Here is a 70,218-nt window from a genome sequence, read left to right as displayed (position 1 = left end):
TCAGATTTTCCCACTGCTCCTCCACATCCTCTGTTCCTCTCATCCCTTGCCAAATACCTCCTCCCACTGCCAGAGATAGAGAAAGGGTGGCAGAGTGAGAGAGAGAGGGGGTGAGCGACTGGTGATTTCTGGAAAGTTTGGATCAAGATGTCTATCACACTGCCATGTCTCTCACTCTCAACCCATGAGCATCCACGCTAGCTGTCTGAAAAGCTAGGACACCATATGAATATGAAAGGACCATCCTCTGCAGAAAGACCGCCTCTGGGTTCACAGTCTTCAAGCTCCTCAGAACATTCAACACTGAAACTGTTACTACAGAGACTACAGAGTACAGAGAAGCTGAGGAGAAAACAAAGAGCCTCTGAAAGTGGAGAGCGGGACTACAAGGTCCTTTCACAGAAAAGACTATTCAAGGACATTGAATAGGACAATGACATTGCTTTTTATATAAAGGACAATTTCAGACACATTTCAGTGGACTGAGTCATGGGGAACAGTTCAAATCCACATGGAAAATGTAAGCATTGGACAAAGCAGCGATTTCGCCTGTGGGGAATTTAGGTAGCACCAATAGATCTTTGTTTATACTGAAAACTGATGAAAAATCCAACTCAGAAGATGCAGGTTGTTTGGTTCTTTTATAGGTGGAGCCATTTTTTGGTTTAAATACAAATTCTATCCTATTGCTAAGGTCTGTTTAAAAAAAAAAAAAAGGGACTCCTCATCACTCACACACACGACAGCCAGTGTAAGCTAAGTTTTCTTCCACAGATGTCATTGTCATATTGTACTATGCAACTGTATAATACAAAGGTTGTTGTAAAAATGCTACTCTTTATACGGCAGCAAAGCGCCACAGGAAATGGGCCGCACATCTATTTTCATATGGTTTACATGGTTTGATCTCAAGAAAAGCAACTCTATCCAACAGGAGGCAAGCAGTCATAGAGACTGAATGGGATGTAGGTATTTTTCTTACAGACTTTAGAGTAGGCTAGCATTATGTACATACAATATAACTACCTCTGAACTAGCATGGTATTGACTCACTACAGCCTTATGATGTTTGTCTCCCCTTTTTATAAACAGCAATTATATAATTTTATATTATAAGAAATAAATCCTTAGCTTGTAAAAACAAATGTACTATTTAGGATGTACATACTTTGTATACAACTGGTTAAGCATATTTTTGAATAAAATTATCATCTTCATACTATACACACTCAAGTATGCGCTTATGTTACAGATCTGAGACACCTCCAAACTACACAAGTCCAGGCACTCTGAAATACATGAATAAAATGAAACTTTAATATCACAACACAAGCACGCACATTATACATACAGCCATCCACATACATTTAAAAACAGGAAGTCTTACATCTGTGTATAAAATTAATACCACAGTTCTAACAAGGTGTCAGTTTTATCAGGTGAGGTGGAAACTACACACAGGTTCTCTTTGCTGGATCTTCTGCTTCCTGCTGCACACTGTGCGCTTCTCTTTTTCGGGTTGATGCTTTCTGATCAGGAGTATTTTCTTTGTTGCCATCCACAACACCCTGGGGAGAAAAAATGCATTAAAAAAAACAAAACAAAAAAACAAAAACACCCTACTCCTCCTAAACCAGAAAATCATCGAGTCAGTTAAACTGCAGAGGGGGTTGTTAATGAAATTATATACAGGTGCACTATTTATGTTTATATTTATGCTTATATCCTTACTCTCATTCCCCTTAATGTATCTGTAACATGCAACTTCTTTCGGTGCTTTGCTACTGGAAACTGAATTTCCCGGAGGAACCCACCCGAGGGATTAATAAAGTTTCAACTAATCTAATCTATAGGTGAAAATGTAGCGCACCCTCATGACATGTTGTCTCAGTTTTTTTCCACCACTTTTGCATTTGGCTGGGGTCAGTGTCACTGCTGCTAGCATGAGTAATATTTGGATGCCACCAGAGGTTGGCCAGATTTGTTTTCAGTGTTCCTTTAGTTCTTCTGAGCAGTGCAGATGTACATGATGCACTCCATTACACTATAGTTACAGTAGGGAAAACAGTGGCTGGACACTGTAGCATGATCAAAATTGTTGCAACCATGTGCAATGACCTTGCAGTCTCATTGCCTCCAATTTGAACGCTTCGAAGAAGCAGTCTCTGAAGCAACGTTTTGCTGCCATCCTCAAAGCCGTAAAAAAGGGATGAAACCGATCCCCTTCCATTTTGCAGCTGAATGAGGGCAAACTGGTAATAACACGCAAAATGTTTGTCATGATTAAGTAGTAAGATTAGTAGCAAAATTCTCTTGCCACCTGTTTCCATAAATTCAGAAGTTCCTCCACAAAGTGACATGATTGCTGCAGGACAGCAATCTAACTGCAAAGTGCCATAGGTGCTTGACAACTTTGCTTTTATACAGTAACAATTGCCAGCTCCGTTGCTCTGACTGACTAACTAACTTAAATCAGCTGTCACATGCTAGCAATCTCACTGTGTTTATAGATTAGAGAGCAAATATTTGCAAAACCTTGCCAATCTTTCTGGGAGTGATTACAGTCAATCTGAATTGTTTGGACAAGTTGCTTTCCTCTAGGCAATCTGTGCAGTCACCTTACAATTGAGGTTTTTCCAGAGGTCGAGTATGCAACACCCTCAACCCCCAATCACAGAATGCAAAAAAAAATCAGTGCAATTACAAAGAGGTTATTTTCACTTTAATGCGACTGCAACTAAACAAGTTCTATTTACTCGGCATATAATGTTCTATTGCAGGAGCACAGCACAACCATGTGGGTCAAATAAAACAGTGCACACAACTAATACATTAACATTGTTGTGGAGCAAGTGACAGGAATCATGTGACTAAGAATAGAGCAGCAGTCAGAGTGTAATTACATTAAATGATTAATAATTATATATATATCCTTAGTAACTTACAGAATTCTTCTGGACGGCATGTTCTTGTGTCCACTTCCTGGCCTTCTCCATAAACAGGTGTTTGTTGTATTTGAATTCCGATGACTAAATTACGGGAAAAATAGATAAAAGTATAAAGTTGGATTATCGAATCATTCACTGTGCTACAGCTGAACACAGCTGCTCTCTAACCCAACAGGTTTAGCTTAAAGGGGTTTTTGACTTGCATCTAAACAAGTCATTTTGGCATTTACCACACTCCCGGACTTGCCTTTAATTACTTAGCACAGCGGTCTCCAACCATTTTTGCGCCACGGACCGGTTTATGCCCGACAATATTTTCACGGACCGGCCTTTAAGGTGTCGCGGATAAATACAACAAAAGAAAACTAGTATTGGTACCAAAAAAAAAGAAGATTTATTCATAACACACGTGACAAGACCCAGGAAAACCGAGTTAACGATAAAAACGATAACAAAATAACGCTGAAAACCGATAAAAACTATACATTTCACACCTGAGCCTCTACTCTCACGGCCCGGTACCAAACGACTCACGGACCGGTACCGGTCCGAGGCCCGGGGGTTGGGGACCGCTGACTTAGGATACCTTTTATTTCCAGGGATGAATTTGAATCAATTAAAAACTAAACTATGTATTTTAGTCAAGACAATGTCTTTAAAACAGTTTTTTTGGGTTTTTTTTTTTTTTTTAAATAAAGGAGCTACTGTTACATGACAATATAGGTAACTCACAGTTTTCTAAAAATAAAATAAACCACCACAGACAGATTGTGTATGATAGATAGTTTGATATACAGGATGGACAACACACTATGTGTGACTCACTATATCAGCCATCAGGGGGTCGTCTGGATTTGGCTCTGCCATGAGTAGCTGTATGGAAGTGAGGACTGTGGAGATGTTTAGAGATGGCTTCCAGGCACCCTGAAACAAAAAAAAATCAAATAAATATAAAGACAACACTACATCTGAAATGTATAAAATGCAACATATATCCTTGTGTCCACCATGTAATGGTGTTGAAATAAAGAGTTTATCATGTACTGGAAATCTGTTATAACCTTTGGTGGCAGTTTAAGCGCATCATGGCAGATCCGTCCTGAATTGTCAATGTTTGGATGGTAGATTGGAGTCAAGAATCGTATTTTGGGAGGCTCAAACGGGTACCTAAGAGAAAAAAAAAAAAAAGCATGTCAGTCCTGCTAGAGTGGAGTGAGAACATGTAACTAGTAGAGAGAAACCCATCGACGTTAAAGCTCAAAGAAGAAGTACCTCTCTGGAATCTTGACCTCCAAGGAGAAGACTCCACCATCATAAGGAGTTCCTGATCCACCCAATATCTCTGGAACATAACAGGGGTTAAACATATGGTCATGTATTTGATATATTTTAATGACAGGATCCACTGCAAAAATGGATGTCAGAGTGATCTTAATCAGGTGAAATATTCTGAGTATAGAGTATAGGTAAATGTATCTTGGCAATTTGTTAGGTACACCTGTTCAACTGTCTGATAATCAGCTAATCACGAGGCATCAACTCAGTGCATTATGGCATATAGACATGACCATTGCAACCTGCTGAAGTTCGAACTGAGCATCAGAATCGGAAGGAAAGCCGATTTAAGTGACTTTGCTAGTAACGTGATTTTGTTAGTGCCAGATATGGTGGTCAGACTCTTTCAGGACCTGCTGATCTACTGAGATTTTCCACATAAGCATCTCTAGAATGCACAGAGAAATGTCCAAAATGAAAAATGTTCAGTGAGCAGGAGATCTGGGTCAAAATGCCCCACTGATAGGAAGGAAACAATCCAAAAGAGCCTCGATGAACGCATAACGCATCAAATTTAGAAGCAGACGGGCCACAGGAGCAGAGACCACACTGGGCACCGCCGCTGTTAAAAATTACGATAGTTGCGAAGGCAACACAGAGGTCCAACCTGGTACTAGCAACGCACATAAGAAAGTGTCTGGCAAGTATAGCTTTAGTCGTTTAAGTGACACAGTAGTACATACGTGCCCGGAGGTCGTCTATCTGATCTTCGGTCTGCCAGCATGTTATCCCAGGGGGGGGCTCGGTGCTTAGCATTTGAAGTTCACGTTTCAAACGAGAAGCCCTCTGCATTCTGAAAAACAGGCAGCTGGCTAATTAGCGTTACACTTAAAGTTCGTGGGTCAGTCTCCACACACGCTTGTAATAATTTAATCCTAAACGTAGAACATTTATTGTCAAATTGCTCAACGAGACAGTGGTTTGTTTGTGATGTTAGCTGCCTTCTTGTGATGCTGAGCTAACGCCTTTGCTTACTAATGTGAAGGCCGAGAAATAAACACCTTCTTAGTGCAAAAAGTCTAATAACAACTTGTCAGGTGGAGAGCACCTCTCGTTTACTTACTTTTTATCAGCTGTGCACTTGATAATCACTGTCTATCTTAATCGAAATGTCAGTTTCACAGCTCTCGGCGAAGCAGCGTCATCGACTCTGTTTTGGATTTCCCTCTCCTTACGTAAGCACCGCCCGCGCGCCGCTCGTCTTCTTCTTCTTCTGTTGGATTTATTCAGATGAATTACCGCCACCGTGTGGTCCCGAGTGTGAGCTACCAGGAGGCTACTTCTGCGCACAAATAACACAGCATCATTTTTATTTTTAATTTAACAGTGTTACAGTGATCATCCTGCAATCCAGTAGCCTCTCTGCTTGCCGCTCGAAACACTGGGCAACTAACCATTCATGTGTATGTGTGAAATATGATTCTTAGAGAATACTAAAATCACTTTTCATTTATAGCCTTACAAAAAGGAACAAGAAGCATCTCCTGGTGACTCTCTGGTCTCTAGTCAGTATTTACTTATAAGGTAATATTTGTGTATTTTCAATATATGAATTTAGTTTTCTTTGTTCTTTTTAAATGTAATTTAAGAGGTTTCAAATAAGGGTGGCATGACAAATGTATACTTTGGTTATACAAATATTGTCTAGGAGTAGGTAATGGATAATAGGTACTGACTTGCAAAAAAAAAAGGGTTTAAAAGACTTGAGCATGTGATCTAATATTGCACTACAATTTACACTACTGTATATCTAACTAACAAAGCAGTTCATCATCTTTTTCTTGACAACACTTTCTTTAAAGATATAGGCATTTTGGGTAAAGTTGAATGAAAAGAAGACACAGGTGAAATGTAAAAGCGAGATCAGAGGTCAAATATGAAATTATATTTGGAAGCAAACTATAATGTGATACTGACCCCATATAACAGTATCATTTCCTAAATGTTGCAGGTACAAAAAATGCAGTAGACTTTATTTTTTATTAAAGTTTGACCTTATTTAACCTCAAAGAAGAAGACAGAGGTCCAAAGTAACGCGATATGTATAATCCCCATGTATAATTAAATGCCTGTATGTCTATATGACAGTACGAAACATAACTGTAATAAGTAACTTGATATCACATTATCACTTGGACCTTCAGATCCATCTGTTGACCCTGCAGGACAGAGGTCAGTTATGATATGACATTTTAAAATCTTTTAAGATGCTTTTTGTGGACTTTACATCCATCAATCATTAAGTTGATGGATGTAAAGTAATTATTAATGGATTGTTAACACGACCCCACTTTGCAAAGTTTGCAAAGTTTGATCAGAATTCATTCAAAAGCTTTTGAGCTTTTGAGTTTAAGGACAAAATGACACACACCCCAACGCTACCAAATATATCACTTTCTTGGTGGAGCTGACACCATGAGTTTTGTTTTATTTTGACAGCAGAAGCACTATAAGACTTTGGTATCATCTTGTGTGTTTTATTCTTTCTAATTCTTTCATTCCTGTTTTCCATTTATTGCATGATTACACATTCATACAGTTGGGTTTCCTCCATAGAGTTCTTCATTATGTTTTATTTCCACTTTTCACAGTAATGCTGTTTTGAAGCTTTAAAATCACCATACTGTATACTGGTACTGATGTAAGAACATTGCATGTAGGGAATGACAGAAAATGATATAAAAACTTCTCATCTGTATATGTTTATCATTATGATAAGTTCAAGTTTATCCATCTTCAAAAGGAAGACCATTAATGACTGATGTAATCACACTAAACTTCATAATTGCATAAGTATCTTATTTGAAGGCAGTGGCAAAGATAGCCTGAAAAGTAATGTTTCTGTCCTGCTTGTCCTCCATTCTGACATCAGTGAAGCCGGAGTCTCTCAGAGCTGCCATGTAGGCCTCTGGGCGCCAGTTTTCCCCTGGCATCACCCCCTTCGCTGCTATCGTAGCCACACGAGAAAGCCTCAGAGTTGTGACCATCAGGGCTCCTGGGTGGGTTAAAAAGATGGGGAAATTCAATTTGAGAATCATTATTTAAAGACAACTTTTGGAACTAAATCTGTAAATCAAGTTTGCCTGACTGTCATGGCATTACCTGGCTTCATCACCCGGTGTATTTCTGCGGCTCCTTTTCTAAGATCAAGCCAGAAGTAGTAGCAGTTACAGTGAAAGACTCTGTCCACAGTGCTGTCTCTGAGAGGCATTGCTGCTACGTCACAGTGGTGGAGCGTCACTTTTTTACTCGCTATAAGTTCCATCATTTGTTTCTTTGCCATCTGTCAGACACAGAAGAATTACAATATTGTCCCTGATTAGCAGCTATGCCTTTCTTAGGTCTTAGCTGCCTGCTCAGCAGTGCTTGATTTTTATTTATTTATTTAATATACAACCAAGGTATGCAGAAGAACGCACAACACATCAAACCTTAAAGAAGCTGGGCCAGACCACACCAGGTGCGATCAGTTCAGAACAGGACATTGTTCACTAGTAGACGCTAATTTGCATGGGCTTGATAGAAGATTGGAAAACTCTGCATGGTCTGATGGTTCATGGTTTCTGCTGTGGCATTTAGGTTCAGAATCCTTGGTTTTAACGTAAAACTCATTGTTGCAGCCACGGGCAGCACAAAGGTGACCCCTTAAACTGATTTTAGTCTCATTATGAGTTATTGGTTCTGTTAATAATTAGCTGGCATAAACTCACAGCATCAGTGGAGACATCAGCACATTAGTGATGTCACATTCTCCACTGACACAAGATGGCGCTAAACGTGTTTTAAAAACTTTAAGCTCTTATTTCTTAAATCCAGCTACACAGACAGTGTTACATCTATGTTAGTTTTGGAGAGATTTTAAATTAGATTTTAAACATCGAGTGTTTCATTCTGACTTTAAATGGCCTCCACATCATCTCAATTTAAGAGGATACCTCTGAGATATGGTGGTATCACTTCATGGGTGTCCAGCAGCCAAATCTGCAGCAACAATGTGATTTTTCCCTCATGTCAATATGGACCAAAATCAAAGAAATGTTTTCAGCACCTTGTTGAATCTATGACACAGATAACTCAGGCAGCTCTGAAGCCGGTGCCAGTGAAGTAATGAAACAAGTGGCCAGTGTGCGTATTTTCTCTAAAATAATTTTCTTTTTAAAGGCTTGCAATGTGTCTGCTTTAGCAAGGCTGAAGAGGCCACAACAAAGCTGTGTGCTTTTACAAAACTCTTTTTCAAAGACACTCTTTGTAACAGTAACAACCCACATGTATTAAATAAACTTGAATTTGACTTGTTTATTCCACTCTTTCTACCTCACCTGATGCATGTACTCTGAGTAATCCACCCCTATAAGGTGGCCTGTGGGGCCCGTGAGCAGTTTGGCTGCAGACTGCAGACCCAGACCGGGGCCATGACCCAGCTCCAGCACAGTGTCCCCAGGTTGGATGGCACACAGCTGCACAGCACTCTCCTCCAGGACCTGATTGTAAGCTGTGAGCCACTTGCTCACCAACCACCCTGCAAGTGATCGCGTGGGACGGCCCAGCTGTTTCCCCAGTTGTTCAGCCCACATGCCTGAAAAAAACATGAAATATTTGGCTAAAACTTTCTGCTTTCAGGTTCAGCGGTGTTCAATGTGAGGACACGGTGTATAAAATGTTATAAATGGTTCGCTCTAATTCCTCGCAGTGTGGCTGGACTTTGCTTATCATTATTTGTTGCGCAGTTAATGTTTAATCCGCTGATTTGTTTTAAAGCCAAGTAGAAGTTTATTAACATTGTTATTACTGAATAACCAATTAAAGTTGAGCACTTGATTGAAACTTGTAGATTTACAGACTCAGAGTATCGGGCCATCATTTTTCTCCGTTCAGGAGAATCCAAACAGCTGACACGGTGCCCTCACGCAGCGTACAGGACAACATGGCTGCCCCTCTGACTCTCGGTGCCAGTTGCCCGGATAAAGCGCTTACCTACTTTCGTTTACAGTCAGCGCTCGTCGGCTCTCAGCCACGCCGCAGTTTAGTCTTCCTGGTAGTGGGAGGAGCTTGCGCTTCATCGGCGCACGCGCTGCTCCGTTCCGGGGTGTCCTACACCTCTTAAGTATCTCTCTGGCTCTTCTCATCATCGACCACTTCCTGTAGTTTTCTTGTATTTTCTGGCCACACGGGTTATCGCTCATGTCTGTATTGCGTAATAGCGAAAAAGAAAGAAAGAGAAATAAAAACTATTCAAAAAATAAAGCAAAAATAGGTGTCACCCTCCCTCCACCCGCATTTCATTTATGAACGAGAGCGTCTGCTGCAGCGCTTCTGTAAATATACGTCTGCGTGTCTAAACAAGTGCAGTCAAAGGTTTTGGAAATGTCCTCTGTCGTTGCTTCCTCCAATCATCCTATTTTGCACACACCCCCCTGCAGGGATTATATTTCTTTCGTTTTCATTTCCCGGAAGGGTTGATTGTGAAAATAGTGGCGTTTAAAAAAATCTTCGAGTGTATTCGTTTAAAAGTGAGTTTTGTTTGAGACGTGACCCGAAGTTTGTTTTCATTCTGCTCATGAGGAAATCCCTCTATTTTCTGTGCAGTCGAGCAGATTAAAGGACATCTCCATGGAGAGCGTTTCCCCGTCACCTTTGATCAAGGTAAGTTAGTCTTTCGGGGGCAAATCTTTTAAAGCTGTGTGGTCTAAAACCACAAACCTGGAATCCGACTCAGTTTTTGTTTGAGCTTTCGTGCCTTAGTCGTTGGACGGTGACCAGCAGCTGTTGTTTATGCTCTCTGTTGCTCAGCATTGCTGCTCCAAAACTGCTGAGTACTGTGACTACAGCCATTTGTATTGATGTTTTGTAGCAAGAAAACAGTCCTCCATCGATTGTACGTGAAAAGCAAGTCAACATTTATCCCACTGTGCATCACTCCCCACCTACCCAAGATCCTTTGGTTAGTCCTCCCACTCAAGAAGACTTGTGGCATCTGCCTGGAAGGCTGAGTGAGTTAAATTATCCTCTCTGTTCTACTTATCTGTTAATATTAATTGCAGATATGACTGCAGATACACAGATATGCAGCACCTTCTGCAAGCACATTAGGTTTGAAATTATGCATTTATTGTTTCCAGGAATTAACCCGTCCCTGTGGGATAAAGATGATGTTTCCCTGTGGCTCCACTGGGCTCAAAAGGAGTACTCGCTGCGCCGGCCGGAGAAGGGCCGATTTGAGATGAACGGCAGAGCCTTGTGTCTCCTCACTAAGGAGGACTTCAGACGCCGCTGCCCCAGCTCAGGTGGACATGAGTTAGTAGATAGAAGTCACCTGTTTCCGTGGCTGCATTTTCATATGAAATCCCTCATTTTTCTGCAGGTGATGTTCTGTATGAGATCCTTCAGTGTGTGAAGCAGCAGAGGAGGAGTGTGGTATGTGACCCACCTAACACAACTCCTCCCGTGGCAGCTGGACACCTTCAGGGTCCAGTCGGCTGCCAGGTAATCGCTCACACAGTCCAAGAGCCACAGTCTCCCAAAGTCAGCGGCACCCCGGGTGAGTAAAATTAAGGAGTACATTTATAAATATATATACTGCTATACTACAGTTCAGTGTAAAGGCAGACAGATGTATTTGTACACAAGTTGTAGACTCAGAGTGCTTTACATGGGGCAAAAAAGGAAAATGCATTAGATCAGCAATAGAACGTAAAAAAAGAAAAAATAGAGTAGAATTGAAAGAAATTACAAGAAACGTAGCAGTGTGTTGTGTGCAGTAATTCAACAAAGACACACAGGGAGAGAGAAATGTTTTTGTTTAGATTTGAATGTGGCCATGATTGGACACACTGAACATTACCTGTTGGTCTGTGTACAGAATAATAGATAAAAGCACCTTTGGTTCGGTTCTCATCAGAGGCTCTGCCTCTTGTAAAGTTTCAGGAGGATCTCTAGTCTTCAGGAACATTTGTATCCACATAAGAACTTGTTTATTCTGGTTGGATCGTGGGTGTGAATACTTCCTGATCTACCACATGTGCAAACATATCATGTGGGAATCCTTTCTCTTTCCCACTTTTGTTTTACGCTACATGTGAGGACATCCATTGACTTCTTATCCCCCAAATTTAAAGACTGACGCTAATCAATGTTTGCTCACCCCTAACTGAAATGTTTTCCTTTGCTCTGTGCTTTTTCTTCACATGTGAGGAATAGTGATTCGCTGGCAAAGATGAAATAAACCCTCATTATTTTGTGATCGGGTACTTTGATTGACTTCTCTGCAAAAACTGATTTTATTTGCTCACCTAATTACATCTCCATATGCCAGATGCGTTAAGCAGTTATCACATAATTTATAATGATGAAGAAATGGAAATGCTGAAGTACCAGAACCATAAATGGTGTATGCGTACACTACACAAAGACACACACCCACAAACGTTTGTCAAGCAAAACAACTGTATAATCTTTCCCAGAAAAAGAATGTGTTGGCCAATGGTCTGCAGTTTCCTGGAAAAAGGATCCTTTAACTCTCAAGTTCAGAACAATGACTTTGTTCTGTGCTCTGTCTGCTAGAAGTAAAACAGTCTTTGTGTTAAACATTAGCTTGTGCTAAGCCTGATATTATAAAATGTTCATGTGGCTGTAAAGTCACTTTTACTTTCACTTTAGCGTTTCACATTTCCTCATATTTCTGACTCACAGTTTTACCCGCTTTCACCACCGCTGTGGCTGCTGTCGGGGCCACTGTAAGCAGCCAGCCAAAATCAGTGTCAGCCCTTACAGATCGCCCCATCTGTTACACTTTGTCTGCGCCACTCACACAAAAGAGTGAGTATGACAAATGGCCATAGCAGAAGTAAATTGTCCTGCAATTCCTACTGTTTCAGAGGCTTCATTTCTTTGTTGCCTTCTGTGTCTGTGTCTCTCAGACGGATCAGCGGGTACCTCAACATTGCACCACAATCAGGATGAGTGTAATCCCCAAACGAAGAACATCACCCCAGAGCCTCTGAACCTCTCCAGTCGAGATAAGCCAAGGAGTTCGCTGCACAAGGCAAACGGTCGCATCCCAGGTATTGTTACAATAATTTGTTGTCTATTGTGCTCTTTACTCATGTATTTAATCACAGAAAACACACAGAATTGTTAAAACCGTGTCTCTTTAAAAAGTGAAGAAAAAAAATCTCATATATCATAAACAGCATTTTATATACAATCAGCAAATGCACCAATAACATGAACACACTCAGTTTCCTAGAAACTATTTTAAGTCCAACACGTTGGATTTGTTTGTGAGATAAAGAGCAAAACAGACACAACATCCTGAAGCAATAACCCAAAAGTGGACCTGCGCTTTAAATATTCAATAGTTGGCTATTTTATTCTTTTGTTATGTCTAAATGACGGCTCAAAATGATATGTTAATGTCAGGCTTACAGGTACACTTGTGGTGAGAAGTTTCCTCGTCATGGGCGCGAATGTCGTGGGAATTTGAGGCTTTTAATGATTTTCTTTGAACTGTTCTTTGTCCGGGTGGAATGATTGTACAACATACATCTTTAATGACTTTCTCTGATCCACACAGGGAGAAAAGTATACATACATTCATTTAAATCTCTTAATAAGTGGTGATGAAAGTCCTGCCGTGTTGTTTAACTACAATTGGTCGTTTCTCTTTACCAAAATAATAAAAAAGAAAGAACACAGATAGAATTTCAGAACTTCAGAAGGTCTCTTGAAATTTCTAAACAACTCCAGATTCCAATATTATCAGCAAGTGTGTGCAAGTACAAGTTATTCGAACAGTGCGACTACTCTTAAAACCAGGAAACCAACCAATTTACATGAATTTGACCATTTCTGCCAAGATGAATGGTAAGTGGCTTGTTGATGGCTACTAAATGCATCTTGCTGTGGGACATTCAACTATATGTTAGTGAGCCTGTGTATATATACTGTTGACCCTGTGTGGATTAGAGAGAACCTAAAATAAATATAAACTTGTGTACCTAGTTCTTGTTTTCTAAAGTCGTTAAAGATGTCTGCTGTACAAGAACAGGTCGAATAAATCATTAAAAGATGTAAATGACCATGGCATTCATCCACATGATTAGTGCATGTACACTTGTGACCACGCCATTTTTATACGTGTTTATTGGAACATGGCACTGAGAGTGAGAAATATACTAAATAGTACTGAATTGAACTTTAAATACGTATATTTAATGACAGTAGTGTAAGCTTTGCCAACACGTGTGTTATTACTCTTCTAATCATGGCCAGAGTGCAGGCTGCTGTGGGACTATGTGTATCAGTTGCTTTGTGATGACCGTTACCAAGAATACATTCGATGGGAAGATCCGGACAGCTTGGTTTTCAGGGTGGTGGACCCCAATGGATTGGCACGGCTCTGGGGAAACCACAAGGTGAGTTCCCAGTTCTCTGTGCTTCATCCATCAGGAAAAACGGCTACACAGGTGGAGAATAAAACAAAACAGAAAAAAGCAGGGAACATTGGGGAATAGTGAATAATGTAGTGCATGACTAATGATGCATGATCTCTTTTTACAGAACCGAGAAAATATGACCTATGAGAAAATGTCTCGGGCTTTACGGCATTACTACAAACTGAACATTATCAAAAAAGAAAGAGGACAAAAACTCCTTTTCAGGTCTCGTCTCTGCTCCTTTCTTTGTCATGCGCTTTCTATTTTCCTCTTAAATAACATTCAAACTCATCCTTCCTGCCTGTTCGTCGCCTCCATTCAGGTTTCTGAAACTCCCTCAAGATATCAAGAAACAGCAGGTCGAGGCTTCCGGCGCCCTGGAGCACACTCCACCTCACGATGGCGACTTCCCGGACTCCAGTCCTACACAAGAGTTCTCTGAAGACCATTTTGAGGTTTCCCCCGATCGGACATCTCCACAGCCTCCTCCGACTGGTGCACCAGTGAGATAGAATAAAACCGTGGATCATGTGTAGCAACACGGCTCTTACCGAATACAATAGGAGGTTGTAATATATTTATCTCGTGGTTTGAGCTTTTAGGGGAGGAAAAAATGCATGTACAGTCTGAAAAAACACAGTTGTGTTGTTTACTGTGAGATTTTTTTATTTTTTCTCTGAATCAATGTGTGTATAACTGTGATCTGGGTAAACACTAATATTAAGAGTGAGGGAAACTGTGAAATTAATCACAGAATCATCCAGCCAGCAAAATAATATTCAAGACTTAAAATGATCTGCTTTGTTCAATATAATCACAGATCAGTTATTTTCATTAACTTTACAGGTCTTGCAGCTATGGGTTGGAAATGACTACAGTCCAATAAGAGTTTAATAACATACGAGAGGATAAATAACTGTTTTTGTTTTGAATGCTGGTTAATATGCAAGATTGTTTCCACCACTAGAAAAAAATTGCCATCAATAAGTCAAAATGTCAGGTTATTATCTCCCATTTTTGGTACGGTATCTGAAAGTTTCAGCTTACGTAGTAATACCTTGAAATCTTCAGCGTAGCTCAGAATGGGATTTTTACAAATTGTTATTTTTTTTCAGTGGTGGAAAGCAGCTTTTTCTACCCGTAGGTTAAGTATTTGGTGTTTCATTGTGTGTGTGTGTGTGTAAAGTTTGCATTGAAAAAATAAATATTTTAATGTATACTTTATTGTCCCTGAGGGGAAATTTCTCTCTGCATTTAACCCACTCACTCAGTGAAGCAGTGGGCAGCCACCGGCACCTCACTCAGGGGCACCTCAGGGTAGCCGTTCAGTGGATTTGAACCCCCAACCTTCTGATCATGGGGCAACCACTCTACCTACTGAGCTATCCCAATTATATATGTTGATAAAACATTTCATATAAATGTTTTTCTGAGATGAAAATGATAACGCTAACTTCTTATGACAAGCCAAACGTCAGGACAAAAATAGATCGTTGTTAAACAATTGCAATATTCACTCATGACAGTTGAATGGTCTGAATTTTGCCAGCAGGGGGTGCTGTTGTAAATTTAATAGGATTTACAATTCAATGATTCAAATACTCGTATTTCCTACAGTGGTCCAGCTTTTGAATATTTTTAGTCTTAAGGAAAAGACAAAAAGTCACCACATGTTATAAGACAGGCCTTAAACAAGACTGGCTGAGCCATGGCTGATTTACTCGTCATCTGCGGATGCTCGTCTTTTACTACACCCATCTTTGACAATGCAGTTTTTACAGTATGGGCCTAAAAACATTTTGACCTATTAGGTACAATAACTCTGTTCAGCTGGAGCTGTAGAATTCGTAAAATAGAGGCTTGTGTTTCACAGGCTTACATATCCATCTCCACTTTGTCAGTTTGATGTTAATTAAACAGATCAGACAGATGGCAGCACAGACGTAGACTGTAAACTGACATTTCAGCTTTTTATGTCTCCCACCTGAATGCAAATCAGTTCGATAATTTACTTATTCAACATGTCGATTTGATCCAAATAGTATAAAAGCCGCATCTGTTACATTAAGATTAAGTTCATTTGAAACTGTCTAGGTAGCTGGCATGGTTTGAGCAAAATACCAGAGCAGCTTACATTACATCAATGTCTCCTCTAATATCCAACACTGCAAAAATAAGTCAGCTTTGCTTAAAAAATGCATGTAAAGTACCAAGTAAAGTAAAGTTAGGAAAGTTAGAAAAGCTAGTTTATTGTTGGTGTGTAATGCTTAATGAGGTACACAACACACGTACACCAAATTAACCTCTTAAGCCCCAACGCCCCCTGATACGGGGGCAAAAGGCAGGAGATCAGTTAGGCTTGGGGCTTAAGAGGTTAATTTAATTTTAAGAAAGTCAAGAGTCACCTACTTGCAGACAATAGTAACATTATCTGTCAGGAGTCAGACATCTCATGTGACTCCTGTGTCCAACAGGCAACACTGCATGACGTAAAGATCAGGCGGAAGTCAGTAATTGCTACAGGAGCCTGGGTGACGCTAAATCACTGTTTCCAACTTTAGAAACCTCACCACATTAACAACACGACTGAAGTAAAGGTCACAACTCGACAAAACGAGTGTTTTAATCTTAGACATTAACAGTCCCATTAGCCTCCAGTGCAGAACCTTCTATACTCTGAAATATCAGTCAAGTAATTATAAATTAAATATTGACTATCACTCTTATATATGATACTGATGAACAGAAGAATGTATCGCAGAAGCGTTTTATTGGCAACAGCTGGGAGTTGATCAGTTTATGTGCACTCAGTAAAACTTTCCACCTTCTCTCATCTTGTTTAAAGTGTTTTTATTCAAATAGTATATATGTGAAAGTATTTTGGTTTATGCATTGCAACCATGGAGCTACACAGCCTCCCAACATTAGAAATCCTTGTTTTACCCCTGTTCACATGAGCGTGACCAACATGCTATGTCTAATTGCAATGGATTTAAAAACACTGACTGTGAAACCCTCTCCCAAGATCTGAGTGGATAGTTCATCTAAGTTCGCCTTAGCTTGTTCTCCATTTAAAAAAAAGTTTTTCTCCATTTACAATATTTAAACAGATCATTGAAAATGACCCCTGGAGTTTCCAGTTATCAGTACAGTGAAGGTCCTCAGTCCATCTCCTTTTCTGGATCAGGGTTCCTGGCCACCTACCAGTTAGGCGTCGCCCAGTGCTTCCTACATTATGCACCCTGGATACTTCACTCCGCACCTAGCATCCTTGGCTCATCTGCTGGTTCTCTGGTAGCAGCTGCTGTGGTTTGTGAAATGAATCTAAGTAAGTGACTCTTTCTTATGTTCTGCAATGACTTCTGTTGGATGTATTCATTACACATTTATTCCCCCAATCCTCTAATTTACAGTTACCATTCGGGATGAGATGATTAATTTTGCCAAGGAAGTGAGGTCTTTTACCCTTGGACCACTGAACCCCTCAATCAAGCTTTTTCACTGGCTGGAATGTATTTTAAACAACCATCTTCCGCCTAATGCGCACCAACTGGCCAACGGTCGCCTTGCTGTTACCATGACCCGTCTGACGGATGGCGAGCAAATTCTCATGTCTGATTTTGACTCCAAAGAAGATGTAGTACAGGTACGCTTGCTCTGCTGTTTTGGAGCTCAGAAATAAGAAAAGTAAAAAACAAACCTTAATAACTATGTTGACTAAAAACTGCTGTGTGCTGTGTTCAGGCACTGCTTTGTAGCTGTTTTTTGCCTGGTTACTGTGGTTTTGTACCTCCATCGTTCAAAGGAGTAGTGAGTATTTGGTGGCCTCAAAACGTCCCTCCACGCACCTTGTGAGCCTTGTTTTCAAAATAAAAATCCCAAATGTTAATCTCTGCTGCAGTTCTATTTGGATGGTGGCTTAAGCGGCATTCAGCCTATAGCGCCTGGATCCTCCAGTCGCACACTGACCGTGTGCCCATTTTCTGGAGAGAGTGACATCTGCCCTGGCGACGCACCATGTTGGCTGGACATTGTAACGCGTGGTGTCACTTTAAAGGGCAATTTGGACAACAGCTTCAGGTTCATCAATGCCATTTACCCAACTTTGGAGGTCAGACCCAAACTATATGTGGCCATATCCTATACTGCCTGTATCCCCATCTCTATCCTCAATCTATTATTGTGTAATAGTAGCAGTTTGTGTTTAACATTTTTAGAAATATAGCAAAGGAAATTAAACATTATGCTACAAAACATTACATTATTTTTGATCTTTTATTTCATTGTGTCACATTTAATTATGTTTATGTCATTTTTTCCTCTCCAGAATATTGAGGAAGCCTTTCACAGTGGCTACAAAGATGCTGTTCATTTCCTTCAGAGTAATGGTGAGTCAGGTGCTAGTTACAAACAAACAAACAAACAAACAAACAAACAAACAAACAAACAAACAAACAAACAAACAAACAAACAAACAAACAAACAAACAGTTTTTCTTGGCTAAACTTAATCTACCTAACTTTCTCTTTAATTCCTTTCTCTCATGTTCAAAACTGTCCCAAGGGCCACTTAGCGTTAATCAGAATATCACATGGCTTCATCTGGAAACCATGAAAGATGAAGAGGAGAAGAAGAAGCTGGAAAACGGGACGACCGAGCTGACATCTTTTATAGACAACGGAACCATTCAGATGAGCGACTCGACCACACAGGAAGCTGCACAATATCCTCCTCTCCATTTTGATACTGTGAAAAATGGCATGTTTTGAACACACTCACAGGCACAAATATTACTAATAGGGAAATAGCAATTTCATAGCAATGTAAATGAAATCTGACGCTGGTCAGTTTGTCAATGTGATGTCAACAAAACGATGAATGATTCAGTAGAAACTGAACCAGAACATTCATATTGTTCCACTTTGCCTTTGCAAAACTATCTTTGTTCATGTCTGCGTTTCAGTGTTGCTGAGCAACGTGATGACTTATCTGAACATGTTTGGACTCCCTGCAAGAATCCTATCCTACCTGCTCCTGCCCCTCATGCTGTCTTATTACGCTGTGCTGCAGAACAGGGACAGGTAATGAACACACTGAACACAGACAGGCCGGCAGAAACTTTGTGTGCTCCGAAGCTCTGAAACTCTCTTTGTTTTTGTTTGATAAACAAAGAAGAAAGAAAAAAGCTCGATCGTTTCACTAATGACCATAAGATTTCTGAGATGATGTGATCATCATGAGGTTGCTGGATAATTCCAGGAAACGGCTGCTAATAGATGGTGACGGAGTTCTGTAATTCCTACTTTTGTGCAGAGACGTAATGTGGTAATGTCTCTTATACCTTTTAGAATCATGATAGCAGTGCTTTCCATTGTTTATGCAACACTACATTAGCTGCAACCTGCAGCTTTTTACTTAGCTTCTTAATTTTTGTTTTTAGAATGACTGATCTCAGCTCAACGTTCTGCAAGAAAATAAAGAAGTCCCAGATTGTCAGACTATTGCCTTAAACAGAGGCAGCATCTCTGCAACACATCCTAATCATCCCAATACAGCACGATAACCAGGAGCTACACCTCAGACTGTACAGACTGAAGTTAGCATGTTAAAAATTAAAGTTCATGACAGCACAGTTAGAGAAGATTGAACAAGGAGGAGTTTTTTTCTAATAGTTGAGAAGGCCTCTTCTCTCTAAAAAGAAGCATGCCTTAAGTTTACAAAGCTGCATCTGGAACAATGTACTGTGGAGAGCCAAGATCAACGTGGGGATGTTGGATTTAATGCCCTGCGCCATATTTAGAGAAAACCAAACAGATTCGACACAAACACCCCATACAAACTGGTTCTGCCAGAACTTTCCTTCCCACTGTCTCCAGTGTAGAGCGCCTTGAGACAATTATTGGTGTTTTTTGGCACATATATATAGATCAACTTTAATTGAATTGAAGAAATCTTGTAAAGAAAATGGGCCTAAATCCCAACACAGTGATGTGAAAGACTGATTAGTCATACACAAAAAGCTCTCGCTGTTAAAGGTGTGCTTAGTTTTCTTCGTTTTTTGCTAAACCAATAATTACACATTGTAATGTGTCGTGTTTTATTGTTCATCTGAAGCTGTATTTATCTCATTTTAAATTCTGGTGAGGACCAGACGATATTTCCTAATATGTAAAACAATTAAAGGACAGCGTATTTTCTTTTTGACATTACTGTACTTGTAGTTTGTTATTTACTTTTTATGCTTCAGTAACATCTGTTATGCAGATGCAATCACTGTGACCTCTCTATTTCCACCAGGCTGGAGTTGCTGTTCAAGCAGATGCCTGAGCTTCTTCTTTTGACTTGGCACACCATGAGAGTTTTCACCTTTTTCTTTTTCGAAGGAGCTGTCTCTACCATCAAGAAGAATATAAATGAAAAGTAAGATGGCATCTCGTATCTTAAATTATTACACTGTTTATTGCGTATAGGATTTATATAGAATTATTTTACTTGAAATCTTAACAGTTTTCAATCTCAAGTATTTCAACTGAACTTGAATATCTGTGTTTTAGCATCATGCCGGTCGCCCGGGCGCTGTGGCAGAAAGACCAGGCGCAGTCTGAGGCATCACAAGGCCGGAGGCAGCCATCGCCTTTCAATGAGTTTTCTTCACGTTCAGAGAATGCCAGTGAAAAATCATCTCCGGTTTACAAGAAACCAAAACAACAGTCTTTGTGAAATACTGTTGTAAACAAGTGAAGTGCAGATTTCCATGTAACATGTTCTAAAGTGTTGAAGAGTTTGCAGGCTTGTAATTTACGAAAGCTGAGTAAAATATCTGTATCTATGTTTTCATACTTATGAAATTGTGTTGCTGAGGCAGTGGAGTGCAGACCTTCATAGTTGGCATAGTTTTGTCATTATTGGTTCTTTAACACTCAACGTTGTGCTGGATGTAGAATCCTTTAAAGAATTTATGAAGAAGTTATGAAACCAAACAAAACCTGAAGGTGTTTGACCTGAAGATGGTATGATGTAAAAGGTCATTGAAAGGTGGTAATCAACCCTTCAGAATTACTTTCATTTCCTTGGAGAACATTATAACTACAATCTTTAAAATGCACTATAGTTAAGCTCTTCTAGAAAAAAGTCAACACGTCTTAGTCTTCAAAGAAACTAATGAAATGTTTTATAGTTTAATGTCATTTTTAAGCACAAAATGTGACAGCAAGTGGTTGTGGTCTGTCTGAAAATGCCGTCCTGTTTATCTACAGTGAGTTGAAAAATCAGAACATCACTGACAAAAACACTCATGGTTAAGAATTTAGCTGCAAGGTGACGGTCAGTCCTGTGATGAGCTGTTACACAATAGGGCTCTTTCATCGTTACCTCACTATCATTTTACAGCGATTCGGTGGTGAACCGCTGTTGCCTACGGCATGTCTTCATTTCATTTCCAGACATAGCTTCATAACGATCAAGGAATTCTGGGAAAGGGCACAAATACTAATGTGTGACATGGCAAGTTTGATGTCAAAGGAGCAGAAACCTACTTTCTAAGGCTTATTTGCCTTGTATCAAGTCTTTGTGTTGCTTTTCTAAAATGTAGCTATTAATAGCTCCTGTCTTCCAGTCTATGCTTGATGCTTTTGGTTTCATTTGATCAGCCTGTTGTTATAAATTAGGCTAAATTGAGTTGTAGCCTTAGGACCTTCTTCATGTTTGATGCTTTTCTGCTTAATGACATTTACAATATTGGGATTGAAATAAAGCAGTTTTTTAAATGATATTGTGTTTGAAAAATAGATTTTATTCAAAACTACAAAATCCACCAGGATTTTATCTCAGTTGCTGAAATCATGTCACGTGCACGTGCCTGCTGCATCTGCTTTTTCATGCTGTTCAGGAAGAGTACAGTGTATTTTTAAATCGCCCAGATACATTCTATACATTTTATTTTTATTTTTTTTTACAAAGGCCACAACATTTAGACTTCAGCAATGTTGCCATTTGTAGCTGTTGACATTGATCGGTCTGTAAATGTCCGACCTTATACTTATTCCCAGATTCTCCGGCAAAGATTTTTCAGTAGTTCATGTTAATATTTGTAGCGTTAAATATAAGATTCAGGAAATTCAGTCACTGTTGTCAACAAACAGTCAAATAACTGTGCTGGCTATTTCCGAGACTCATTATAAGTTGTATAGGAAAGACCGAAACAGGCCTATACATTAATGAGAGCAAAGCAAACTACGAATGGACTTAATGTTTGACGACCTGGAAACTGTGTGGGTTCAGTTACACCCGCTCTATGGCAGGCCTGTATCAGCAGGTTGCTGCTACAGACCCCCGAGTAGTAATATGTTGTAAGTAGAACGAATCTGTGAAATGCTGGAAAGAGTAACTGAGGAAAACAAAGACAAGATCTTATTAGGAGACTTTAATATCAGTTCCTTCTTGTCCTTTAGGGAAAAAGTTCATCAGCGTCGGCTTGTTGCCCGTCTCAGATCGTCAACATTCCCACCCGGGTCACGGTCAATGCAGGAGGTCATAGGTCATCATCATATATTGATCATATATACACAAATGTTCCTGAGCATTGCTCTAATATTGTTTCTGTTCCAGTTGGTTATAGTGACCATAATATTGTAGGTTTGACCAAGAAAACGAAACCACTGAAAACTGCACAAAAGATTATTTTTCACAGATCATACAAAAATCTCAATGCAGACAACGTAAAGGAAATTCACTGGACTGACATCTGCCTCGAGCGTCACCCTGATTATCTATGTTTATTGAAAACTTTTGCTACCTGGCTGACAAACATGCCCTCGTAAGGAGATGTACTGTTAAAAAGAACTTGGCTAGATAATGAATTTAAGGCTGCAATGTCAGAAAGAGAAATAGCAAAAGCAAAAGCACATAAGTCTGTCCTCAAGAGTGGGCAAGATATCGCGAGTTAAGAAATCAAGTAACTAAACTGAATATGTGCAAGAAGAAAGAATATTATCAACTCAAGCTCAAGGAGGCCAATAAGGACGGAAAGAAGGTGTGGAAAGTTTTAAATATAACGGGTAGAGATCTTGCTCCGGTGATGTCTCACATCTACATGGGTGGAACGTTTATGAGTGAAGCTAAGGCCAATAATGTTTTTAATTACTACAGCAATAAAATAACACATTTAAAATCTAATATGAGCAGAGGCGATCCCACCTTATCACAGCGTCTTATACAGGATGTTATCATGAATAATAAGCAAAGCCAATTTAAGTTTGAGGCAGTGAATGTTGAGATGGTAGAGCGTTTATTAATATCACTTCCTGACGATACGTCCTCCGGCTCTGATAACACAGACAGCAAACTGCTCAAAGTTGCAGCCACGTTTGTGTCCCTTCCTATATGTCACACATGTAATAGATCTTTGGCATGCAGCTCATTTCCATTGCAGTGGAAAGAATCGAAAATAATTCCCATTCCTAAAAACAAGAACAACGTTTTTAATGGTGTCAATAGCAGACCCATTACTGTTCTAAGTAAAATTATGGAGAGGATCGTCTATGATCAAATCCAACATTACCTAACAGAAAATCATCTACTCACTCAGTTTCAACATGCCTACAAACCTGGTCACTCCACCAGCTCAGCTCAGATAACTGGTATAAACATCTAGATGATGGGAACCTGGTCGGGTTGGTATTCGTGGACTTTAGTGCTGCATTTGATTTGATAAATCCTGATCTTTTGATAGATAAACTACAATGTTATGGATTTTCACCAGCTGCTTTGTGCTGGATGGAAAGTTATTTGTCTGAAAGAAGGCAAAAGGTTTATTATAACGGTTATTTCTCTGAGGGCTGTGAAATGAACTGTGCTCTACCCCAAGGCAGCTGCCTCGGTCCACTTCTCTATTCAGTCTCCACGAATGATCTGCCGTACGTCCTGGATAAATCTCATCTTGTAATGTATGCTGATGATTCCACCATGTTTTATTCAGCCAGTAGCTACTCTGAATTGACCAGTGCAACAAGATTTGCTGAACATATTTGACTGAATAAGTAAAAACAACATGATTTTAAACGTATCCAAATCCAAATCCATGTTAATAGGAAGTAGAGGACGCTTAGTCAACAGCCCACGGCTAAATCTTTCCATAGCTGGATCGGTATTAGAACAGGTCACCCAGACTAAATTACTTGGTGTTACCATAAACCACCACCTTTCATGGTCTCAGCACATCAACTCTGTTATAAGGAAAATGGGACAGGGCATAGCTATAGCTAGGAAATGCTCCTTTTATATTACTTCTGTTATGAAAGATGTCATTAATGCACTAGTATTATCTCATCTAGAGTGCTGCTCAATCATCTGGTCAGCAGCTAATAAGACAGATCTGAACTTCAGTTAGTCCAGAACAAGGCGGCCAGATTAGTGTTAAAGTGTTCATACAATACAAATATCGATAAAATGCACGATAAACTTCCTTGGCTTTCTGTAAAAGCCAAATTATACTATGGCTTACTTGTATTTTTAAAGAAAGCAATACTGGTAAACACACCATATTTGTTTTCTGCTCAGCTGCAGCATCCAGATGAAATGCATAATCATAGTACATTTGGTAACTCCTCCGGTTAAAAGCAACTTTTTGTTATATTCAGAGCATCTTTTCAGTGGAATAAGTTGCCTCATGCAATTAGAGAACTGGCTTCTATTCATAATTTTAAAAATGACTTAAAAGCCTATTTAGGCAGCTTTTAATTTATTGTAAATATTGTAAGAGGGTAAGGTCATTTGTAATGGAAATGTGTGTATTTTGTCATAGTGTTATTCCTGGGGGTTTGGGCCCCAGGAAGACTAATGGGGTTGCTTTTAAATAAGCAAACAAATAAACAGAGATGACAGAAAAACACATCAGTGGTGTCTAGACAGGCTTAAATCAGGGGTGTGGCTTTATTAACGAAAGTACACCGCTTTCTCGGGTGACCATCTAATCCACCTTTCACACTCCTGTCTGAATGGTAACATGTGTCGACACAGAGAGGAACAGATGATTTTGATCTCTCAGCTCCATGTCCTTTTTCATACAGATGGCCTGCTACCTGCAGACAGATCCTCTTATATAAATGTGGATGGATGATACAGATAACACACACATCTGGTGCTGTTCCGCATCAGCCGCTGATCCAGCCAGTCAACTGGCAGTAAGCTGGCTTTGCGAAGAAAGAAAGATGCCCTTGCTGGTTTTTCAGTTTTTGAGAGTATGTGGCAGACTTGTCATATAAAGACAACATGGGATAAAGGCTGGAAATGCATACGTTCTTTTTTTGTGTACTTTTAACGTTAAATTAAAAAAACTTGTGCCAAACTAGGTCATAACGTAACGCAGAATGAGATTCATCCTCTGTCAGGATGTAAAAAATGTAACAGCATTCTCAAAAAAATGAAATGAATGTGTGCATTTTCCATCGGGCCCTGAATTATATAGTTGTTTTTGTTTTAACTGGGCCCTTACTCGTCAAACCCTCAGCTCAAAAGTCATTACTCACTGTCTCTTTAACGACGATATCTCTAAAAGTACATTCAGTGATCTGCAACTCAGCGATTATACCGTAGAGTGATTGCTATGTGAGTTGAGGAATAATTGATTCTAGGTTGTTTTTTGCTTCTTCCTGAAATTTCTGTCACTGATAAAATGCTGCAGAGACACATCTGGAGGTTGACTTATTTTTTAATGATAGTCTTAATGCTTTTTTGTTGCTTGAGATGATGAAAATGGGTTTTGACAAATACTGCCTTAAAGGTATAGATGATCTCCATCTGGTTCTCCGTGCTATTAAAGCACACATGCATAAACACAACGCCAAACCAAGAGAAACACATCAGATATGTGTCTCAGTAAAAATATGTATCTTGTGTTTGTGTCAGAGTTTATGCTCGTTTATCTTTGCCCAGTGTCACTGAAAACACTTCTACAAATGAAAGTGAACCAAAATCTCTCCTCAAGTAAATACAAAAAGGCATTTTTAAAATTTATGATTTCATTTATTAAGGAAAAAAGCTCTCCATGTGTCTAGTTGCCCCCTAACGGTAATAAATGGTTGTGCCACCCTTGCCAGCAAGAACTGCAATCCAGTGTTTGCAGTAACTTGCAATAAGTCTTTCCTATCACTTTTAGTCTACTCTTCTTTGAAGGATTGTTTTAATTCATCCACACAGGAGGATTTTCAAAGTTTAAAGTCAGGCTAAAGCATCTAAACTGTTGCTTTGAGTCAATCGGAGATAGATTTTCTGCTGTGTTTCAGATCATCGTCCTGCTGCAAAACCCAAGTGTGCTTGAGCTGCTTAGGGTACGAGCATTATCAGCATCTACATAACTCTTGGAAATTGTTTGAATTACACTTTCATCATTAAAAATTATATAATTTATGTGTAGTAAATAAAAAATGTGGCTGTAACTGACTACTTCGTCTTACACAGTGAACATGTTTCATTGTGTAGCGGGCAGGAAATAGAACGCAAGCGCAGGACTCATACGTGGGGAGGGATGAACTCAAAACGGCAGCTTTACTGCTGGAAAAAACAGATTGGTACTGAACTAAACACAAGGAGCTATAAACAAGAAACTCAAATCAAAAACCAGAGACATGAGGGAGCTACACTGGGAACACAGGGAACTGGAGCACGGAGGAAACACACAGCGTGAGGGAACGATGCGACAATGAATGGAGGTGAGCACAGACAATAAATACACAAGGAGACCCTAACCCCCCTCCGACAGCCAAACCCATCTGTTCTCTGATTGGATTGTTACATTTGTGATTGACAAATGGTGGCTGTAGCTCAGGTGGCAGAGCAGGTCAGCCACTAATCAGAAGGTCGGTGGTTCGATCCCAAGCTACCTCCTGGCTGCATGCAAGGGCAAGATACTAACCCCGTGTTTGCCTACTGGTGGTGGTCAGAGGGCCCGGTGGCGCCAGTGTCTGGCAGCCTCGCCTCTGTCAGTGCGCCCCAGGGCGGCTGTGGCTACAATGTAGCTGCCATCACCAGTGTGTGAATGACTGAATGTAGTGTGAAGCGCTTTGGGGTCCTTAGGGACTAGAAAAGCGCTATACAAATGCAGGCCATTTACCATTTTTACATTGACCAATCAGATGAAAGGAAGAAAAATAGGGTCAAAATTCGTACTTGTAACTTGCAGGGTATTTTTTGGCTAAGTCCACACACAAGTCTTTTTACACATACAAATCCCAATTTACAAGTACAAAATATTTATGACCACATTTTGAGCCCATATGGATCTTCCTTTGCCTTGAAGATGGGTCATCTGGGGGATATTGTTTCTCCCAAACCTTCAGCAGCCCTTGTGATCACACTAACACACACTAGACTACACTAGACTACACTAGACTACACACTAACAGATTGTTCAGTTTCTAAGCTTTTCTTCTGCTTCCTCTCCATCTTCTGAATTTAGAGCCTGGATGATTAGACTGAAGAAAAGTCTTATTTTTGCTTATGAACATCACTATGTCATTTCCTGGTAAAGCAGAATAGTAGTTTCCTGTTTGCCCTGTCTGACCCTGAGAACTTAAACTTTATCTAATTATCCTTTTTAATGTAGGTTTTTCCTGGTGACTATTGCATGTGTGTAGTGCCTCCAGTTTAGGGATTTTTGGCCTCAATGTCTAAATGTAGATCTGTGTAATTTATTATTATTATTATCATTATTATTATTATTATTATTATTATTATTTGCCTGTCATATCTGGCACTGTAGCAATCAGAAGTATTGTCCTAAGGCCAAGAAAAATGCCAACAGATTTATTTTCCCAATTGGACCATCATGGCTTTTGCTATACTGGTCCACTTGATTGTCATAGTTTATTTGATCTTTATTATCATTATATTTTTATTTTAAGTCAATACAATCAGAAGGGACAGGACCAGAGGACGGGAAGAGAAAGAAGAAGGAAAGAGAAGTTTGTAAGAGAGTTAACAGAAGGCGAGGACGGATGGAGAGAGGACAGACACTAAAAATCAGCTTTCACCTGCTGAAAAAAAAGACACAAAAGCAGAAAACACAGTCGGGAAACCATAGCAACAATGAAGACAACAGTAATAATAAATAATTAATAAATATGATTATTTAAATAAATGTAAATAAATTGAATGTAAGTAAATAATAAATATTGAATGTTACTGAGCAGCATACAGTACTAGTAATGCATGATATGTTTAGATGCAGCAGCCAACCCAGACAGTGTGTGTCTGTGGATACCTGTGTGCACACCTGTGTGTGCACACCTGTGTGTGCGAGCTCGTTCGTATTCATAAAGTTCTCCATATAAGTGTCTAGTAGGTGTGGCCCTGCCCCCCAGGACATGAAGCAGGCATGGACGAGACCCAGGCCCCAGACATCTAGATGCCCCCCAGAGCACGAGAGCCCAAGGACGACCACTGCAGAGGCAATCGTGCCACCCACCCAGAAAAGAGCCGAGGAGTGCCTTGGACGGGTGTCACCCAGCAGCCACGGTGCAGGAGTCACAGGGTTACGCCAGAGCAGACCAAGCCCCGGGCCCAGAGGTCCACGATCTGAGGGGCCCCCACACTCAAGGGGTCCAACCGAGCTGGGGAGGCTTGGTCAGATTTGGTTTTTGTGGTTAGAAAAGCTGATGAAAGTTGATAATAGTTAGGAGTTATTTTAAAATAAAACAGATTATGTGGTGTCACCATTCTAAATTAAGCTGTAGCAACGCTGTTTGTTGTATCAGGAAAACCAGTGAAATGAATATCGAAGTATTATCTACTGTTTAATATGCCCTCATGTGTGAGACATAAATAACAAGAGCCAACAGCTGTGTATCTCATGACTGGATATGGTGAAACACTGTTGTGCTGTGAAATTGTTGCACAAGAACGTGGTTTAACCACCGTTCCCGTGTTACCGCCTCATGACGGGCAGATAAGCACAGCGGAAACTCTTCACAGATGAGATGATTGTATCCATGCTGATGTTTTCATGCTGTTATTCCCCCTGTCCTCCCCAACCCCATCCAGAACATGATGCTTCCCTCTGCACAGTTGAATAAATTCCCCTGTTGAGATGAGAGATGAGAGATGAGATAGCCTTTGTTTGTCAGTTGCAGGTCTTTTGCCCACAACCGAGATGACAGACCTTGCCGACCGTACATACAATACACAAACATCACATTGAGGAGACAGGTCAGGCTAGGTAGCAAGGAAAAAAACATCAAAATGTGTAACACAGAAGGATAATCCAGATAATACTGTTGTGTTGGCCTTAGGTGATCCAGCTAACCAAAATGAAAACAGGGTTTTTGTCTTGCACGTGGCGTTGCATTCTGCTGGTCCCTGAAGTTTTTGATTACCTTCTACATAAACCATTTCTACACAGCCTTGCCTTGTTAATGGTTTAATGTTTGACATTTATCTCATTAAACTCCATTTATACCATCTGACAATTTTTAATAGAAAAAACTAAAACAAAACAAAACATTTCGTTATGGCTGTAAGGCTTTGTTGAGGATTGCCACTTTTAACAGAATCAGTGTTACTTTTTTTTCTTTTTAGTTGCTTCTTCTTCTTTGTGATTTGCAAAGATGCAAAAATAACTATCATATTAACAAAAGATTTCTTACTGTCCTGGCAATGCAGACAAACATCACTTTGTGTTTAGAATTAAATACCCATTCCTGCTACTTTCACCTTTGCACAGTGGAAACACCAGTTCTAATCAAAACTGTGAAAATGGAGAGGAAAATAAATAATACAGGGCCTTTAACCCCCCCCCTCCAAAAAAAGCCTAAAATCAATCACAAGGAGAAAAACAACAACAACAACCAGTGAGCCAATAAATCTGTCAGGGTCTGTTCTGTAATGTATGTATACACACCATGACAGCAGGATCACCGGATGCAGTTAATTATGGATGAAAGCACACACACACATGCACACGCACACACACACACATGCACACACACACACACACACATGCACACACACATGCACACGCACACACACACATGCACACACACACACACACGCACGCACACACACATGCACACACACACATGCACACACACACACGCACACACCAACACGACACACACGCACACACACACACGCACACATACACACACGCACGCACACACACATGCACACGCACACACACACATGCACACACACACACACGCACACACACACACACACACACACACATGCACACACACACACATGCACACACACACATGCACACACACACACACGCACACACGCACACACACACACACATGCACACACACAACCACACACACACGCACACACACACACTGAAGTTCAGAAGAGGGGACACACCAGTCCTCACAGAAATTCTCTCTCCCATGTGTCACACAGACTCTGTCTCCAACAGGCTCACTGTGCGCTCCTCTGTCTTCCTTCATATCTCGCTCCGTTTATCTCTCACTCAGTTGTGGAATTTTCCATCAAAGCAGCTCGTTAATGATGGAGCACCTTCATGCATCTTTAAGCATTTGACAGGGATCTTCCACTGTGCAGTTTCAGCCCAATGCTCACACAAATCACACACACTGAAACCACTTTTTCTTTATTTAATGTTTCCTTTTTTTGATAAAAGTCAACAATGTAGCTACTTTGTTAACAACAGAACATGAAAAACAAAACCAGGCCCAATCCTCATTTGATGCTTAAATGTTTAAAAGTTATGTGCACACATCTTTGTGGGTATTTACAACTGTTTGGATCCATGTGAATGAAATCCTGTCATTTACATCGTGTGTGTAAATGTAGACAACCTCCTGCTGTCACCTCCACCTACACAATGAGTGTTGAGGCAAAACAAAGCGCTCCCTGAGCCAGTCACTCAAAATGTTATTTTCGCTGTACCTGAATTGACCTGACTGTTGATGGCTGCTGCCATCATTATGTTTTCAAATTCCACTATATTCCCACCTTGTATACATGTGTGTGGTGCCCTCTGTACATGCATAGGACAGTGATATATTTATGCTTTTTTGAGGTTTTCATATAAGTATAACTGATTTTATGATGGCCACAACACCACAAAAACAAACAAAATAAAACACACTAGTCATACATAATAAAAACCCACATTATTGAAAGGATATTCCTTTAGGATAGTTTTGAGGGGAGAGTGAGAACCAAGAATTCAAAGAAAAAAAAAGAGGAGACCGTCATGTCTTTATGAAAAGTAAAAAAGTTTCAGATGCCATGGTTTGACATTTGTAAATTTATATATTATTCAATATATATGTTTCTACAACAAGTCCTGAAGGTAATCTGGAAGTATATTTTACTCTGTTTGGGTAACCCCTTGGATTATATTACCAATTACAATTTTGATGAGGTATCTAGTGTCTGTAATGGACACAATTTTAGAAACCTAACCAACCTTGCCAGGGATGTAGTCGGATTGACTGGATGTTGTTAAAACCCCACTCCAAGAGAAAATGGGACACACACAAACACAAGCCAACATAAACACATTCTGGATAAATAAGCAGGAGGATTAATATCAAAAGCTGTTTTTACTTCTAGCTGATTTGATGGCTGATATTTTGATTTAGCGTTTTAGATGGGTAAGTCCTCTTCAAATTTCTCATGTAATAATCCATGTTAGCGATGAGGCTCAGTTGTGTTACTAGTGAAAATACAGCTGTTGCAAGCTTAGAGACCTGAACGATCATCAAAGACAACAATGATGTGTTGGTATGAAGGCCTCCTCTTAATCTGCTAAACAAGGATAGGAAATTGGTTTAGCATTAATGATATGAATGAGGAAAGTCCTTTTGTCTGTTGTCTTAGAACACATAGCAACAGGAACAAACCAGCTCCACTGTATATCTGACAACAATAAAAACAACTCTTAACCAGAATAAAGAACTGCAAAGTGTGTAAACCTGACAGTTAGATGAAAATCATTTCACTGAAATGCAAGTATGAAAACACAAACTTTATTTTTGATGCTATGGTTTACTGTGCAATTTTCTACACTAACAGACCCTCCAAGCTCCACTTTGCACTCCAATGTGTTGAATCAAATTCTAATATTTTATTTTTTATATCACTTAGCAAAACAAGCAAAAGAGAGCAACAACAACAACAACAAAACTATCTGTAAAAATACAATACAACGTGCCATTTTTTAATTAAGGAATTTTCTGTATATTTTCTGTATATTTGTTTAAGGTTTTGTTTTTTTGTTTTTGTTCTTTGCTGCACCTGAATGTGCAGTGTTTTTCCACTGTACTTTTTAACCACACATTTGTCCATTTATTGAATTATCAGTTTAAAAATATAGTGACAGGACATTTTCTGTTTTTCTAAGCATTTTTTTCCACTGTAGCTGTTAATTCAGCCAACAGGAGTCGTGAAGTTTCTTTAACAGGCAGATTTGCATCGTCGTTAAAGTGAAATGTCACCCACTGCCTTTGTGATAATAATAATAATTTAGATTTTCATAGCATCTTTTAAGAAAGAAAATTAATAACCGGGGGTTTAATGGACAAATGTTACTCCTGTTGCATTCTACATGATGGAAGTAGTAACCTTTGTTTATAAAAAAGGACTTGATAACTACGATGTGCTAAAGTTCATCACAATTCTGACTTTTATTAGCTTGTTGTTCTTCTTGAAACTCTAATTATTGTTTGATTTCCATTGTGTGTGTGTGTGCGTGTGTGTCTGTACGGGTTCTTACTATACTGGTGGGGACCAGAATCCAGGCCCGCACAGGGTTGAAGACATTTTTCACATTCAAAATGTGAAAAAGCAGCTGGGAAAGCATTATGTCATTGGGATGTCCCCACGAGGATAGCAAACCAACATCTGTCTGTGTGTGCCAGATATCTGTTTCACTCACAACCTTCTGCACCTGCTTGTAACTTATATGACAGTCCACTACCACGGACCAGGTGGCGTGTCAACTCTCACCTTCCATCTCCTCCCAGGTGTCATTCAGTCCTCCTTTCTCCCTTTTCACTCATTGCCTTGGACGCCTCTCATTATGATCATAATCTGGGTCATATATTCATTTTTTGAGGTTCCTGTTATAGAAATTTCCTGGACAAAACAACCTGTTCTAGTAAAGCAACCACAAAGTCATCTGAGCAGCAAGAACTCTCAAATAGTAATCATCTGTTCTCTTCAGCAGCATTTAATTTGAAATGTCAAAAGCACTGCTTGTTTTATTGTTCCCACGATGAATATTTATATTGTATTTAGGCACAGTTGGTGTGGAGCACCTGCAATTTCATTGTACATGTACAATGACAATAAAGGGCTATTTTATTCTAACCTTGCAAAATAACACAGCATCTGTGATGTGACACAGGAGGAAATCCAGCTGCTGCTAACAGGAATTTCTTGCAAATTCAAGGTTAGAAAGATCAAGGCATAATTATATGATGAAACTGCTTTCTGAAGTGTATATATGGGGGAAAATCCAACTTTAAGTTCTATTTAATGTGCTTTTATACATTTCTCATTTCTCATGAGGTGTGTGATATCTTGTAAATTTGCATTTAAGATACATTAGTAATATATAAACATTTTCTTGAATGTCTGTATTAGATATACATTCACTGGCCACTTTGTACACTTTTACAGCCTTCAGAATGCCTTCATTCTTTGTAGCATGGATTCAGCGTGGTGCTGGGAACATTCCTCAGTGATTTTGGTCCATATTCAGATGATGGCATCATACAGATGCCACAGATGTGGTGAATGAACACCCATGATGGGAATTTCCCATTACATCCCATCGCAAAGGTGATCTACTGGATTGAGATCTGATGACTGTGCAGGCCATTTGAATACAGAGAACTCACGTTCAAGAAACCAGTCTGAGATGATGTGAGCTTTGTGACATGGAGTATTATCCTGCTTTAAGCAGCTTCATGGGCACACTCTGCTCATAAAGAGATGGACATGGCCAGCAACAATATTCAGGTACAAGCTGGCATTTAAACAATTCTCAGTTTGTTCTAAGCCACACCAATATATCACCAGCAGCAGCCTGAGCTGTTCATGCCAAACAGGGCGCTCCCATGGTGTTTAACTAAATTTGACTCGACCATCCAAATGCTAAAGTAGAAAATGAGACTCATCAGACCAGCAATATTTTCAGTCTTTGGTTTGGTTTTGGTCAGCACGTCCAGATTGTCGTCTCAGTTAACTGTTGGTAGTCCTGTGCTGCCTATTTAAACTTCAAGAGGTCACAATCAGTGCACGTTGCTATTATGTTATGTTGCAGCAATTCTGGAATACTGGGTATGCAATCATTAACATCATAAAATCTGCAAAAGTAGAAACTTTTAATCACTCACATGATTGTGGTGTCAGTGTGTGTTTGTATCACCGTTGTTGCCGTTCACCTTTGCACCCTGTTAAGTGTCTTTTCCTTTTCACTGGCAGTGATTTGGTTTCTGTTCACTTCAGCCTCATTCACTTGATGAGCATCATGAGGATTCGTGAAATTCTGCTGATAAGTGAAATTTATTTCAAATTATTTTTATTATACAGACACAATATTTTGTATTATTGTTTGCCAGATCTGGAGAATCCAAAACTATCTACACGGTTAAAAAAAAAAAAAAAAAAAAAGACTATATGGCACCAGCGATGAGAACTATATTGCAAGTGGGCACAATAGACTATTTCACTGAGTCCACATTTAGGCCTACACCTAATGTGCAGTACAGTTCAGATGGTGTACTTTATTGTACTGGTTTATTTCACTGAGATGAGCTGTTATATCTACAGACAACAGTATCAGGTGAAGCTATCTAACAATATAAGCTAGCAGACTTCTCCATGTGAACCAGAGACTGGCATCCTGTTGGTACCTCACAGACTACCAGTGTTTGTGTGTGTGTGGCACTAGCATTACAGTGAAAGCAGAGACTGCTTAATGAAAGTCATGACGAAATCTTATATAACGTTGGGGATTTTCTTACCTGAAGGGGGAACACAGAGGGAATACAAGAAAGTTCACTCCTCTCTCTCTCTTTCACAAAACATGCACACCTATGTATCTCCATTCACACAAGCACAACTTTCTATAAACACACCAGTGCATATAAAACATGAGAAGAAAACATTTAAAATCCCAGGATGTATTACATCTTCATTACAGTAAATCGTATGTTTTCATACATATAAATACAGTGTAAAGGTCTTCGTAATGAAATAAACTCTGGCTTATTGTTTTCATGCTGTTATCATTTAAGGATAGTTTACCAGCTGAACAAGTGATTACCTGTATCAACAAAAACGGGCGTCAAACCATACAGTTAGTTATCATTATGACCGCAAAGCTGATTGTCAAACACACAGAAAGTAACATAGTGACAAGAAAAAGAAGTGAATTGCTTGGATTCACTTACATTTAGGTGAAATTAGATTATGGGTAGATCTTCAGGTTATCTTTCCACTATCATTATTATTATTACTGCTATACAATATGATGCAAAATGTGAACCCTTATGCTTATAAAATTAGCAAACATGTAAGTCTCAGTCATACAAGCCTGGAGAGCGATCGGTGCAAGGGGCAACATTTTTTCCCAGTAATCTGTGGTTGCCAGGGAGGTTAATGACCAGTCTAGACCTGCGTGACTTTAGGAATCGATTTCACAGTGATAGCCAACAACGTCCACTTGCCAGGTGGTTGGAGAGTACACATTTTCCCCAGTGATTTCAGTTGAGTTACCAGATTGTTGATGACCTGTCTCTAGCCTGTGCAAGTGGTGCCTAATCCAGCAAAGCTCCATCTAAGGTGCAACATTTTTTATTTAAAATTGGCATGTACACCAAGCTACATATAGACATTCAAAATTCATCCCAAAGGTAAAATACTGACATTACTGTCAATAATGTGAGGCTACGTCTGTGTCTGTAGGCCTATTATAAGCCAGTCATCATCAATTTCTAATTAATGAAAGTATCCTATATTGCCAGGATAGTTCCCACCTGATAAAACTGAACCCGGGCAAACAAGGGAACAAGTAAATCTAAGCAAAGCCAAATTAAAACCCAATAAAGATCCTGATGCATGAGTGCAGTTTAATAATAAGCGAATTGTGTAAAAACCTTCAAAGATCACATTGTGTAGAAAACCAAGTAATTCTGATGGGCTCACTTGTTGTTGCCACCGTATAATCTCATTTTCATCATATGCTCAACCACCAATTTTTCTTTCCAGAATTTGTTTTTATAAGCCACTTTTCAAAGACCCACCTCTATATTACGCTGCAAAAGCACAGTTTTTGAGTTATGGGATAACAGATCCCTTTATTTACCTTTATAAGCAATTATCTTTGGCTTCTTTCATCTCTCATTCATATTTTCTTTGACATAGAGAGGAATTCTCTATAACTGAAGTTTCTTTGTCTACAATAAGACAGTGAATGAAAGGAAAAAAAGGATGAAATCCAAATTTGAGAGAACTGATGTGACCCCATAAAGAGAGTAGATCCATTACACTTCACATAACTTCTTTCAAGATTCAGATCCAGAATATTATGTTGGACGCTCCTTTTTTTAAATAACACACAAATGCATGAAAGGGACAAAATGGTTATAACCTTTATATTACCAGTCAAATATGAAACCAAAAATACTGAGCATATATGTGTGACAGACAGAGGTATTACAGTGGAATTATATATGGCATATTCAACAGTATCCCTACATTGCATGATTTAAGGCACTCCATTACAATACAACAAATAAAAACAACAACTATATGAAGTGGAATCAGTCTGACTGTGAGTTGTGGAGAATCCTTACTCGGTTAAACCAGTGAGAATGAATGAATACTTCACAATTATGATTCACTTTTTGTGTAAATAAATAAATAAATAAATAAATAAATATGTGATGGCTCTAATCTAGACAATAAGCACAACACAAATTAGTCTTTGAAGACACTTAGAGGAAAGGAGTGACCTTTGTTTGTTCAGAACTGGCCAGCAATTCAATCAGTTTTGCAGAGTTGCAATTTTAATCGGAAAATATAGAAGATTTCAGTTAAGCAGTGAGATGAAAAGTGGGCCGTGTGAGGCATTGCAGACACTGTAAATATTATATATAAGTATCAGTTTTTGAGCAGGAGAGAATTTATTCCAATAGGATGAAATGTTGAATTATTAGAGATGAATAAAATACATTAACAATGTGACAGTTAAGAATTTTCTTTACTTTAGATGAACTTTAAATGGTTTAATACTTTATGGCCCATTAAAATGCTGCTGGAAAGCTGTGTTAAACATCCTCGAGGACAAAATCACAACATGTTGTAAACATTAGGATTACTGGCCAATGCAATGAACAGAAGGTTTCCTTTAAAAGGATCTGTTAGACACACACGAGAATGAAGAACGTTTCTCGGGTGTGTGCAACCTAAACACCTACCATGAAACATAATAACATGAATTCCTAAACATTAATATGGGGAACTCATTTTCAAAATGTCATTTCCATATTGGACAAAAAGAGGTAAATGTGGTACAACCAGTTTATAATTAAAAAACATTTTTCACAAGGTGCAGTGCAGATCTAATGAATCCAACTGGCCACTCGTAACAGTGACTATTTAAGATTTACTGCTTAGTGGCAAAGTTTCACCTCCTATTGAACAGTGTTCTTCTGACGTCAGTTCCCTTTGTCACTCTGCCAGATCCCGTTGGCTTTATTGAGCGAGGTGTTGCTACCCTGTGTGGTATCCTTTATGGCTTTCTCGACAGCATCAGCCAAGGGCAACTTGTCCTCTGCTTCTGCCTCTCTATGGTAGAAATAGTTGAAGTTGGAAACAATGACGGGAACAGGCAAGGCAATAGTCAGCACACCTGCAATGGCACACAAGGTGCCCACCATCTTACCCCCCGTGGTAATGGGACACATGTCTCCGTAGCCTACAGTGGTCATGGTAACAACAGCCCACCAGAAGCCATCAGGTATGCTGACAAACACTGTATTTGGCTCGTCTACCTCAGCAAAGTAGATAGCGCTGGAGAAAAGGATAACTCCAATAAAGAGGAAAAAGATGAGCAACCCGAGCTCACGCATGCTGGCCTTCAGAGTCTGTCCCAGGATCTGGAGCCCTTTAGAGTGACGAGATAGTTTGAATATACGAAACACCCGCACCAAGCGGATGATACGTAGAATGGCCAAAGACATGTTCTGCCCTGAGCTTTCTGCTGGAGTTGTGGCCAATTCTGTAATCACAGTGACAAAATAAGGGATGATAGATATGATGTCAATAATGTTCATGAGGTTGTGGAAAAACTCTCTTTTGCTAGGGCAGACCACAAATCGCACACACAGCTCAAAGAAAAACCAACCAATGCAGGCAGTTTCAATGATGAAGAAAGGATCAGAGAAGGTTGTGGGCTTTACACCAGGCGGACCCACAGAACCTTGCGATTGGTTAAAAGGTTGTACAGCTGTGGGAACAACTGGGTCGGTCTCATCTCTGAATTCTGGTAGTGTTTCCATGCAGAAAATAATAATGGATATGACGATGACAAGGACGGACACCAGCGCTACACCTCGTGCTGCATTGGAGCTCTCTGGGTACTCAAACAGCAGCCAGAATTGTCTGTACACATCATTACTAGGAAGAGGAATCTCAACGTCTTTTAAGAATCCTTCTTCTTCTCTGAACTGCTCCATAGCCTCGTTTCCAAGCTCATAGAACAGAATTTCATCTGCAAACACATCAAGGGGAACGTTAGCTGGTCGCCTAACTTTACCTCCTGACTGGTAGTAATATAAAATTCCATCAAAGCTGGGTCTGTTCCGATCAAAGAAGTACTCGTTCCTCATTGGATCAAAGTATTCCATCCTCTTCAAAGGGTCCCCTAGAAGTGTCTCAGGAAACTGGTCCAGTGTTTTAAGCTGCGTCTCAAAACGAAGACCGGCAATGTTGATGATGACTTTCTGATCTCCATCATCCAAGCCTCGTTTATCAACAAAGAGATCCTCACAGCACTCCTTAGCAAGCCGGTTAAAGATCATCTCACTTTCCTTGCTCCCCTCACTGCTTAGCAGCAGTTTAAAGTTTGAGATCATGCTAGCACAGCTGCTACGCCCCTTTCTAGTTGGAGTTGGCATCGTCGGGGACTGTGGTACTGTAAGTGTCTGTGGAATGGGTGAAGAGGAGGTCGATTCCCAAATGTATGGGGGTATAGGGCTGCAGTGGGAAGGTGTAGGTGTTAGGTCTGTGGCTCTTAGATGGTAGTTGCTGGTTGGGCTGCTGTGCTCTGGGGGCATGTCCACTGTGAGAGCTGTGGTCTCATCAGCATAGGTGTCCACCTCATCTCCAAGGTTGCCAGCAAGGTCATCCAGGCTCTCAAAGTCTACCAAGGCCACCTCCATGGCTTTGGTTCAGCCAGTGCAACACACAGACTGACAGATGGGAGGTTCACACACCAGAGTCAGCAGCTCCAGCAGCGTAGCAGAGCATTCAGGCTACAGTGTGACTGACGTAAATACAAAAACTCCTTCAACTTGTTTTTTAAAAATCCAGCTCCTGTAGAGTTGAAGAGGAGAGACAAAGATTATCAGTGTGTTTCTGTTAGCTGTGCAGAGCTCACCAAGGCAAGCATCAGGTCATTAGAATATGATAAACACAAATGCTAGTTTCTTGGAGAATTATTTGGAAACAGAAAGTGAGAGACATAGTTTAAGATGAAAGGAAACAAAAGAAACGGGGAACAAGCAACGTTATCTACCAGCAATACAGCTAGAACATGGGGGAGAGAAAGAACAAAAACTAGTAAATTCTTTGCTGGTTCTTTCTTTTGCCTGCTGTGGCAGTGGCACTGCGATGGGTCATGTAACTTTGAAAACAGCAGACATTAAATAGGAGAGCAACTCAAGGGTAGCTACAGCCTGACCCTTACATGTTCACATCTCTCTGACTGATCAAATCATTATCAAATTGTTGACATAAACTTTACTACTATTCCTTTAAATAAGTAATACTAGTTAGCAATACATACTAACCAGTGCATATACTGGACACTGAAGTTATTTTAACAAACAACCTGAAATGAGAGAAAAGGGATGAGAGCTGCACCACCTGTCATGACCCCGAGGGTTGTAGGAAAGGAGGACAGTCCGAGGTAACTGGGACTCTGCATACATTAGTGCATAATTAACTGACTGTGCAGTGATAGCATGAGCCTAGTTTCTACCAGACGCCAAGGCTCACATTTAAACTCCACTGTGCCATATCTTTGGTCTTAGCTGTAAAAATAAGCTCTGTTCCAGCTTTGCTCTTTATATTTGTATTTACCTGTGTGTGTTTTTTCATCAGCATTCACATAGTATGAAATAGTGAGGTTGTGTGAAAGGTGTATTTGTGCCTGTCGGTGTGTGTGCCTGTGTGGGGTTGTACTGTATAGGTGTGTTGTGTGTGTGTGTGTGTGTGTGGGTGTGCATGCATGTGTGTAACTGTGTGAATGGGTGCTAAAGCCTGCAGATGTTTAATTAAAGACTCCAGAGATGAGTCACCACCTAAAACCAGAGCCAGTGATACCAATCCTCCTGGGAGACAAAGAGAGAGAGAGAGAGAGAGAGAATAAAGAGGATGATATGAAAATTATCGGGGAAATGGATGTGGGTGGATGGGATGAGGACAGCATTGCAAAAAAAAGGGAATGTGTCAATGAGACAGAATGGGACTTGATAGGTGGGTGGATGGATAGACAGGATGATGAGAGAGGACCCCCGACAAAAAAAAGGAGTCTGATCGATCAAAATCAGGCAAAAAAAAAAAAAAAATGGGACACAGAAAACCATCATGGTGACTACTGTCTTTCACAGGAATAAAATATGAAACAACAAGGCCTAAATAATTCTTTAGGATTGCAAAATGTTAAAATCATGTGCTGAATCATACGATATGAAAAACGCAAACTGGTAAATCATACAATGGAAGTCTCATTTCCTCCTGAGACCTCCTGACTGGAACTAGGTCAGTTTCCTCAATTGAGACTTTCTAATGATCTTGAAACAGAATCTGAAAATCAGGCTCAACTGTCAACTTAATACTCAGAAATCATTGACATAGACCTGCCAAACCAATTTATCAACAAACTAAATGTACTTATAGTGTTCATTTTCATTATTGCACACTAAATTATTAAATGACTGATTCACAAAGCACAAATTAGGGCAATTTTCTTAGTTTGGCATTCTGTTTATTCCTAAACCAGGGTAGAATCTAAAGGAAGACATGATATACAGTTAAATATGTTGCAACCACTCTAAAGTCAAATCTGCTTCCCGGACCCTTTAATGTTGAGGAATGAACAAAGTAATCAATAGCAACAATATTCCCCAAACAGACTCACACAAAGCATATCAAACAAGCAACAAACTTTTACCTTCCTTTGCAAGAGGTTTTTATACCATCGGCATCAAAGAATAAAAACAAGAGTAAGAGAAAAAGGGTCCTGCACAAGTCCAGCCGCTTTACCAACTTTTCACTTGGGATCAGGATGGTCAGCCTCTCATGGACTACTTTAGGTAACCTTATGCTTGAGTAGAAACTAGAGCTGTGGCAAAGGGTACAGGCATAACGATGCACACACACACACACACACACACACACACACACACACACACACAGCAAGCATGCTCACAGGCCGCAGAAAAACAAAGTCAGCAGTGGAAAGCAAACTCATTCTCAAGATTGTTAATTTTGCGTGTGTGTGTGTGTGTGTGTGTGTGTGTGTGTGTGTGTGTGTGTGTGTGTGTGTGTGTGTGTGTGCGCATGCATGAGTTAGATTGTTTCCCAAACCATGCATATCATAAGCTGTCTGTCAGGAATCTGAGTGAGGTACTCAAAGCTTTCTAGAGTGGAACATTGCAATTAGATCCTCAGATTTCTCCATGCTTGACTTGGGCCACACACACACACACGTCTGTTGTTGCTATCCTCGTGGGGACATCTCATTGATATAACGCTTTCCCTATCCACTTACCCTAACCATCCAAATTGCATGCCTAACTCTAACCCTTTCCCTAAACTTAACCATAACCCAATTGTAATCTTGACTGTAAAACCACATTTTGAGTGTGAAAAATGCCTTCAAACTCAAATTTAAGTAAGTTTTAAGTAAAATTTCTGATTTTTGGTCCCCACTAAGATAGGAAAACCGGTGCACACACACACACACACACACACACACACACACACACACACACACACACACACACACACACACACACACACACACACACACACACACACACACACCGTATCCATATCTGAGTTACTTACACTATCACAATCAATAATTGATTTTTAGCAACTCTCACATGTTCGACATCAGAGGAGTAGAAAGAGTGATGACAGAGTGACAAGGGCAGAGAAACCAAAGCCTCCATTCTCAACCAGCACAGCCTTCCATCTCCCACTGCCAACTCTGCAACGCTCACTGCTTCAATACTAATGTAACTATTTTTTTCACTCTAGCATTCTGTATTATATATCCCAGCATTTGTGGAAAAAAAAAAATAGGACATATGTGTTTATAGCTCAAAACCTACCGGTAGTAAAAAAGAAAAATAGACAATTAATGAACAAATATTTAATGGAAATGGAAGTGATAAATACTTCAAATATACAGAACAGTGAAAACAAAATATCTTGTGTCCCTGACTATGACAGGACATCATAAAACAAAGGTTTCATATGGGCCAATGTTAATGCATGGTGGGTAACTATTTTTACCATGCTATTAATATTCAGGATATCATATTGAGAAAAACTCATAAGTCCTTGTTACCTATGATCCTTTAATGCTCACTGGAAAGCCCCGCACACAACAGAGAGACAGCACAGGGATTTACATCCAAGCTATGGTCATGCATGTTGCAATGAGCAGTAACTTTAAGTAAGCTATCCCTCGTGACTTTATCACATGTGTGTAAACATGAACAGATGTCAAGGCCGATCTGGCTTAATTGCAGCCCAATCCTTTGCTGGTCAGATGAAAAAACATGTATATTTATGTCCAACATTTAACTTTGAGAGCTGCGTTCATTTGGGGAAATGTTTCTGTTTTAATAAAAATGAGTGTATGCTATATGAGCCACAGTCACTGAACATGTGTGAGACACATGCAGTGTTTCCACAAAACAATATCAACTTATTCAGGAAAACTGAAGCAAAATGTAACCTTTACACATGCACAGCGTGACAAGTCATGGAGGCTCTCTCATATGTACTCGCCAACTCATTTCCAGCAAATTGGGTCTGTTTTAACAGCTTTGTCCAAATCTAAACATCGGAATAAAATAATATGTAGTAAAAACTATTAAAACAAAATGCAAGATTTACACTTTGTTAAAAGTTGTTTCAATTCCACTTAATTCCTGTAAACTAATTGAAATGTATCTCCTCTAAATGATGCATTGTAGTCTTTGACACAAACTGCGCTTTACTGAAGAACATTTGTGATCACAAGAATAAATTTACAGCTGAGCACAGATGTTTGCTCACCAGTGTGCACTAATTCCTGTTAACTTCCCTTTGTGTGTGAAGAACTAGCATAAAGCACTCTCTTCCTTTAAGGCCCAGTAAGTACAGTATGGTTGACCTTGCATGATGGACCCTGTGTTATGCTCCTGGGATGAGGTTGGTGGGGTGGTCTCTGGCTGTGTGAAGGCATTAGATGATATTTTTGGATCAGAGTTTTGACCCTATTAAGAAGATTAATGCAGGCTGAGCAGCTCAGTGCTATAAGCCGAGGGATCTCTTCCGTCAGATTAACACAGATACCAGTGAGTTCACACACACACACACACACACACACACACACACACACACACACACACACACACACACACACACACACACACACACACACAGCCCCTGGAGTCACCTATTCTAAATTCACATTTCCTTATCGCTCACACAGAAAACTGAATAAATTCTGTATGAATGGTGTCTTAAGAATCTCCAAAAATGTTGTGATTCTGTAAATAAAAACATGATGCAATCATTTTATTCCCAATAGAAAAGATATCAAATTGTTAAATTGAGAAAATTTACATTTTCTCTTTAGCAACTACATGGGCTCAAGAATGCTACGACTAAGTTCCCTTTCTGTTACTACTGTACTTGGTTGTAGAGTTTTATTTCCAAAGGTGGCAAAAGTACAGATACTTGTGTTAAAAAAATACTCCACTTCTTTACTCAAGTAAAAGAGATACTCAAATGGCTCAAAGTAAAAAAGTAAAAAGCAGCTCTTTAAAGAACATACCAGCTACTTTTTGTGCAAAAGAAACTGAACCTTGTGCTATATTAATGTAAAAATAAAAGATTGTTGTAGTGGTGCGGCACAGCGCCCCCCCCCTGCAAGTTCTAGTAATTTCTATTGTGAGCTCCAGTGGATTTTCTTTATGTACAGACTGTGATCAGCTGAGCTGTGCAGTTGCTGCTGCTATGAGGTTTATTGATCTTCATGGATTTAAACAACTCAGTTCATCCACCTGTAAGTTGTTACTTGATCTTGTCTGATTTCCACCTCTGTGCTGCACAGTGTACAGTCTATATTGTCTTTATAATAGAGAGCATAAAGTTAATGCAAAGCTGGAATTCAGTGAAGGAATCTAAGCAACATCAGCTAAAATTTCAATGAATCTCTTTACTGACCATGAACGCCAGAGCTTCTGTGCTAGCATAGTGCGTTACCACAAACTAGCCTGTTCCCAGAGATACTTTGTGTGAGAAACTGCACAGCAACTGATATTTGTTGATCAGTTTGAAAAGTTGCATTTGCAATTACCTGCCACTTAAAAAATGTATTCCCTTTATGCTTCCTCCTCTTTTGTTAACTATATGCTGACCACAACTTATGGACAACAAAAGCACCATTCAGCCCACTTTAAAACCTGAGCGCGTGTTATTATTCCTTTTATTTAGATTAAAATAAGTTTGATATCCCAAAAGCAAACTGTGAAAGAAAATCATTTCCCCCAAATTATATGTATGACTATACAGTTAACTATACAAACTGGAGAGTCCGTCATAGACCTCGTGCTCCACTTTTGGGGAGTGATAATTTAGCTTTTTATTGGTGTGTTACTTCACACTAATTAGCAGGTTTTTGTATTTGTTGAAGGGACTGACCTAGTTGTAAACTCATGCATGCACTGCTTTGCAGATGCTCTAGCTGTGTATTGCCACCAGGAGGCACTGTCAGAATTCTTATTTGTGCCATTGTTGGTCCTTCAGTCTGCTGTGGAGAAGACCGAAGTTACAAAGAGGGAAAACACATGTCTCCGCCTTGTGGACTGCTCACTGCCACTCCACTTCCTAGTTACACCCACTTTTTCAGCGTTCAATCTATGAATAACATCACTCCTTTTGGCCTATGCCCTATAGGTTTTTTGCACAATGACTGGAACCAGCACCACTGAATGACCAATGGGCTGTGAGGTCAGTTCCTTGATAATTAAATATGCAAATTGTCATGACTATTGTCCACCCAGGTTTTGTCATAACAACCCTTCTTGTACTCTAGTTTAATTGTACTATATTGTCCTGTTATCTTATACATGTTTTTGAACATTAAACATTGTATCAGCCTTTGTTAGAAAAAGAATGGACATAAACGACACCAGTGTCCATTTGGTAAAACAGTTTTCATAACCTGAGCCAAATGCAGCCTTTCATTAGTGTAGTTATAAAATAGATGCACAATAGACCCTCAGTCTCTGTCTATACAGTATTTACTGTTCCTGAGGTCATGTGTATGCTGTGTGTACTTTAGCAGTATGCATTTGAACCTGAACCTCTGATGTAAGAAGGCGTGTCCAGTTCAATAAATGAACATGTCAGAAATATGAAGTCCCAAACAAACACACAGTAATATTACTAGAAAACTTTATTAATGAAAAAAATAATTATATAATAAATTAATTAATAAATTAATAAATTGTGTAATAAATTGTGACTACAGCATAAGAGTATTTTTGTTTTCTTTTATCTTAACTATTAGAACCTATTTTGCATCAGTTATTTATAATTAGTTGTTTATATTTAGCCACATAAACTGTGGTGGCTAAATGATGCTGATGCTGTTTATTATGATTATTATTTAAGTACATAATAATAATAATAATAATAATAATAATAATAATAATATAGCATTTACATCATAGTTATTTATAGTATAATGTTGTGCAATGTAGCAGTTCATGGGTCTAAATGGAGATAAAAGTTAGGTGTCTTATGTTGTGAGTTTATCATGTTGTGATAGATTTAAGAAGATTATCCTAAGAGAAACTATGTTTTGGTTATCAACTACAGTTTAAGACCTGTCCATATGAGCTAGAGTATGTAAAACATCTGGAGACAGTTGCATAACCCTCTGTGTAGAGGGTCATACAGCTGTGTGTGCACAGAGAAAAAGATGTGCAGGTGAATTCTTTTCATGTTCATAAAGTGCATCCTCTAATGTAATCCTCAGTCATTGGGAAGTTGTAGGCAATTAGACAAGTCTTACTTCCACACTTATCTTTAGCAGTGGATGCAGACTGCCCTTCAATCAACCACTTCAGTGTGAATTCTGTTCGCACCTGACGTTTTAAATCTTGGGTAGAACAATATCACCAAATGTGAAATTGTTATTTGCATTATGGACATCAGGAAAAAAATGAGAGCAAAGGAGAAGAAAAAGTAATGAATTGAAAAAGAAAAATAGAATATCAAATGTGTCACAAAAGCAAAGGAACAATTAACAACAACAACAATAATAATAACAGTAATAATAATATTAAATTACAGAATTTAGAGCATTTAAAGCTTTTTACAGCAAAATCATCAAAGAAAAAAAAAATAGGCAATTATCTCCAAAGCATTTGTACATATTAATACACATACACAAATAAGTATTAATAGTGTGAAAACTTACTTTTAAAGGAATAGTACTGCATTTTTTATATATTCATTTTCACAGGTTAGTATAAATAAATACATTTGTTACTGTAAGTAGAATTTTAAGGTATCTGTATTTTACTTGAGTATTTATTTTTCATTTATTTACTTTTTACGTTTACTCCCTACATTTCAACACAAATAATTACATTTTCAAAACAGGCTCGTTATTGTAGGTTCAACTGTATCATTTATAGAGCTTATACTCTGGAGTTACAGTGGGCCAGGACAAGTGCAGGTATGTTGTAGTCAGCTTCAAGCCAGCGCTACAGAAGAGGAACGTGCATAAAGGGAGAAATATTTCAACATGACAATGTTTCTACAACATTTTTATGAGCTAAACACACAAACTCTTCGTGTGCACTTTGTCACACAGTATGTTGTTAGCTAAAGGGCCAGCTGCTGGGATTACATGGAATGTCATAATTTTTAATCACATATTGGATCTGTCAATTAATCAGATTTCATCTACATTTATACTAATGATGCTTAGATTCGCTGGCTGAATTCAATAATCATACCAGCTTTATATTTCTACTGCAAAGACAATGTATAGTACACTGTTAGTGTAGGAAATGGAACTCAGCTGTGAAACATCTGCTTGCGTCTTGTTGATTTCAGTTGTGTAAATCCACAAAGAGCAGCAGGCCAGCTGATCACAGCCTGTCCACTAAGAAAATCTAATGAAACTCACATTAGAAATTATTGTGAGCTGTTAGTATTTCCCCCCACTGAGCCACGACAACAGATTTGAGTGTTCCTCCACCTGCTGAATCACACTTGAAACCCCAGACTGTTCTCATTTTTCTGTTTAGGTGCAGAGGCAAAGTAACCCCCATTTATTTTTTCTCCTTTATTGCTTGAGTCCTAAATAACAGATTAAAGACGAGTACATTCATTAGAATTAGAATTTAGATTTGAATAAATTTGTATTTTCAGGTACTAATATTTTGTATTACATTAATATAGGAGAAGGTGTAACTACCTGTGCATAAAATAGATTGTAGAATTGTCCTTCAGGGAGCAACTTTTGTACTTTTTCTGTACTTTTGGCACCTTCGTTCATTTTGATTTGTTCTTTCTAAACATACTTTAAGACGTCTGGAGTGCAGTAAAATTCAGATATAGGTAACTTGACAGATGCTTACTTGGAGTAGATAATGGATAATAGGTACTGATTTGAAAACAACTGGACATGGATAACTTGAGTTTTTTGTGTAATGTTACTAATTAGGCAGCTCATTATCTTTCTCTTGAGAACAATTTTAAGATATAACGTTTTGGGTCAACCTTAAAGAAAGATAGAAATGTAAAAGTGACTTACAACAAATGCAGCTGAATTTTAAGCAAAGTTTAAAAAAAAGACATTTTTATCTTTCACAACATTCCCTATGCTGTCAATACCAACAATGGCAGTAAAAAACATATCTAGCTCTACATAGCATTATTATCACTTTGACCTTCAGATCAATCTATTGACCCTGAAGGAGAGGTCAGTGGTCACATGGGACATTATATTTTTTAATCCTTATGCGGTAATTTCAATACACACTGCATAGTTTCCAAGTTATGGGACTTTTTGTGTATTTTTAACCAACAAACCATTAAGTTGACCTTAAAGATACTGGTAGATGTTAGCCAAATTTTCATACATCCCAACAATGTTTTATCAGAATTCATTCAAAACCTTTAGAGCTACTGTGTTGCGTTTACAGACAGAATGAAGGCATGCATGTGCTACATGCCAACTGCTTTTGTAGAAGTAATATTACAATGATAAGAAGGAACACAAACTGTGAAATCATATTTGTTGTCTCTTCCATATCAGGCTTTGCTAGCTCTAAAAAACATGAGTAATATGGTCTAAGGTATGTGTGAGATATTAATTAATTCTTCTGTTTAAAAAATATATTTTTTAATAGGGTCAACATATGCCAGTGTATTTGTGGAAAAGGGGTATCGGTTTTATTTGTCCATACAAATTGGTTAAAACTCTTTACAGAGACATAATTCTGAATGACAAGCCATCATTTGAAAGAAACACACTGATCTGCAACACGACATCCACATATTCCCATATTAAGATTTCTTTCTCCATGTGTTTGCCTGGAGCAGATTGATAATTTAAGTGCAGTCTCCGTGAGGCATTTATAAGATGTAAGCTGTTGATGCTGACATGGGTGTGTCTGCAGGCTGCAGGCCAAGTCTCAGTGCACAACAGCTGGGACTAAAATCCTCCCTTGGCATTTAGACAAGACACACATATAACAACAGCAACAGCCAAAATGAATTCCTAGTAAATTAAACTTCCTGTGGAGCATCTTAATGCAAAATAGTAGGCACAGTATCTATGGAGGCAATTACACGAGTCTAACAGTGCACACGTTTGACATTCATTCAGATGAACAGATTCAAATGTTTAACTGTGATACATCACAGATCATTTACAGTTTCTTTCTCTCAAACACTAAGAAGTATAACAGCAATTCACATTTTGGAGGCCAATCCACACAATAAAATCAGCAGAATTCAATAATAGGAATCCAAGCATACAAAAGGAAACAACAAGCAACCACCAGCAACAATAAAAACAAACTTATACTATGTGGGGTTCTTCCTACTAAAGCTATTTTAAGATGTCCCAAAGACAATACAGATCTTTCTCAACCAATACAGAAAAGCGTGTGGCCCCTCTTCCATGAGCGATGTTGAGCCATGGCTGCAAGAGCTCATAAAAACCCTTTCAAAAGTTAAATGTTTCTCAAGCTTATGTTTTTAATGCCCCCTTGTTATCCTCATGACCTACCTACCTCCTGCCTTCCCCATGGCCTGGCACTTTCCCTCCACTGTGTGGATTAAGCCTGTTTCAGTTACAGAAATATTGAATTATTTTTCAGAAGCTTTTTTTGTGGCAAATCCAGACAGAGAAAATATGGCCATCTGGTCTGACTCTATTACATACCACTAATCTCAGGTGGCATTCAAACAAGCAACACACATCCACATGCAGGCTTAAACACATACGCACACATACAAAATACACTTTGCATGTTTTCACCTGTATTTCTGAAATTACCATATGACACACTGTACAATTTTTCATCCATGGAGACTCTTTTCAAGCAACGAGAGACTAAGTCCATGTATGCATTGTATCTACAATCTCTTATATATGAGCTCAAGTGGAACATGATTCCACGTAGTTTCCTTGGGGATTACTAAAGCATGTTGATTCTGATTAATCGAGTAAATAATATCATTTTGTTGGCATTCAGAAGAAAGTGCTAAGGACACCTGTGCAGAGCTCATGGCTTTAGCTTTAGCCACTAGTTGAAAGTTTCAAAAACACAGATGCTAAATATGGGGAGACATAAATCAATATAATATTGATAATTAATAAAATTATTAATACAAGAGTGAATTTAATGAAGCTGAAATTACTCAAATGATCAGATCATCTATAGCCTACTTCACATTCCTTGGCGGGGGTGGGGGGGCATCAAGTGCACCAATAAATGGAGCTAATGGATCTAAATCATTTACAAATTGAAGTTATTGTTTACTTTTTGTTTTTAAGAAACAGGCTTTTAGCTCTATGGCTGCAAAAATAAAAGACTCTAAATAGCATCTCTAAAATATGGGGAAACTATAATCTCACGTTATAGGACGTGAGTCGCTCAGTCTTGACGTAATGTGAGCCACTGTTTTCAAAGTTTCTTCCGTTTCCCTCCTTTACCACAATAAAATAAAAACCAGCCATTTTCCCAGTTGCAGCAGGACCATCGTTCAGCACTTCAGCCGTGAAATAGATGGTAAGCTGAAGGAAGCTGTGCAACTTTAGGAAAGTTGCCTACCTTGATTGCCGTGACGATCGCGCAAACTTCCGGGCGTTGTTGGCGAAAGTTTGATGCGCCGGGCCGTGCAGTGCCGATGGCATGATGAATGTCAGCTGGACCGACTTAAAACCACAATGCGCTTTCTGTCAGCCCCCATGCTGACCGCGCCGACAGCACGTACGGCCGAGGTGCCCCGGCCAATTATCCAGGGGCCAGATGCGAGAGTGATATAACAACAGCATGATTCCGTTTAATTTGGGCAATTCCCTAAAAATCCTTGTGTTTCTGCGTCCTCCAACCAAATCTGTCTCTTTATCTCAAAAGGGGAGGAGAGAGGGAGAGAGAGGGGGAGAGAGCGAGACTGAGAGGCAGATTAAAGCCCCAACCTCTGCCCATCTATTTTATGCTCTCTTGGCTGCAACATCACGATAACTTTCTATTTTCATTTCTAATTACGTTGCTGAAGGAAGAAGTCTGATTCTCATTTTGTATGTTACACTTTGCTTTTAAAATGGATTCGATTTTTTGCGAAATATTCGAAAAAGAGCAGGCTACTCCACAAATTAAGCAGTGTGTTAAATTACAATCTTAAGGTAAATAATTCAAATTAAGTTGTAGGCCAGTAATTAATACACTGTTGAGAATAGTACAAGTCTTTTGACAGGTTCACTGACTGGCGATCATACCACTTAAACGGGGTGATGGCTAAATTACTCAGACTCATACTGTTTCCTTTCTTGCCTGGCAGGTAAGGAAGGAAACAGAATGAGCCTGAGTAATTTAGGCATCCCTATAAAAGCTGCAGGCAGAGAGGGAACACAGAAACCTGCTGGAGCTCAGTGCAGGGTTGGTTAGGATAAAATAATAACATTTGCAGACAAACAACTCCAACATTTAGAGACATATGGCATGCAGCAGTTTCTTGGAGTATTAAGTAAGAACCTCAAGTTGTCAAAGCCACTGTGAGTTTCTGCATGCTGCCTTTTTTGTAATACCATAATAGGCGACCACATACACTCACTGGCCACTTTATCTGTACACTTTTTCAACAGTAACTTGATGCTTTTAGCTGTGTTGACATGGTTAAGATCAACTGCTCAAACTGAAGTTGAGCATCAAAATAGGGAAGAAAGGTAATTTATGTGACTGAGTATTTTAGAAACTGCTGATCTGCTGGTTTAGGTTTTTCAGGTATTGGTAAAAAAAAAAGAAAAAGTGAGAGAATATCCAGTGAGCGACAATTCTCTGGGCAAAAATGCCTTGTTGATGTCAGAGGTCAGAGGAGAATGGACAGACTGCTTCCAAGATAGGAAGGTAATGGTAACACCAGTCCTGTTGCCAGTTCTGTGAGCTAAGGAGAGGAAACTGAGGCTATAATTCACACAAACTCACCAAAAATGAACAGTAAAAGCTTGGATAAAGGCTGCATGATTTGATTAGTCTCCATCTCTGCCTTAGATTTGAGATGGTAGAGTCCGAATTTGGTGTAAACAACATGAAAGAACACATTCAACCTGCCTTGTGTCTGCAGTTCAGGCTGACAGTGGTGTTATAATGGTGTGTGGGATATTTTCTTGTCACACTTTGGGCCGAGGATTTCACCCTAGGAAAATTTCACTAGAAATTTTGGCACGAGGGTGCCATGAATATCAAATTTAGTGGCAAAATGAAAGCCATGTTTTTACACATATGCTGGTGTTACATGTAATATGCAAGAAGGTCCTGAGTTCAATTCCCCCATCAGTTTGCATGTTCTCCCCGTGTTTGCATGGACTCTCCCCGGGTACTCCGGGTACCTCCCACAGTCCAAAGACATGCAGTTAGTGGGGATAGGTTAATTGATCAATCTAAATTGCCCATAGGTGTGAATGTGAGTGCGAATGGTTGTCTGTCTTTGTGTGTTAGGCCTGCGATGACTGGGGACCTGTCTAGGATGTACATGACAGCTGGGATAGGCTCCAGCACCCCCCACGACCCTGAAAAGGATAAGTGGAAGTGAATGGATAGTTAAAATACACCAAATGCAGTAAAATGGTAAATGGCCTGTATTTGTATAGCGCTTTACTTGGTCCCTAAGGACCCCAAAGCGCTTTACACATTCAGTCATCCCCCAGTTAACACACACATTCACACACTGATGATGGCAGCGACACTGTAGCCACAGCCACCCATACATACACTCTTTTTTTATCAGAAATAATTAAATTGTTGCTTAAAGTTACACAAAATGCCAGAAATCTGCACTTTCATGAAACACTTTTCACCAAAAATTGAAAACTGTTTTTTTTCCTGATTTATTGGGTTAAGTTACAGCTTTTACTGTAAAAAACACAAACATGTTCACTCAATTATTTTCATAACTTGAAATGCAAGTTGTAGAAATTATATTGAATGTTAATTGAAGCTAGGCTCAAAGTGTTAATGCTAGCTTATTTTAATAAACAACATTGTCATATGCAAAACTAGTGTAGCACAAGACATTATTTTAGGTGGCACATGCCACCCCATGCCACCCCTGTAGATCCGCCCCTGACTTTGGGCTCCCTAGCACCAGCAGCTTTTTTGTTCAAACAACAAAGCCTCGAACGAGATAACATGCTATGTAACAGAGTTTAAAACATCTCAAACTGCCTTTTTGAGCATGGCAGTGAGTTCACTTTACTCAGATGACATCAACGGTCACCAGATCTCAACCCAATAGATCACCTTTGAGACGTGATGTGGTTCCAGCACCTTGGCTGGCAAGCTGTACCTAAAAAGGTGGCCGGTGAGTATTCATATTTCCTGAGGTGTCTCTTCCTGCCAGTTCAAATTGTCTTGAGCGGACTGTTGTACTGAAATAACACTTAACAAATAAAATAAATCAGACATTGAATTAAATATGTGAGTAATGTTTTAAGGTGGAATTCCCACTTACTCTGATTTCCTTTTATTTCCAGGAACCCATTTTCCAGAGCAGCCGTTTAGACAATAAAAGCATAAAGCAGGTGTTACTAATTAAACCGATGAACATTCTGCTCCATTTAGATGCAGACCCCAGATTAATGTGAAGCACCTGGGTTTATGTGGTTTTTCATTGGAAAACAGTTCTACTGCACGTTCACTGAAGCCCCATCTTGCATATTGAATGAGCCACTCAGGTCAAAAAGATACTCCTGCTGATTGAATAAGATATACTGACTGCAGAGCTGGATCCTAATGTCTAATCATCAGTGTTTAAATAGATGTGGCTGGCACAGATACTTTCACAGGCTGACCTCTGGACCAGGGAACAGCCTCAGGCTGGGGAGGGGAAGCCACTGTCTGGGATCAACACAGTCACGTGAGGTTGATATCCCTGTAAGGATGAAGGCTGCCCCCTGTAGGCTACTAGTGGGACTGCTCTTTGGGAAACAGTCTACGCATTTATTTGTATGTAACAGCAGTTTAACCTGTTACGACACCATTCACACAGTATATTTATTCATGATGATGTCATTTTGATCACAACAGCATAAATTTTGATCATAACACATTTCCCACCATACATGTGTCCGTTTGCTTCTCCCCTACACTAGTTTCTTATCTGTTTATTTAAGAAAAGAAATGAAAAGTTGTTTCAGAGTCATTTATGAATAAAAGGTATGTTTGTAATACATTGTATGCTTTTATCTTATTGTAATTTCCCCACTTTGAATGATTTTGTAATCCTTTTCAATGTCTCCCAGACCTAGAGTAGCAGTGCAGAAGTGATAAAGAAAACAGACAGCTGGGCCGCCTCCCTTTTGGATATAAATCATTGAAAACCACAGTTAATTAGGACATTTAAGGAAACAGTACAAATATGATAAACAGAAACATTACAACCCCAAATTCGTCATTTAAGTTGCCAAAAATAGCTTCTCCTGATCCTTTCCCAAAGATAAACCCTGTCTATTTTCCCATAGGCATTGTTGAGTCAGTGACCTATGCATTTTTTTGCTAAATGGACTTAGATTAGCAGACTGGCCACAGTTAGGTTATGTAACGATCTCATCTACATCTTTCTAAATCTGAAGTGAAGAGAGCAGATATCCATTTTGACTATTCACTAAGTGTAATCTTGTCCTAATTTCAGTGTTATGTAGCCTACATTTGCAAATACTTAGGATATGCCCTCAGATTTATGCTGCATCATTCAGCAATGTATAATTTACCTCACTACTCTGTTTGAAGACTGGACTTACTCCAACATATAAACATGTATCTCATAGTTTTCTTACTGCTATCCAGACAACACAGGCACACATCCATCTGTCCATTTTCTTAACTTTTTTTTATAAATTATTATTATTCAAAGCCATATGGGACTTGGAGGCTATCCCAATTATCATAAGGAAAGATGTAGGTTACCCCCTGGACAGGTCGCCTGTCGATCATGGGGCCATTTCTGGATAAGTCTGTTTTAACAATCTCAGTTCATACTCATGAGCATTGCTCTCTTCTTATGGGAATCCTGCGCTACATGTCTCAGCAGGCCTGAGCTACTGGGCTTCTCTCATTCATTCACACTTCTATTTCCCCTCCCAAAGCTGTTACTATCAACTCTTATTTCATTCGTGTGACAAAAATAACTCAGACAAAGCAGGGCAAGTCAACTACAAAGACAACACTTATGAGACAATGGGATGTGATAGGAAAACATAGGGAAAAAGAGGATTTCATGTCTGTTGTATCTAATATTATTAAAATAATTTATCATGAGATGAATAAGTTGCTGTTTGACACCCTTTTAGAAGGCTAACTGATATCTTCAATGTGCTACATCCTTAAATGATGAGGTTTTAAAGTCCTTATTTTCTGTTTGAGGCAGATTAGTGATGGAAAAATTACTCAGATATTAGTTGATTGATGCACAAATGTGCATAAAGAACAAAGGAGCACTAACCAAATCTCTTAATGGAAATATGGCAACACATGCATATCTGAAATTTTCTGTTTGCAGTGTTGTAAGAGTGGAACGGAACAAAAGATACAGACAGAAAATAATTTCTTCACTGACACAAAGTTGAATCTGTGAGAAGGTTGAAAAAAGCTGCAGAAAGACAGAAAGAAAAGAACAAGAAAGAAAAAGAAGCCCAGAAAGGGGACAGGACATGATTGTTGAGCTTAGGAATTATTAATGGAAGTAGGATATATTAAGACTCTAATACTGTGCTGGATCTCAAATGTGAGCAATGACTGGGTGGAGGACAAGAGGAAGTAGATATAATTTGCTCCCCCGACTTACTGGCAGATACACAAAACCAAAAAAAGCAAGAAACATTTCTCAAATCGACATAAGTACTAAAAAAATATGTGTATGTATGTATCTAGTTTCTTGGTACTGCATTATTATTATTATTATTTTTATTATTATTATTATTATTCTTAGTAGTAGTAGTAGTAGTAGTAGTAGTCGTATTTCTGATCTTATTTTCTGCTGCTGGTGCTTTTTCATTCTTAAAAGGGATACAAGCTGGTCAAGCCTCCTATTTTTTCACATTAGTTTTGGGAAATGTCTGTCTTCTATGCATTAACCCAAAACAGAGAAAGTAATAAAATCATTCCATCAAATAAATAAAATAAAATATTGGTTCAGTTAGTCAAAGGAGCTTGCCAAGAAAAGCGTCTGGACTTCTTTAAGGTCCACAGGACAAGACTCAGCAGTCCATCTGCATCTAAAGGTCAAAGGTCACTCTTTCGAGGATGCCAATGTTCACATTTTGGACAGAGAGGACAGATGGTTTGAAAGAGGAGTGAAAGAAGCATCTATGTCCACTGTGAGCGACCATCTTTGAACAGAGGCGGGGCTTACGACACCAACTCTCTGCCATCTATAATCCAGTTTTGAGTTCCCTTCCCAGACGCCTTAACGCCCACTCACATCCTGGGCCATCTGATCTCAGGAATTCGCATGATAAGGTGGGGCCAGGTTTCACAATGAGCTCACCCGAAACTCTGGCTGATTGGGACCCACACCCAGTTTCACACCTTGGCTCAGGCGATTAGAGGATCATCAGGGGGTCCTTTGTCCCTCTGTGGGGGGAAACTCCCACTAGGTTTATATCTGGGACTCTCCACCATTTAACCTTAGAACTGAAGAAGCTTCTCAGATGAGAGATGAAACGTCTTCAAGTAACTTAAAGAAGTCCAGACGCTTTTCTTGGCAAGCTCCTTTGACTACGATGACCTGGATGACTGAGAACCTTCACAGACACATTGGTTCAGTTAACACTGTCATGCCACCTTGTCGACACCAGGGGGCAGATGAAAATAACGCATGAAGGAGGCATAAGGTGAAGCAGCCCACTCGAGTCTGCCAATCCAACTAATAGAAAGCCGCACAGCTGATGAACGAAAGGCACTTCAGTCGGGTTCAGTTCATGTATCAAACCCAAGAATGTTGATGTGCGTCCCAACTTTGAAACAATCTCACTGCATGCAAATTTCACACTTGAGGAAATCATGAAAACAGCAGGATTTGCAGATGCCATGTTCTATTAGTCAAACGAGGTTAAAAAGGAAAGTAAATGTATCAGTTTGTTGTCTGAAGTAGTGACCAGTCTCACTGTGTTCCTATTATGTGGAAATATGACATAATGGAACATGAAGCCCTGAGTGAATATGTCTTTTATCCCAGAATGCTCGATCATCATATCAGCGTTTTGTATCCTGGATTAAATTAGTTTTAGATATCTGAGTGTGTTCTTAGTGGCTTGTGTTTTATTGGTGTGTGGGTGGGGACATTTACTGGAAAAATGTGGATGGAGAACTGAAAGAAAGAGCAAAACCACCACCTGGGGGATTACACAAAATATTAATGTAATGAGGTTTGTGAGTATGTGTCTGTCTATAAATAAAGATATAGAGATAAACTAAACAATGACCTTATAATCAAGCTCTGGTTGGAGAGGTAGTGGAGCAGTTTTTCGCTAGGAATCCAACACCACAGATGGACAGATGAAAGACAGACGGAGCTCAGTAAGACAGGGAAGTTGGAACATTAGCAGTTGAGTCTTTGTTTCGCCGCAATCACGTGTCTCTGTTATGTGGATCGATTTATTAATGGGTGTCAAAGCAAGTCAGCTGCAACAATTAAAGTGAACACTGAAGATTAACAGGTCACTGGAAGCAAAGGTATATCGTGAAAGCTGGCTATAGATTTTATGTCAAAGCTATAAATAACATCAGGTCATCTAAAGCACAGACAGGCTGTCAACCATCCACCATCTAATATCTGGCATATTAATGAACCTTTTTATAGGTTTATGTATTTATCTTTGTCTTCCTTACCCAATATGATTATGGAGTGTACACATAACACAGTCCTCTAGCTGTTTAAATCATAAACCTGTGAACAGAAAAAAGAAAACCTAGTGTTATTAAAACGGGGTCTTTCACCATCCATACAGGACTGATGAAAAAGGAAACTCCCCTCCTCCACACACATGAATGTAAAGATGCACTCAGGCTATTAAGAGGGCTGCATGTTCGGGTATAAATCAGCTCACAGTACATCGGGGAAATATGTCCTGCACATGAGACACTCTCTTGGCCTAATAGATATTACCTCATACAGCATAAGAGCAAATGCACTTATGTCAATCAAAATGACTAGCTATAAGAAAACATATTGGTAATATTGTGAATGAATGTCACTACTTTTCAAGGCCACTAAATCAAGAGTAATTAAAATTGCCCCAAAGCGTCACTAAAGACAAGAGACAATAACCCTGCAAGCAAGGCAGGAGGAACCACTAGTGGGCAATATGACTGGAATATTGGCTATATGGGTGAGTTGATGTTTAATCCAATCAGATAACAATCAGTGGGAAAACACCATCAGTTACCTCCTCCCACTGCTGTCCTTAGCTGACTTTCCGGACCCAGCCTACTGAGACGTCCAGAGAGAAAATTATACTGATATATGTCTGGGAAGGGGGATCAAATCATCCACTGTGCATCATTTAGTGTTTAGAGCGCTGCAGAGAGGGAGACAGATGAACTCACGAGGAAAATGTGTGGGAAATGAAAGCCGAGGGCCAAATAATAGAGAGGGGAAGGCAGACTTACTCAAGCAGCAGTGATAAGAGCACAAGTGAGCAAGGCGACGTGAGGAGAAACAAACCAGGTACAAGGGGGAGTGCTAAATGGTACTGATTCAGAGAAATGTTTGCACTTGTCCCACTCTGATGAATTACAAGTCGAGGGCCTTTTGCTCTCTCTCGCTCACTCCCCTCCTTGCTGGTTTTATAAATAGGCCACTTTGCTTTCTCAGTAATCCACAGAGAGCACAAGATTCACTTAAGGAGAAAAGCGGGACACGAAGCCATTTAGGTGGTGAGGGTTGATACACCTTATGTAATGGGCATGAGAGCAGATGCTCCAGTAGCGGTTCCCTCGATGTATACGCTCTGTTACAGCTTTTTCCTTTTTGTTTTCTTTCTCACACAAAATGATGTCACAGCCGATTTCACTATCGTTTCTGTGACGGCTGCTTATAGGACACCACGGTGTGAATCCACATGAGAAAAACACAACAGTAGCTGCATGTTAGCATAAATATATTCTTGATATTATCAATGAGACCAGTATAATTCATAATAACTTTATAATATACATTTATTTTAAATAATGAAAGTATCTCTGAATAGATATTTTCTGTTTTTAGTTTATGTTCATAGGACATGATAAGGACAGACATTCAAATCCATATTTCTTTGGGTGTAATAATATACAGCTTGATTCTTAGTTCCTTCTTTTGCATACAATAGCAGATAAATCCTTGTACATATAGTGAGCATAGACAGCTGTAAGTATAGACAACAACACAGTCAGTGAGCTGAGGATTATCTTATATTTCATTCACACATGTTTTTGCCTGTCAAACAGTTGAAGAAGACAGAGCAGAGTGAGTGGTTTTCTGAGAGTAACTTTGTACTGAGACAGGATTTATTTGACCAAGGTCTGCATCAAACCTCAGTCCATCCACTTCTGAGGCTCAAAGGCAGCTAATTAATACAAAAACAGAGTGAAAAACAACAGGATTTTATCATTTCTGACAAAGCAAATTAGTTTCATGGATTTTCTATTACGCAGGAACCTACACATGGCAGAGTCTGGTTCTAAAGCATTAGGTACTTGACGACATAATTAAAGCAGCTTAGATACATTTACATGGCTACAGTTGTGCAAACCCCACAATCGGCAGGTTTAGGTCTGTTGTGGCAGCGAAGTCTGTCACAGAAATGCGTCTGCCAGACATGTCCATAAGATTACATCTCACGGTAAGCATCTGTGTACACTGTCTGTATGTTTTAAAATGCCCAGTGTTTGTATGAATGTGTGTCCGTGTACAAGTCCACTCGTGTTGTGCAGTACAGCAAAGACGTGTTATCCATGACTTAGATCCTGATGTGCCACGCTGTTGGTTTCTCTGAGAGTTTGTTGTCATTTCAGGTGTTGTATGCTTGCTAAGAAGAGCAGCAAAGACAGCGTCCAGCCTAAGCCTGAAGTGACATATATACGTAGGAGTTCCTGTACACAGGAGCAGCTCATAGTAATGCAAATACACATAAGAAAAATACAAGGGAGAAAATTGCGGCAGTGTTGTCTCACTTGAATGATCATACTTCCCTTCACAGACTTTGCTCTACTTCCTTATATTTTAAGTCTTCAGTAACTTGCCTTTGCAGACACTGTAGCTTATCTCACAGGTCCACACGCACTTGTGGACATCATCACAACGGAGTGTTTCCTTTCAGTTTGCTTTGTTTAATATACTATGTGCATGTGTTTAATATATGCAGTACATAGGCTGTAAACACTGTGCTAACACTGAGCACCATTGTCATTCTAGCCTGGAAACAAGGGGAGCAGCATTTGAGAGCAGTGACGTCAGCTTGTGTGTTTCTGAAAGCTCTAAGTTTCTCTCACAGTCTCTTTGTGTCTGAGTCTATTTCTCTCTCATAAGCTCTCTCACCCACAAAATATTACACACCGAGGTTGATGGACCTATATGTTAGAGATGGCAGCACTCAGACAGATCCTTGGAGCATTACAAATACACTTGGGTGAGCAAAAACTCTGACTGATCAGCTATGAATCTCAGTGCATCCACTGAGCTGGCAGCAGACGGTGCGCTTTCATGATACAAAGATACTAGGTCGTGACTGCAACAGACTATAACAAATAGAAAAGTGAAGAGCTTAGGATGTTGTTAGCATCCACAGGGTGGATCATAGTTTGATATCTTTCATCTCCTATGCTGGAGGTAGCTAATAAGCTGCCACATGAACACACTACCCTCTCTAGCTTAAAACTTTCCATGTATGTAATTAAGTACGTTTTCCTTTCTTTATTGTCAAATATTATTTATATTAATGCATGCAACAATGATTACTTTTGAGGACATGTAGCTTTGCAAAATCAGAACTGCAAAAGTTTTGGTTAGTTAAATATGTTAGGCCAAACCAAGATACAATTTAGCAGGTGGTTCCACATAACAACTTTCAGAGGAAAACAAATGTTCCCTTTTCATGTCTGCCTTAGATGGAGGCCATTAAAGGATAACGCTGTGAAGCAGCTTGATTAGGTCAGATTACTCTGTTTTAACAGCTAACTGCTAAAGACGTCGTAAGCAGACTTGCAGTAAACTCAAATGCTGGCACTAAAGCTGAAGCTTAAAAATGACATATATACATTTCAGTTGTTCATGAGACCTAACCTGTGTTGATATATGCAACAGAATGTCAGCAATTTGCCCACAAAAGTTATTGTATCTATTCCTACACACATGGAATGCTTTGAAGTCAAGAACAGCAACGTTTATTTTGGGCAGTGATGTCAAGCTGAACACGTTTAACTGCGTGTCTAAAGTTACAGCAAAGAGGCTGGAAACTCACCCAGAACACTAAAAGAGTATTTCATTCAACATTAAGGCCATGAAAATATATGTAATAAGACCACGTTGATCATAAATTAATTATATTATACACACTCATTAGTAGAATACGTTAAGACATTCACTCTGTTCAGTGTTCTGCTGTTCACCTGCTAATCTGCACTAATTAGAGGCAAGAAAAGGCTTCGAGTGGAGAGAGTCACGCACCCTGCATAGACATTGTAAATCGTTTTGAACTTCATCAAGAAGAAATGGCAGGAAAAGAATGTGGTGTGCTATAGCAGTACAGAATTACAGCAAAGCACTCATTCAGGCTGTTGGTATCTACCTGTCTCTGCTAGCTTGTACTAGACCAGATGTAGCAAGGGAATGAATACTAGTGCACATGGCCACCAGCATATTGGTGCTGCAGTCTCGTTCTTTGCTTCTTAATTCGGTGTTCCCTCGAGAGAACAGCTGTGATCTGGTTGAAATGATCTTTCTGTGTATCTGGACCTTGGCAGTTAGAGCAGCAGATTAAAGCTGCCCATGAATGCTGATCGAGTGGCCTGTTTTATAAGTTATGACACGTCTGTAATATTGTTGGAATATTGTTATCATGCATCCTTTGTGCAGCAATTAGAGAAAGAAGATAAAAAAAAATTAGTGGTCCTTTTATATTGTTATTATTGATTATTATGGTTAGGCTACAATTTTGCTACTGTTGGAGGCAGGATAACTACTTTCACAGGTAAGACTAACTCCATGCAAACACTAACAATGTCGTGAATACGACAGCTGACAGTTCTATAGTATGAACATGATGTGGGAGAGGATGTGGTCTTCTCTACTGACCCTTTCTCCACGTTAATCTCACTGATCTGCTCTGCACTCCTATACTGGGCCCCATACATTTATCAGTATGCGGACCTTTAGCTTCCCACTACAGTTATTGTAGATCCCAGCAGAAGTAAATCGTCCGAGCTCGCATTATACATCTGTACGCATCTTGGTGATGTTTACATAGTTAGTGTTGGCCAGGGTGCAGTTTCCTGTTTTCCTGGCCTCTGATCTGAAGTCCTCCATACTGTGGTTCACTGCCTCTTGGATTTCCACATAGTCAGACTTACTGAGAGTCGATCCGCTGCCGCTCCGACCGCTCTTCTTCAGCTCGTCAGCTGAGCTGGCTTTAGGCACACTTGGCATATTCAGATACTGTGCCTGCTCCTCACCTTCTGTCTCTCTGTGGTAGAAGTAGTTGAAGTTTGATACAATGACCGGTACAGGCAGTGCAATAGTCAGCACACCGGCAATTGCACAGAGAGACCCCACAATCTTCCCCCCAATAGTTGTTGGGACCATGTCTCCGTAGCCTACGGTTGTCATGGAAACCACTGCCCACCAAAAGGCTTCGGGGATGCTGCTGAACTGAGAAACTGGCTCGTCTGCTTCTGCAAAGTAGACCGCACTAGAGAAGAGGATGACACCAATGAACAGGAAGAAGATGAGGAGGCCCAGCTCACGCATGCTGGCCTTCAGTGTCTGCCCTAAGATCTGGAGTCCCTTGGAATGACGTGAGAGTTTGAAGATACGAAATACCCTAACTAGACGGATGACACGGAGAATAGCCAAAGACATGGCTTGCTGGCCTGCCTGGCCATCCTCTGGCCGCTCTGCTAGTTCTGTGCCGAGGGTGATGAAGTACGGGATGATTGCCACAATATCAATGATGTTCATGATGTTGCCAAAAAATCCAGTTTTGCTGGGACAGGCGAAGAACCTAACTAGGAACTCAAAAGAGAACCAGATGATGCAAAGCGTCTCAACAATGAAGAAAGGATCTGTAAAATAAAAGCTTGCAGATGGAGTGGTGGTGTTGTATGCGGACTGGAGTGAGTTATACATCTCATCTTCGTTTCGATTAAGTGGCAGTGTCTCCAGACAGAAACTGACAATAGAGATAAGAATCACCATGACAGAGATTATGGCAATGATGCGAGCTGGTCCTGAGCTCTCTGGATATTCAAACAGAAGCCACACTTGTCTCTGGAACTCGTTTTCTGGCAGAGGCCGCTCCTCTTCCCTTATAAAACCTTCATCCTCCCTGAAGATTTCCATAGCCTCTTCACCCAATTCATAAAACCGGATCTCCTCAGAAAAAATGTCAAGAGTCACGTTAACAGGCCGGCGCAGTCTCCCTCCAGACTGGTAATAATACAGAATAGCGTCAAAACTTGGTCGATTCCGATCAAAGAAGTATTCATTCCGGAGCGGATCAAAATACCTCATCCTTTTTTTAGGATCACCTAGAAGTGTCTCTGGAAACTGGGAAAGTGTCTTCAGCTGTGTCTCAAAGCGCAAGCCTGAGATGTTAATGACAACCCTCTCGCAGCATTCATGATCCGGATCCGAGTCGTAATGGTCATGAGGCTGACCTGGATGTGCTGCTGCTTCATCCGCAGGGTCGCTGGTAGCGACCGTCATGATGGAAGAAGATGGGACCTGCAGCTTTCAGACCGGGCGGGGCCACGCTGGGCCACAAGTAGGTAAAGGCTCCACACACTTGTACAGTCAGGCAGATTTGCCTGCTAAAAGGAACAGACAGAAAGCAGAGGTAGGTTTAATATTAATGTGATCAGCACATGCTTCACGCTCTACTTTTTATGGGACTTTAAACAAATAACTTGTTCAGAAACTTGTATTCACTGGCAAACATTTATGATCCACTTATTTTGTCAATTTTTAAACCAAACATTTTTCAGCTGCTGTTATTTCCCAGAAATGCCATGTTACTTCAAAGCCTTGAAAGCAGAGCATTTGAAAATAACAAGTTGGTGGGGGCAGAACCATTTGCGAGCACTGGCTCCATTGTGTCTGTGTATTAGGTTATGAGTTCCCCCTCATATGAGCACACTGCAGGATCAATATGCAGGCCAGTAATACAGTATCCACTCTCACAGGGTGCAATTACAACCAACAAATCTGATTATGAGCTCAGTGCTCCACAGCCTCTGAGATGAGTTTCCTCTATAAATCTGGTGTTACCAGCATTTCCTACCAATGCTGGAAAACAAATCTTACCTAAATTAATAAACTTCGTAGTTTTTTCAGTAGAGAAGATTTTGGGAGATTTGTCAATTCACGTGTTTGACATAACACACATCTGTTCTGTTCATTAGCAGCTGCACAAAAGCAACGGTGGTGCACAAGATACAAAAAACAAAACTTTTTTCAGCTTTTGATTTTTAAAATAAGGTCTGAAAAAATCAATCAATCAAAAGCCCCTACCTGCTACTTTTCACAGGCACGTATTGGGCTTATTTACAGTCTCTGTCCTCTGCTGGTAATTCTTAAGCAGAGTGCCCGGTCCTGAGTCACTCCCCTCGGTCCAAGCAGCTCCTTCCTGTCACTCATATATCATCCGAAGCTCTGGGAGAGGGGACAAGGTGTGAGGATGCAGGAGTTACCTCCATCGCTTCAGTGACCAGCGGGCACATGCCGAGATGCAGCTACGCTACAGGCTGAAGCTGGTCGGGGATGACGGTGGGGGCAAGTGGTTTGCACTTAAACACACTTAAAATCCTGACGTTAGTTAAATTTAACATGACACTGCCGTCGCCCAAAACAAAAACAACGACAGCCTTGTTGCCTGGCATCAGTGGACTTACTGAAGAAAAGATACTGTGAAAGCCGCCGAGGAGATTTAAGAAATAACGCGGAATCACCTGTTTGATTCTTAAGTTGTTTAAAAAAAAATTTACTTTTTAATTATTTCAACGTAAATATCACCATCCTTTTTTTCGGATGGGGAAAATCCATATGACTACACCAGTGATGCACATTACTAAGAAACAGAATGCATTCACAACTCCATGGATGAAACCAACCCTCTGATGGCGAAATAAACTATTGCTAATAAATGTGAGTCCAAGCAGCCAAGTTCATGCATTTCAGACATTAAATGGAAATGTTGTTTGGAGTTAGTTTGGAGGGGCAGGTGCCAGACATGCTCAAGCCATTTGCAGCCCTATCCTGTGCGGATCATGGAAATCCACAACAGTCTCCATGCACTAAACAAAGCAGCATAGCATTATCTGTCCGAGTACAGGCAGCATTATTTCAGATAGGCTAATGGCATGCAGGAATTCACCGCGATTGTCTTGTTGTTGTGCAGACGCATGTAGCCTATTATTGTTTTGTTAAATCCAGTTTTTCTCTTCTCAAAAGGTGTCTTGAGGTCGTTCGTCTATTTCTTCATATGTGCCCTTCTTCCCCTATTTGACTAATCAGTCCAGCGGCTGTGTCATCTCATCACGTCTAACTGTTTTTGAGCTGCCGGCTCTTCCCGTGTTTCTCATATTTCACCATAATTCACCATAGTAGAGATGCGTGGGCTGCAGTTAGGCATTGCAGCGCATACTAAAAGCTTCTTGTGCGCCTCGCCCCATCCCTTTGCGCTCCCCACCCCCCGACACTCCTGTCCTCACTCTTCCACATTAAAGAGGAAGCATCGCCCACTAGAGAGTGGAAGCGTTTCTAAGCAAAACCCGCGCTGCTCAGAAGAGATTAAGGGGAAGAAGAAGAAGAAAAACCCTTAGAGGCAGAGAATGTCCGAAAAAATTTGAGCGATAAAATGTTGTTAATGACTTGGCTTCTGTTGTGTTTCCGATGTGGATATATATCCACATAACAAATTAGAATTGGGCTAAAGAGAGGCACAAAATAAATAGAAAGAATCCAAACACCGTGAACAACAGTGAGGGAGAATTGTAGGGGAAATTACACGTTTAAACAGCTAATGCACAAAACAACAAAATCCCAGGTGCTCAAAGTTATTTTTGACGGTCTTGAATAGTTTTGGAATTCATGTCTCTCTAATGATTATAATAGTTAATCTTTATATGTATGACACCCCTGTCCTGATCGCTTTGTGTGTGTGTGTGTGTGTGAAAGATTACACTTTAAAAGATTGCATTTTTAAAAATTATTCTATTTATTAAGGAAAAAACCTGTCCAAACCTGACTGGCCCTATTTAAAATAGTAATTGCCCACCTCGTTATCAACTGTGATTAAGCTCATTTGTTGAAAAGTTGAGTTCAAATTCACTTGCCATATCCAGGCCTGATTACTGCCAGACCTGCACAATCGAGAAATCACTTACATAGAACATGTCTGACAAAGTGAAAGAGATCTCAAATTGAATCACCACAATCTAAAGAAACCCAGGAACAGATGAGAAACAAAGTCACTGACATCTATCACTTTGGATGGGTTACAAAGCCATTTCCAAGGCTTTGAGACTCCAGTAAACCACTGGTGAGAGCCATTACCCACAAATGGAGATATCCTGGAACCTTCCCAGGAGTGGCCAGCATACCAAAGTTACTCCAAGAGTAAATCAATGACCTGGGAGGTCACCAAAGAACTGAGAACAACATCTAAAAAAAACTGCAGGGTTCACTTGCATGAGTTAAGGACAGCCTTCATGTTTCAAAAATTGGACAGGAACTGGGCAAAAGTGGCATCCATGGGAGAGCTACATAGTTAAAACCACTGCTGTAGAAAAAGAACACCAAGGCTCGTCTTGCATTCACCAAATAACATCATGGTGAACCCCGAGACTTTTGGTGAAATATTTTGTGAACTGACAAGACAAGAGTTGAACTTTTTGGAAGGTTTGAGTCCCAAAACCAACACAGCATTTCATAAGAACAACATCATACCAACAGTCAGACATGGTGGTGGTAGCATGATGATCTGGGGCTCCTTTGCTGCTTCAGGACCTGGATGACTTGCTCTAATTGATGTAACCATGAATTCTGCTCTCTATCAGAAAATCCTGAAGGAGAATGTCCAGGCATCAGTTAATGCCACGAGGCTCAAGCTGACTTGGTTTATACAGTTTGGATTTAAACAGCACAGCTAGGTTTGGCCCGTTCCTCTTCCCCGAAATGAAATAATCATTTTAATAACTACATCTGCAAACTGCATTTATCTTTAAAATCTAAATTTATTTGATGATCTGAAGCATGATGAAGCAAGTGTGATAAATACAAACCATAAGACATCAGGAAGGGAACAAATACTTTTTACGGTACTGCACTGTATTTGAAACTCTGGTGTTATCAGGTTCTACTGATAAATGCCCTGGAACTCTTAAATCTTCAGATGTTTGTGAATGTAAATGAACACAGCCCATTTCTAAATGCAGGAGCAAGCCCAGCTTCCAATATCCCGCGCTGGGTGTCAGTAGAACAATGATTCATCTTCCACCACCATGTTGAAAGCAATTATCTAAACACACTTTCACTCACGGGATGAGGAAGAGTGCACTTAGAGCATGTTATAGAATATGGGATTCAGAAAGGGTCATAGTGACGTGAGGTTTATTTAATTCTTGCAGCTGTTTTGTGTTTTTGTTTTAAGATCCAACATCAGTTTTTCATGTTAGAATTCACTGTTCTAAACCATGAATACATTTTTTAAAAATCGTTTTATTTCTTTAACCAAATAAAAAAATCATCAGCTAACTGAAGTCTTATTGGAATCCCACTGTTAATTACTGTTGTATGTAGAGCTGTATAAGTTACAACAGTCAGGGCAGGGATGAGTCATCTTTTATCACAGGTTGGAAACCTACTACACAATGATTCAGGATTTATTTTACATATATGCAGAGCATACTGCAGATATTCTAAAGCACTGACAAAGCAGTCTGATACACTGAACATACTGAACTGTCAGCACAGGCGATATACACAGGACTCTGCTTCTGCTCCCATCGCAGGACGACTTTATTCTCGCAAGCAACTTCAGACATGCATCAGCTGTAACATTCAGTTACTGCTGATCTCTGGAACCGTGGATGAGGGAGAGTTTATTATTGTGTTACTGCATGTGACTAATCTGCATATGTGTGGATGGAAACGTCGTGTTTTTCTTTTGTATTGTAAAGCACTTAGGTGAATAAAATGTGATCACTCACTGTACATAAACTAAAAACTCTTTGTAACTCTATAGTGTGTCTGACATACGTCAAATTCACACTTTCATAGCACACAGGCATCGTGTAATACTTCAGATGAAACCAGGGTACCAATACATACATACATATATATAAATAAATAAATAAATATATAAATAAATATATAAAAAACACCCAGCACGCCCCTGCGGGCGGTTTATCCTTCAAGCTCGGGTCCTCTACCAGAGGCCCGGGAGCTTGAGGGTCCTGCGCAGTATCTTAGCTGTTCCCAGGACTGCGCTCTTCTGGACAGAGATCTCCGATGTTGTTCCCGGGATCTGCTGGAGCCACTCGCCTAGCTTGGGAGTCACTGCACCTAGTGCTCCGATTACCACGGGGACCACCGTTACCTTCACCCTCCACATCCTCTCGAGCTCTTCTCTGAGCCCTTGGTATATATATATATATATATATATGTACAAAAAACAAAAAATGCAGTGGTAACTAAAGTTTTGACCTAAATCATAAATTGGGTATTTCCTAGCTGGTACAGTGCTGGGCTTTGAATGCCCATAGACATATAAAGTATAAACAGTTTTATATCAATGCCACACAGTTTACCCAGTTTGACAGACCCAAACCCCTTCCAGATAGCCAGATCCATCTCCAGTTCCCTCTTACCTTCAGGTTATGCCAAGTCTGAACCTAATAGGAGCATTGATTCTGTTTTATGTTTAGCCAAGCAGGCCAGATAAAATCTGAAAGGGAAACTTTAGATTGCTTCCCAACTATTGACCCCACATGATTGCAATAACCATGCAAACATTATTTTTCACTGTATTAAATATGTACCATGTTGTGATAGCCAGTGAATTTATTGGAGCTTATGCTCCAAAATGCTACCCGGGCACTCTGTTTTGTTTGTTTGTTTTTTCTTTCTTTCTTTTTTTGAAGATGGATTAGAGGAAGTAAATATGATGGATACAGTCTTAATACTCGGGATAACATCTAAGTGCAGAGGTTACGCAGAAACCATTATTCCTGAAAGAGAAGGGCATACGAATATTTTGAAATGATTATGGCACGACTAGGATATGTGTGTGTCAGACACGCACACCTAAAATCTCCAGCCTTTCTCATGCATGACTGGGCGAGGGGAAGAGTGAGAACGAGACCGAGTGAGGGAGAGAGGTTGTTTATCTAAGTTATGACAGATGACTGCAGGGAGGAGCTTTGTCCTGTGTGACCTCTGCTGGTGCTGCAGCAGGTGATATCTTACTAGATGCAACACACTCACACGTGCAGTGATGAGCTGTTTTTATCCGTACATTCCTTAACATACTGACTCCCTGTTTCTTTGTGGCTTCAAGCCCACAAAAATCCAAGTGCAAAAACACACACATTTCTTTATACATGTATAAATGAATATGAATATGTTTCTGAATTTACATCTAATGAAACTGCAGTTAATGTAAATGGAGAACAAAAATAAACTAATCTTTGCTGCAGAACTCGGCTCCTGTATGACACACCAAGGAGTTCATCAGCTTATTCTGGCTATTCATCCCTCTTTTTCCTCTCATTTTCTCCACCCACTCTTCACGTTCTCTGCATGTCTCCCCCTGGGGTCTCTCTCTATATTTAGAAAATGACCTTGCAAGTTCTATACCTGTCTGTTGAAAGCAACCGGCTTTCACGATGAGATATGTCCTTACCTCCAGAGCAGAGTGCTCCGGTATTGATTCTAGATGTGGTTTCACTTTCTGTTGTTTTCTCCACCTTAGAAAACAAGAGAAAATCAATGATCTTGCTGATCTGGAGGGT

At 39.7% G+C, this 70,218-nt stretch overlaps 7 protein-coding genes across 12 annotated transcripts in view; 3 read left to right on the top strand and 4 right to left on the bottom strand.

Annotated features, from left to right (window-relative positions):
* The window catches only part of LOC120743991 (leucine-rich repeat-containing G-protein coupled receptor 6), a 25,908-nt gene extending 25,139 nt beyond the window's left edge, over positions 1-769 (top strand). The window contains 1 exon segment of the mRNA XM_040048085.1: positions 1-769. This exon segment is cut by the window's left edge and continues 1,041 nt beyond it. Within this exon segment, the coding sequence (XP_039904019.1) occupies positions 1-98 (98 nt within the window). The 3' untranslated portion in view covers positions 99-769.
* Positions 770-1,295: 526 nt separating this feature from the next.
* Positions 1,296-5,475, bottom strand: ube2t (ubiquitin-conjugating enzyme E2T (putative)). Its single transcript, XM_040048140.1, has 7 exons — positions 5,347-5,475; positions 4,967-5,076; positions 4,221-4,290; positions 4,010-4,115; positions 3,774-3,872; positions 2,946-3,029; positions 1,296-1,568 (listed from the first exon to the last, which is right to left on the bottom strand). Exons 2-7 carry the CDS (start codon positions 5,073-5,075, stop codon positions 1,452-1,454), a joined length of 585 nt encoding a protein of 194 aa, XP_039904074.1. The 5' UTR covers position 5,076; positions 5,347-5,475; the 3' UTR covers positions 1,296-1,451.
* Positions 5,476-6,673: 1,198 nt separating this feature from the next.
* Positions 6,674-9,581, bottom strand: zgc:194242 (uncharacterized protein LOC100005854 homolog). 2 transcript variants are annotated; one of them, XM_040048128.1, is made up of 4 exons: positions 9,262-9,581; positions 8,603-8,859; positions 7,386-7,566; positions 6,674-7,278 (listed from the first exon to the last, which is right to left on the bottom strand). In XM_040048128.1, the coding sequence occupies exons 1-4, from the start codon at positions 9,464-9,466 to the stop codon at positions 7,082-7,084; spliced, it is 840 nt and encodes a 279-aa protein (XP_039904062.1). In that variant the 5' UTR covers positions 9,467-9,581; the 3' UTR covers positions 6,674-7,081. The 2 variants fall into 2 exon arrangements, with proteins under 2 accessions (XP_039904062.1, XP_039904063.1); XM_040048129.1 differs by having other exon boundaries at positions 9,258-9,514.
* A 136-nt stretch (positions 9,582-9,717) lies between these two features.
* On the top strand, positions 9,718-14,939 carry etv7 (ETS variant transcription factor 7). Of its 3 annotated transcripts, none has more exons than XM_040048114.1 (9): positions 9,721-9,926; positions 10,135-10,273; positions 10,403-10,567; positions 10,645-10,821; positions 11,997-12,098; positions 12,200-12,343; positions 13,554-13,696; positions 13,842-13,942; positions 14,040-14,939. In XM_040048114.1, the coding sequence occupies exons 1-9, from the start codon at positions 9,894-9,896 to the stop codon at positions 14,227-14,229; spliced, it is 1,194 nt and encodes a 397-aa protein (XP_039904048.1). In that variant the 5' UTR covers positions 9,721-9,893; the 3' UTR covers positions 14,230-14,939. The 3 variants fall into 3 exon arrangements, with proteins under 3 accessions (XP_039904049.1, XP_039904048.1, XP_039904047.1); XM_040048113.1 differs by having other exon boundaries at positions 9,723-9,926; positions 11,973-12,098; XM_040048115.1 differs by lacking the exon at positions 13,842-13,942 and having other exon boundaries at positions 9,718-9,926; positions 11,973-12,098.
* A 1,791-nt stretch (positions 14,940-16,730) lies between these two features.
* Positions 16,731-21,488, top strand: LOC120744002 (patatin-like phospholipase domain-containing protein 2). Of its 2 annotated transcripts, none has more exons than XM_040048109.1 (9): positions 16,731-17,045; positions 17,131-17,363; positions 17,462-17,527; positions 17,619-17,828; positions 18,045-18,105; positions 18,281-18,463; positions 18,678-18,798; positions 20,015-20,137; positions 20,272-21,488. In XM_040048109.1, the coding sequence occupies exons 1-9, from the start codon at positions 16,838-16,840 to the stop codon at positions 20,435-20,437; spliced, it is 1,371 nt and encodes a 456-aa protein (XP_039904043.1). In that variant the 5' UTR covers positions 16,731-16,837; the 3' UTR covers positions 20,438-21,488. The 2 variants fall into 2 exon arrangements, with proteins under 2 accessions (XP_039904043.1, XP_039904042.1); XM_040048108.1 differs by having other exon boundaries at positions 18,281-18,475; positions 18,681-18,798.
* Positions 21,489-36,289: 14,801 nt separating this feature from the next.
* LOC120743996 (potassium voltage-gated channel subfamily A member 10) lies at positions 36,290-50,888 on the bottom strand. Its single transcript, XM_040048093.1, has 2 exons — positions 50,566-50,888; positions 36,290-39,286 (listed from the first exon to the last, which is right to left on the bottom strand). The coding sequence occupies exon 2, from the start codon at positions 39,130-39,132 to the stop codon at positions 37,408-37,410; it is 1,725 nt and encodes a 574-aa protein (XP_039904027.1). The 5' UTR covers positions 39,133-39,286; positions 50,566-50,888; the 3' UTR covers positions 36,290-37,407.
* Positions 50,889-59,189: 8,301 nt separating this feature from the next.
* On the bottom strand, positions 59,190-66,220 carry kcna2b (potassium voltage-gated channel, shaker-related subfamily, member 2b). 2 transcript variants are annotated; one of them, XM_040048107.1, is made up of 3 exons: positions 65,580-66,220; positions 64,718-64,858; positions 59,190-64,017 (listed from the first exon to the last, which is right to left on the bottom strand). In XM_040048107.1, exon 3 carries the CDS (start codon positions 63,911-63,913, stop codon positions 62,420-62,422), a length of 1,494 nt encoding a protein of 497 aa, XP_039904041.1. In that variant the 5' UTR covers positions 63,914-64,017; positions 64,718-64,858; positions 65,580-66,220; the 3' UTR covers positions 59,190-62,419. The 2 variants fall into 2 exon arrangements, with proteins under 2 accessions (XP_039904041.1, XP_039904040.1); XM_040048106.1 differs by having other exon boundaries at positions 64,718-66,220.
* Between the last annotated feature and the right edge of the window lie 3,998 nt (positions 66,221-70,218).

Source organism: Simochromis diagramma, unplaced genomic scaffold (genome assembly GCF_900408965.1).
Source record: "Simochromis diagramma unplaced genomic scaffold, fSimDia1.1 OVJJ01000387.1, whole genome shotgun sequence".
Classification (NCBI taxonomy): Eukaryota; Metazoa; Chordata; class Actinopteri; order Cichliformes; family Cichlidae; genus Simochromis; species Simochromis diagramma.
The sequence above is the reverse complement of the archived record's forward strand: the minus strand, read 5'-3'. Positions and strand labels throughout refer to the sequence as shown.

Bases quoted from the DNA above. Each gene is read 5' to 3' on its own strand.
- kcna2b (XM_040048106.1), bottom strand. From the start codon at position 63,913: ATGACGGTCGCTACCAGCGACCCTGCGGATGAAGCAGCAGCACATCCA.
- etv7 (XM_040048113.1), top strand. From the start codon at position 9,894: ATGGAGAGCGTTTCCCCGTCACCTTTGATCAAG. The intron at 10,822-11,972 runs GTGAGTAAAATT...TCTGACTCACAG, and splicing joins CAAAGTCAGCGGCACCCCGG to TTTTACCCGCTTTCACCACC. The intron at 13,697-13,841 runs GTGAGTTCCCAG...CTCTTTTTACAG, and splicing joins GGCTCTGGGGAAACCACAAG to AACCGAGAAAATATGACCTA.
- LOC120744002 (XM_040048108.1), top strand. From the start codon at position 16,838: ATGACCCCTGGAGTTTCCAGTTATCAGTACAGTGAAGGTCCTCAGTCC. The intron at 17,046-17,130 runs GTAAGTGACTCT...TCTAATTTACAG, and splicing joins GGTTTGTGAAATGAATCTAA to TTACCATTCGGGATGAGATG. The intron at 18,476-18,680 runs GCATGTTTTGAA...TCTGCGTTTCAG, and splicing joins TTTTGATACTGTGAAAAATG to TGTTGCTGAGCAACGTGATG.
- zgc:194242 (XM_040048128.1), bottom strand. From the start codon at position 9,466: ATGAGCGATAACCCGTGTGGCCAGAAAATACAAGAAAACTACAGGAAG. The intron at 8,860-9,261 runs GTAGGTAAGCGC...TGTTTTTTTCAG, and splicing joins AGCGCTGACTGTAAACGAAA to GCATGTGGGCTGAACAACTG. The intron at 7,279-7,385 runs GTAATGCCATGA...TAACCCACCCAG, and splicing joins ACACCGGGTGATGAAGCCAG to GAGCCCTGATGGTCACAACT.
- LOC120743996 (XM_040048093.1), bottom strand. From the start codon at position 39,132: ATGGAGGTGGCCTTGGTAGACTTTGAGAGCCTGGATGACCTTGCTGGC.
- ube2t (XM_040048140.1), bottom strand. From the start codon at position 5,075: ATGCAGAGGGCTTCTCGTTTGAAACGTGAACTTCAAATGCTAAGCACC. The intron at 4,291-4,966 runs GTATGTACTACT...GTTATGTTCCAG, and splicing joins GATAGACGACCTCCGGGCAC to AGATATTGGGTGGATCAGGA. The intron at 4,116-4,220 runs GTACTTCTTCTT...TTTTTCTCTTAG, and splicing joins GAGGTCAAGATTCCAGAGAG to GTACCCGTTTGAGCCTCCCA.